Genomic DNA, 60948 nt, shown 5'->3' with positions numbered 1-60948 from the left:
TAAGAAAAAAAGTTGTTTTAATCTCAAACCATTGCTTTTAGCCAAAATATATAGTCCTCTATCCATAATATTGCTTTCTCCAGTGAAAAAGTTGTTTACAAGCCAACTTAGTTCTAAACAAGTATGTTGGTGGATTTTGATGTGCAGGTTCAACGGGGAATAGACCTTTTCAGTATGCGTTATTATGGATTATGTACCAGAAGTAAAGGTTTTTGAGTTTTATTGTGATGTTTTTATCAGCTGTTTGGACTTCTTTTGATGGCACCCATTCATTGCAGAGGATCCACTGGTGAGCAAGTGATGTAATCACTTTCTCCAAATCTGATGAAAAAAAAAAATAATAAAACCATCTACATCTTGAATATTATTAGCAAATTTACATTTTTGTGTGAACATTTTTCCTGTAAGAGTGGAGTTGGTGAAGAAAAAAGAAAGACAGAAAAGCAGATAATTATGAAAATATGGCTATTACCCTTTTTTCTTTTCAGTAAAGTTGAATTTTCTGAGCCTGACCAGTGCATATTTATAAAATAATGCAATACAATCGAAGTATTTTCTTAAATTACAGCTTTCTTCTTCTTACCAAAAAAGGCCCTGCTAAATAAAATAAATAAATAAATAAATCAGAAAATGGAGACTTCCGCCATCTAGTGGCAGGCCTGAAACTTAAAAATGTCTGAATGTCACTGCATCAGATGCCAATTAAATTTGTTTTGCTGCTATTTGGACTTCTTGGAATTGATTAAGATTTGTCTTACTGTTTTTTAATTGGTATTTTGTATATTATTTCCAACAATAATAATAATGACAATGAAAACTAAAAACCTTTTTTGTGACACTTTAATTAACCTGATTAACTGTGCTGTGACAAATGCTACAAGTTTTATAATTACAATATAATACTTTAGGCCTGCTTAATACAATAACTGTCTCCATTTCACATGATCACTGTTTATTGTTACCACTGGGTGAGCATTCATATAGATTTTTATTTCATCTCTTTATTTTTTTAAATTTATAAGTGTGAAAAATAGTTTACAGTTTATTTTATAAATAAATTTCAATTAGTCTTTAAATAGTCATCTATTATCAATATGATTTGTGTAGTTTGTTGCAAAATTACCTTTTAGGACACTGGAAACTTTAGGGTGTTACGGTGGCAAACATTTCACTACAACACAAAAATCTTGCTAGATTGGGGTTTACTGGGGTTTTAGTGGAGTTTACTCCCTGATCACAACTCACTGCAATACACTGATGTGTGGACTAGGGAAAAAATAGGATCAGGTACCAGAATTAGTATGTGATGGGACACAAGAGGAGCATGTAACCCAGTCACTAATGAGATTAGACTGGATTATGTCTCTAGACTCTCGATGGAATAAAACGTCTGCAGCACGCTTGGTAGCGACAGGTTGGTCTGTTAATATGCCAAATGATAATAACCAAATGAAGAGAAACAAACCAACAGAACAATTCCACTGAAGTTCAAGAGCTACTGAATCATTCAACCAGGCATTGTATCAAGGTAAATACCTGCTATAGTATTTTTAACAAATTAAATACCAGAACAGATGACTCTTTCTGTCAAAGCTACAGCGATGGTGTTAAGTCTTAAAACCAAACCAACCAGAATTTATAGACTTAATATACAGAACAGTTTGTATTATATTTCATCTATATACCTCAGGCAATAGAGCACCATGTGAAATCTCCATAAAATGGCTACTTATGTACTGTGGTCAGCAGTTGTCTGGACTCTCAAGGGTCTGTTGTGCACATGGAGGTTTTTCTGGGTAACAATCTTCTCTTGTTAATAAATTCTATAAATATATTGCAGTTTTACTGTATCGCTACACAAATGCACTGGTAAACTGAATCAAATGTTGTTTGTAGGTCAGCCCATATTGTGCTCTAAAATCTGCACCATGGACACAGCATGCAGCTGACACTGACCATAAACCCCCATCATCAAAACTGACCTCAGGTAAATCCTAACATTGCAGAAAAACAAAAAACACACAGTTATTGGTTAATTATTATGCAAAAGAAGCAAAGTCGGTTGATTGTTTTTTCAATTGTAATGTAAATGTAGTGTCTCTACCTGTCCAATAGATGGCAGGATAGTTTAGTGAAATGAAAATAGTCTGATAAAATCAAAGTCACATTGCAACTCTCTTTAATCTACAAATTAAGAGGCATTTTGAAAAGTTTATGTCTGAGTTGTTTTTTTTTTTTATTGATTTAAAGGATTTAAAGTGAAAGTTCACCCAGAATTGAACAGTCTGTCATTGATTAGGCACCCTCATGTTGTACGAAACCTCTGTGACTTTCTTTCTTCAGGGGAAAACAAATGACAACATCTTTTTTCCAGTATAGTGAAAGTAAATAGGGTGACAAACAGCACTGGAATCCACTGACTTTCATTGTGCAGACAAAACACACAAAACACACAGACATTTTTCATATCCACATAAGAAAAAAAGTGGTTTAGTATGACATGTAAGTGAGTTAGTAGTGACAGATTTTTCATTTGTAGGTAAACTGTCCTATTAACTGTTTGACTCCATTATCATAGCAAAACAGATTCAGCATTTGCCAAAATGTTAATACTAACGACTTTCAGAAATCTGTAGTTGTCCAGGATGTCAAGCATGTGGCAGGACCAGATGTAAATGCAGACTCAGAGAAAAAGACCAAACCTGTTCCTGTTCAGCGTGAACGCACAAGTGGCCTGTTCAAGAGACTGCTAAAGGCTGAGGGGGAGATTCAAGAACTTAAGATAGAGATTGCAAATCAGAGAGCATCATGGGAGATGCGGTTTGTGGAGCTACAAAAGAGACAGCATATTCTAAAAGACCAGGTATGTGGGTCTAATAATATTTCAGAAATTAAACTCATAAATCCATTATGAATAATGAACCACCTGTGACACTATTGCTTCACCTGCATCACTTCCTTGGTTGCCTGGCCGTTCTTCTAAATTAAAAATGTATGCATGCTTTTTAATAATGCTATAACTGCTTCATTAGTTAATTAATGGGGATGCAAATTGAACTAGCAATGCTCATGGGTTGCAGTACCTAAAAATGCTTTGTGTAATGACAATGTGGCATCACTTTATCACCAAATGCTGTTAGCATCAAGGTAGATAAGCTGGAATGCTAACCGCTATAACGAAACCCACACAAATAGCGTGTTTTGTCAAAATATCTATATTAATCGTGTTAATACAGACATAATGCTTGAGTGTGATATTTTGTAGGACAGTTAAAAAAACAACTACGTACATAAAAACCAAGACATTTTACCCCCTTGTGTCTGAAACTATGTGCGTTTATATTTACAGTGCTCTTCTGTCCTTCTGAAAGATTTCACAGTGGATTCAAGTAGCTCACACAAATGTAACCAATCCTTCAAGGTGCGAATTTTCACAGGCAAAATCTAGGGTTTCTAAATAGGAATCCTCATGATCGGAATTTCATGTGAAAACGAAAGATTTTCCCAAACAGATTTTGCAACACTACTTGGTTTAAAAGTGACATGTGAGCAGTGCTACTACACTATTAATAATATAAAATATAGATCAAAATTGATCCAGACAAAGCTACACAACCACTGCAGCATTGAGAAACACATCGTAGTGGTGTTTTATTCCTGAATTATTACGTTTTGAACAATTAGACTTATTTAATTTCTGAATGAATCAGTTGAGTGAATGATTCAATGACTCCATCATAACTACGATCACTTGTTTGATTTATAAATAAATTTGCATGTTTAAACAAATAGGTTGGGTGAATAATTCAGTGACTCCAACATAAATATGGTCACTTTTTATATGCATTGTTAGATCATGTCCCCACGCCAGACAATTGGGATCCAGCCCCGGACACCAGATCCTGTCAGAAAATATCAGTCTTTCGGTAACAGGACAACTAGTCAGCAAGCTGTAGTTACCCCAACCCCACTAACAAAAGATGCAGGACTCTAACCCACAGTAGATGCGGGACTCTAACCCACAATAACAGCAGGTTTCTGTCAGTTATGAAGTTGACCGATGGAAGCCAGAGATGAGCAGAAGCAGGAGACGAAGTGATGATGGTAAAAAGGGTATAACAGAATTTATTGAACAGTTTTAGTTGCGTATGTCTCAATGTTCAGACTTCGTCTGAGGAGTACAGCTCAAAGAACAATGATATATCAAACGGATTCAACATCCCATAAACCTTGAATTTCCATAAACATCCCTGTTATCTATTTCTTAGACCAAACAATTCATGAAACCCCGCAATCATGGAACTGAACAATAATGAAAATGCATAAGCAAGGAAAATAATAAGAAATATAAAATATAAAAACATATAAATGAATAATATATATGAATAAATGAATAAATGATAAATACTTAAATAATCAAATAAATAATTAAATATGAATTATGTGAATGATTAATGATTATAAAATGATTATTAAATGATTATGTAAATAAATGATTATAAATGAAATTAAAAACAAACATAAAATTTAAACACAACACAATAATTTGCATGTAAGGATCTAAGGATCCTTCACTCCCCCCTCTTAATCATATATGATTGAATTAAATGATTATTGCAAACGAACTTTCATTATCTTTACTAAAACATACTTTGAAAAGTTTGGGTGATCAGGCCATACTCTTCCCTTCTACATGTTCAGAAGAGCAGGTCATTTCCGTTATCCCGCGTACCAGCGTCAGTTGGGGAAGTGTGTTGTCTAGCATTGGATGATGGCCTGAATGTGAAAGGCCTTGTGACAATCAAATGTCTGATAAGACAAATCAACACCTTAGTAGTAATGCATAAGAACAAATGATGATTAAAGCTGAAATTACCACTACTACAGGTGCTTTTAAATGATCCCAAATTGGTCCCAATATCGATTGAAACCATGTGTCCCAATCAGATGAGAAAAGGCTGTTATCTTCATTAAGTTTAGTTACTTGCTCATGCAGGACCTTAGCTAAATTACGGACTGTCTTTCTGGCATTGTCTGGAATGTATGAGCAACATTCAGTTGCAAACACTTTGCAAGTCCCGCCTTGGGAAGCTAAGACTATGTCAAGAGCCATTCGATTTTGCAAAACAACCTTTCTCATTGTATGTATTTCGTCTGAAATATTAGCAATTGAAATGAGTGTGATATTGGCTGTAGCTTCAAATGCTTCATGTAATGCTTGTAATTCATTTTGTAAATCAGTTACTTCTAAGAATGGAAGTAATCTTCCTAACCATTTTTCAGTCTCAGAAAGTGAACGTTTAGTACGTGTCATGATTAAATGGTGTTTCACATAATCCTCTGGCACTATTCGCATTGCTGGTAAGAGATAGGCCAAAAAACATCTACCTACCCATCCCTTAGGAAGGAATGGATAAGCCTTGTCACCACAAACAAAGTGTGAAGCATGAATCAGCATTTTTGAACAAATCCGTTGAGTAAATGTGACTGCAGTGACTGCATCAGAAATACAATCACTTGTTTTATTTGCATGTTTGAACAAATAGGTTGAGTGAATAATTCAGTGACTCCAACATAAAGATGGCCACTTCTTCATCTGAGTGAATCAGCATTTTTAAAAAACTAAGCTGAGCAAATGATTCAGTGTCTCCATCGTAAAGATGGTCACTTTTTTATCTGCATGAATCGCTATTTTTGAACAAATCAGTTGAGTGAATGATTCAGTGACTCCATCATAAATATGGTCACTTTTTTATATGCATGAATCAGCATTTTTGAACAAATCATTTGAGTAAATGATTCAGTGACTGTATCAGAAATACAGTCACTTGTTTCATTTATAAATGAATTTGCATGTTTGAACAAATAGGTTGAGTGAATAATTCAGTGACTCCAACATAAAGATGGTCACTTCTTCATCTGAGTGAATCAGCATTTTTGAAAACCTAAGCTGAGCAAATGATTTAGTGTCTCCATTGTAAAGATGGTCACTTGTTTAATTTCTGAATGAACTGCATTTTTTGAAGTCAGTTCAGTGAATGATTCAGTGACTCCATCATAAAGATGATCACTTGTTTATCTAAATGAATCAGCATTTTTGGACAAATCAGTTTATAGAATGATTCAGTGGCTCCATCATAAAGATGTTAACTTGTTTCAGAAATTTCTGAATGAATCAACATTTTTTAACAAATTGGATAAGTAAATGATTCAGTGACTCCATCATAAAGATGGTTGCTTGTTTAATTTATTAATGAATTAGAATTTTTGAACTAATCATTTGGGTGAATGATTCAGTGACTCATCATAAAGATGGTCACTTGTTTTTTTTATTTATTTATTTTTAAAATAAATCAGTATTTTTGAACAAATTGGTTGCAGAAATAATTCCTGACTAACTTAAATAGTCACTTCATTGCAGTGTGAGAACAGACAAGATTTGAGTGAAACTTTTTTAATTTGTATTTTAATTGTGTTATGTGATCTTTTCAGCTGACCTCTGAGATTCTGGTAAGGACTGGAATGCTGTACAGAGACACAGATTCAGAAGAAACAAATGAAGTCTTTCTAGAGTCTGGCTTGGAGAATGGACTTTATTCTGAGGAGAAGGACAATGAATGTTCTAGTAAGAGCTTCCTTTGGTGGGCTGTCTGGATGTTAAAACTGCACTTGTGTGAGGATAACTGAAATCAAATAAAATGTAACAAATGAGACCATCTCTTCCAACTTTCCACAGGTGGTCTCAGACACCAGCAAAAGGGACCTGATGTGGAATTGCTTAGAGATGGTGTTGACCAAAAAAGTTTGTGCAGCAGTCAAACCTCCTGCCCATCAGACTCCAGAGCCACTTCTGCCATGTCTAACATCAGGTATCTCTGACATGTCCATGCATGCCCTGCTCCTGTCATTGAAAGGTGCTGTCACAATAAAGTGTTTCAGAGAACTGTCATAAACAGAAATATCTAACTGTGGAATGCAGTGACTGACCAATCAAACGCACATATTCCAGAAAGCTGTGTAATAATCATTTATGAATCCCTCTTTGGATATGAGTATAGTGTTCTGTGTTAAATCTAGCTGATGTCCAAACTATACAAGTGCATCTCAATAAATTAGAATGTCATGGAAAAGTTCATTTATTTCAGTAATTCAACTCAAATTGTGAAACTCATGTATTAATTAAATTCAATGCACACAGACTGAAGTAGTTTAAGTCTTTGGTTCTTTTAATTGTGATGATTTTGGCTCACATTTAACAAAAACCCACCAATTCATTATCTCAACAAATTAGAATATGGTGACATACCGATCAGCTAATCAACTCAAAACACCTTCAAAGGTTTCCTGAGCCTTCAAAATGGTCTCTCAGTTTGGTTCACTAGGCTACACAATCATGGGGAAGACTGCTGATCTGACAATTGTCCAGAAGACAATCATTGACACAAGGAGGGTAAGCCACAAACATTCATTGCCAAAGAAGCTGCCTGTTTACAGAGTGCTGTATCCAAGCATGTTAACAGAAAGCTGAGTGGAAGGAAAAAGTGTGAAAGAAAAAGATGCACAACCAACCGAGAGAATTGCAGCCTTGAGAGTCTTGTCAAGCAAAACTGATTCAAAAATTTGGGTGAACTTCACAAGGAATGGACTGAGGCTGGGGTTAAAGCATCAAGAGCCACCACATACAGACATGTCAAGGAGTTTGGCTACAGTTGTCGTATTCCTCTTGTTAAGCCTCTCTTGAACCACAGCCAACTCAGAGCTTCCTTCTGCTGACCAGCTTTTTAAAGATGCTGATTTCATTTTCCAGCAGGATTTGGCACCTGCCCACACTGCCAAAAGCACCAAAAGTTGGTTAAATGACCATGGTGTTGGTGTGCTTGACTTGCCAGCAAACTCACCAGACCTGAACCCCATAGAGAATCTATGGGGTACTGTCAGGAGGAAAATGAGAAACAAGAGTCCAAAAAATGCAGATGAGCTGAAGGCCACTGTCAAAGAAACCTGGGCTTCCATACCACCTCATCAGTGCCACAGACTGATCACCTCCATGCCACGCTGAATTGAGGCAGTAATTAAAGCAAAAGGAGCCCCTACCAAGTATTGAGTGCATATACAGTAAATTAACATACTTTCCAGAAGGCCATCAATTCACTAAAAATGTTTTTTTTATTGGTCTTATGAAGTATTCTAATTTGTTGAGATAGTGAATTGGTGGGTTTTTGTTAAATGTGAGCCAAAATCATCACAATTAAAAGAACCAAAGAATTAAACTACTTCAGTCTGTGTGCACTGAATTTATTTAATACACGAGTTTCACAATTTGAGTTGAATTACTGAAACTGAATTACTGAAATAACTTTTCCACAACATTCTAATTTATTGAGATGCACCTGTATATCATATTTGTGCTTGCATGACCTCCTTCTTCAGTGTAAGGTCTTGGAGGAGCGGAGGAGGACCTCATCGAGTATTTGTACCCCATTCCCCCTTGGATCTGAAGATTGGGCACAGGGTCCGAATCATGTTATCCTCTGGACGCATCAGCACTGGTACTTTACGCTACCTGGGCAACATGCACAACTCTTCTGAATACCATCTTGGCGTAGAGCTGGAGTTGGCTGATAATGGACAACATGATGGCACCTATGAAGGACTACGCTACTTTGACTGGTATGATAATTTTTTCTTGCCTACAGCAATTCAGATGATATTTAACCCTTAAATGCATGAATGTTTCGCCAATCACTATTACATATTTGGGACTTTAGCGACCTGGGACTCTATATCCAGCATGGATAGATCTCTAACTGCTGCAATGGCAAAAATTCTCTTGGTATTTTAAAGGGGTCATCGGATGCTAAGTTCACTTTTTCATGTTGTTTGATATGTTGACAGTGTGTGTACAAATCTACCCTATAATGATAAAAATCCATGCAGTGGTTTTTAATTAATCTGTAAAAAAAATATCCCCTTTTTCAAATCGAGCCGTTCTCAGATGCCTGTCGGTGTGCCGTCACATCCACAGAGGCCACTCCCACGATAGTTGATTGACATGAGCTCTTACCTCAGACCTGCTGTCAACAGTCCAGTAACTTTCCTTGTTTCGATGCTGGAGTAGGGATGTAAGTTAGACAAGAATATCACCGATTGAGCGATTGAGGTGTTGTGTTGCTGGATGTAATAATGAACATAGTGGTCGGCATTTACTCCTGACATCTGAGCCGCTGAAGATGCAGTCGATTACATTTGTTTGTGAAGGGAATGTGCCTCCCGATCTACATATATCAGTGTATGTTTGGGCAAATCATTCATCATCCAGCTTCACCTACAGCAGAAGTGTGTATAAGTGTTTTTTTATGAATCTTTGCGATCGCCTTTCCTTATAACGTGGTAGATAGGAAGTTTAGCGGCTAAACGCGGCTAAATGCGGCTAAAGTAAACAAGATCATCATTCCATAGAGAGCAGAGCTCATTTGCATTTAAAGGAGCAACCCCTTAGAATGAGATGATTTTTGCAGAGCTCATTTTGACAAGGTAAAAAGGGTGTTGTTTTACAAAACCATTGAGAATTTTTAATCAAAGTATATTAGAGACTTTTCTAAATGCGACTATATAAATGCGATCATTCATCATTCATCATTCATTCACTTTTCATTAAGACCCTAAAGAATCATATCAACTTGTGGAAAATGGGGATCCGATGACCCCTTTAAGAACAATTACAGAAGAATAAAACAAAGCATATTTCGTTACATTTTGAATCCTAGAAGGATATAATTTGAGCAGATGATTGTACCATTGCCGTCATCGTCAGGGCGCACTTCTACAGTACATTCAGCATCTGGCTCATTTTTGCGATCTCAACCATATCAGTGATCAGATATCAGTGACTTCACAATCAATAGTTTGATTGTTGGCAGCTTATTCACCACATCCACCAACAAATGACAGTGACGTTTATATTTTATGGAATACAGTAATTGCTCTGCAGTATAGCCAGTTAAACCAGTTAAATTTTTGCTGATGATGTTCATTTGTTTTATGCCTGTGGTGATTATGAGTGAAACATCACGTCATTATTGTCTATTAAACAGTGCCACCTTGTGGAATAATGGTGAATTGCATGTATTGAGTCATCAGATATTTGAATTTTTTTGCGCAGAAAAAAAAGTACTTACACTAATGCACACCTCGGGTCTAGTGACCCTATACAGTTTTTACAAAAAACAAACAAACAAACAAACAAACAAAAAAATCAGAAAACAGACATTCTTTTTAATTGTAATATTTTTTTTCTTGTTATATTGTTTATAATGAATGGATAGGAATACTAAGAAAGTTGATGTCTAACTTTAGGGAGAGAGTAAACAGACGTCCTGGGTCACTAAAGACCTGAGGTATGCATTTAAGGGTTCATATTTAAACGAGGATACCATATCAAAACTTTACCATATCAAACCTTTCTGGTGATATATTGCCTTTAAGACAGTGGTTTTTGGACTAGCGACCCCCTATTCATTATCCAGATCTTGCTTACTGCACCCGTGGAAAAAAAATAAAAATAAAATAAACAAACAAAAAAAAAAACCTGTAGGCTATTCTCTTCCCAGGACAGTTGGAATATCATTATCATTACCCTGCTTGTCAGAAGCAGCAGTCAATCAGCACTCTTATTATTTTTCCAGTGGAATTAATAGCAAGGGAACAAAAGCAAAAGCACTTATCTTTATTGTCTGGTTTGTTTAGCAATATCAGATTTTATATGCATCTGAATGTTGTGTTTTGTGTTACAGAAACCAGTACTAAAGTAAAGAGTTATTACTTTGGAAATGATAAACCATCTTGTCTAGTCACATTGGTGTAAACTGGCAGGTTTCATACCCTGTCTACACCAGATAAGAATGGTGCATCAAAAGCAAACAAGCCATTATTATCAGTGATACTGGCTGCGTTCAAAAGCTTATACAGCTGACTTCTTGCCTTGCTGCCCTATGGGGCATCGGCTTTGCAGGCGGCGTTTGTGAACGAACGCACCTCACAAACTGACTTCAGATAGACTTCTGAGGCAGCATAACAGTTTAGTGATCTACAACAAAATAGAGATAGCTTTGGTGACAACTAAGCAGATATTTGATTACTACAGTGCTAATTTATTGTTAGAAATGACATCAAAAGTGGAAAAACTGACCACCATCTTAACCATAACCACCATAACATAGGCACCGAAGGATACATGCTTTCTTCAAATATCGATAAGATGAAGGTATCTCAGCAGACAAGATGGATTCAGATGTGCCTTACTGCCTTTCTTACCTCAGCATGCTGCCTGTGGAGGCAGTATTATTCAGCTTTTGGATGCAGCCACTGCCTACACTAGTCATCGACAGCAAAGACATGCTTGTATTTCTGTTCTATAGTAACATTTGCTTTGATGCTTCCAGTGTAGAGAGCCAATGTTAGAATGTTGCAGACCACATTCTTTTGTAAATAGTTACAAGTTTTAGCTCGTCTTGTTGTGAACCTTTGGTGAAAATAAAAGAAAAACAAAACAGGGGTTCTGGAGTAATGTTGTTTAAAAAAAAAGTATACATTGTCTTTTCTGTCTTTTCTGTCCTTCTGATATTCCTTTTCCTCTTTCTCTTCAGTGATCCCGGACATGGTGCGTTTGTAGCGTTCAGTAAACTGTTAATGGCTTTGGGAGTAGATGCTCTTATTGGAACGTAAGAGTGTCTCAACATAAGAGTGAAGACACTCCAGGCCACTCCAGGCCACTCAAGGCCACTCTTGCAACAGTTTGCTGTATGGATCAACAGAAGAGCGCTGCAATGATGATGTTTTTTTGTAGGCGTAACATCACCCTGGTTCCTCTGACAAAAACACATTATTACAGTAAGAAGTAAAAATGTAGGCTATACCACAGTCACATGACTTCAGTGTCGCCAGCATTAATCTACCAACTCATTCAGTTTATTATTTAAAAATATGAAACTTTCCCTGAAAGTTTGAGTTTGAATAGTATGCAGTAGTGTGATTATAAACACAATGAGGCTGTGAAAATGCGTAGTGAGTAGATTAGTTTACCTGTTCGGTTTGGAGACAGTCTCTGTAGGCTTTTTTAGCTACTTGTTAGCAACTGCCTTTATCAAGACAAGTAAAGCTTTAAAAACACTAGGGGTTTTATTGATGTATTTTATTTTGTAGAATAAAACATGACAATATCTTGAGCTTAGGTTCACCACCCATTCAAAAAACCCACTGACTTCAGGACGATGGAACTGGAAGTGTTAAAATGCTAACTTTTTTCTTTCTTTCTGGTATGTCATACCTGCAGCACAACTTGTGTGTAGTGTAACTTTACTAGAACTTGTTACTGGCAAACTGGTGACCTTATATGTTACCTTAAAGGTGAAGTGGGTAATTTCTGCACTACTTGAGTCATCAAATGTGATAGCAAAACCGGTGACTGTTTTCACCCAAAAACATTTAATCTCACCCCAAAATTGTGCCATTGGATGCACATGGTAGCAATGTTTTGAAAGTGGCAGTGACCTTTGAAGGAGTCATCGGATGCAAAGTTTACTTTTTCATATTGTTTGAACATTAATGTGTGTTGGCAGTGTATGTACACATCTACCCTATAATGATATTTTTTTTAATTAATCTCTGCAATCACCTTTTCTAATAACATGCTAGTTAGCAAGTTTATTGGCTAAACGCGGCTAAAATAAACAGGCTTGTCACTCCGCAGAGAGAAGAGAGGGGCGGGGCGAGCAGAGCTCATTTAAAGCAACCTCGACCAGAACAGGATAATTTTTGTAGAGCTGATTTTGGCAAGGTAAAAAGGGTGTTGTTTTACACAACCATTGAAAATTTTTAACCAAAGTATATTATAGACTTTTCATTAAGACCCTAAAGAATCATATCAACTTGTGGAAAATGGGCATCTGATGACCCCTTTAAATGTAGTGGCTACCTGGTCTTTCTGCTTATTAGGCTGGGATAGGACGATGTGTTTTACCAAAATATGACACACTTCACCTTTAAATAGCAAACAAACTTAGAAAAACATAAAATAATAAGATTTCAGATATTCTCGGTTTAGATGCTTTTTGTGGGTTTCTCTGACCTGTAGACCTGTAATCCCCATTTAGTGTGAAAACATAAGTATTTTACAAGGTGGTGATTTCATATGGACTTTTACAATGTGAATCATATGAAAACGTGATTTTTAGAAAACAAGTAAGCATGAAGCTACTCCCCTGAACCTAAACTCAATGGGGTGTAAGCATATCATACAGAAAAGTACTAATTAGCCACCAATCCTGCATGTATGTAGATTTAAATGTAAATATATTTACAAATTGCCATGAGATTGTTTTGGAATCTGCACTTTTTCTCATTATACTTATGACTGTTGGGGAAATTCAAATATATACTACAGTATCAGCAGGGCTGAGATAAGCAGACTCATTAGCTTAAACAGATCAAATTACCCAAAGTATTTCCATACAAGGAAAAGGTATGTGTAAAAGAGTGATGATGAGCGATGTTCAAATTCTGTGGAATTCTGTTGACAAGCATTCCATGCAGGTTTGCTTATTGCCAATATCCGTTAATGCAAATGAAGGGGTTGGGTTCGAGTCTGAGTCGAGTCCAAGTCTTTTACCAATTGAGTCCGAGACAAGTCCGAGTCCAAAATGGGCCGAGTCGGACTCAAGTCCGAGTCCCAAAGGGCCGAGTCCGAGTCGAGTCCGTCCGAGTCCAAGGAAACACTACTGTTTGTCAGTATCTTAACATTGTTTTAATCCAGGGGTGCCCAAACTCGGTCAGGTGTCCTACAGATTTTAGCTCCAGCCCCAATCAGACACACCTGAACCAGCTAATCAAGCTCTTACTAGGCATACTAGAAACCCCCTGGCAGGTGTGTTGAGGCAAGTTGGAGCTAAACCAAGGACCAGGACCGAGTTTGGGCACCCCTGTTTTTAACCTTTACAACTAGAAAAATGCAATGTCAGTTGAAATGTAAGAAAAGCAAACCTCTAGTGGATCTTGCCATTTTGATTTTTGATTTCACAACATCTCATAAGTGTCCATGCTCTGCTTAGCAAACTTAAAGTCATGCAACAGAAGTTATGGCTGATCTATGTAATGTGACATATTTTAGAGTGAAACAGGTTTTAGAATGTGAAAAATTATAGGGCGGGACTTGACTTTATTCATCGATGTAGTAAATGTATAAATTCAAGGGTGGGGGTAAAGGAGTAGGTATCTTGGTGAATGGGACCTTAAGAGCAGAAAACATGTAGCCTCTTGCAGCACCTCTTTTATTTCGGATTGTGGCTGTGTGTGTTTTGGGTTGTATATGACTTTTTTTTTTTTTCTTGAATGAAAATGAGGTTGTGAGGGATAAACCTAGTCTTTACAATGGCACACACTGTGTATAAAGCCCTACCTATACTTTCCATAAGTCACAGCAAACTCACACCTGTTTTATTTTTGAATGCATTTATAGTTACATTAATTACAATAAATTACATTATATAAGGAATAATTGATGATGGGCCATTTAATTATTAGAAAATCATGCACACCCAAGATGGTTTTGGACCCATAAAAACTGTTGCTGCAAAGATGTTAGAAAAATTATTTTTCTTTCAAGCTAGAAACTGCCACCATGTTTAAATAATAATAATTTCAATACAGAAAAAACTAATCAACTCAATGCAAGTAAAACATTCAAGAGCTCAAGCAAAAGTAAACACTCCAAGTCAAACTTACAAAGCAAAAGTATTAATACATATATTAATCAAAAATACAAATGAAATAATTTTTTTTTTTTTTTTTTTTTTTTTTAGGTCTATTTTTAACAAATAGCTAAATTACAGGTGTATACTTAGATGACAAAAGGGCATTTTTGTTAATTTTAGCACACTGTTTTTTTTTTAATGTAGGTCTATATAAAGGCTATTACAGAAATAGACTACAGACATTTCATGAAGTAATAAATGTTAAAATAAAACACTGCAAAATCTTCACTGTATACATTAAAGATAATTCTTATTACAGTTAATAAGTGATTCAGTCAAGAACAGTGAGTGATTTTCTCTTTTTCTTTTGTTGTTTGATTATTGTTTGACGTGGTCGGCTGCTGCAGGTTTAAGCTGCTGTCGCTTTAAGATCTGACGCACAGATCAAATATTTTGAGGCATCAGTATTTCTCCCAGCTGTTCAGCTTTACTTAAGACAAAACCGACTTCATTTACATGAATAGTCTCCAATACGAGCATGTGTGTAGCAATAACAGAACCTATTAAAAGCGAAAGAGAACTCTGTATTCGCACACTGACTGAGAGGCGCGTTCTGTGATCGCGCTTTGAGTGTGCGCGCACTAGTGATGCGCGGATGGCGGTTATATCGGCGGGTCGGGTGGGTCGGGTAATAAAAAAAATGCATTCTGATTATTTGCGAGTGGGTCGCGGGTGGATGAGATGAATCAATAATGAGGCAAATATTAACTACATTTTCTAAAATATGAACCTGTTCTAAATATTTTTTTCAGGAAAACGATTTCATTTGTGTGTGTGTGTTTGTGTGTTCACCTGTTCGAGAAGTTGTGACAGAAAAAAATACATTCCAGATCAAGTTTGAAGGGAGTTACGCCTGTGTTAATGCTATTGAGTAGGGTAATATTTAGTGGTGTAGTGCAGTACCTGCGGATACCCATTTTTTAATCCGTCGGCTTTGCGTATACACACTTCTAAATTCCCTCTGATGCGCATTATTCAGTAGTGTCCTGCATTAGCCAAAATCATGACAGGCCACCATTTCTAATTCAATCGTATGTGAATAAATGCAAAAATTCACTCAAAACACATAGTAAGGTCGATAGGGAATGTGGCGCCGGTGTTTGAAATATGTTTGATGATTGCGCCTGACATGCGCCCGCGCCCGCTCCGTCCGCCCCAGCACCAGTAGTAAAATTAACAATTATTATTGATTACTAATTTGAATCAGTACATCAGTACATAAAAATGAAAAGAATTAGAATTTTATGATCTAAAATTTCTTAAAGTGGGTGAACCCCTGTAAACTTTTGTCCAAGGATCCAGTAGACGTTCAAACACCCCAATGATTTCATCAGAGATTGCGGAGAGTCACGTCCAGATGTCAGTTAACGTTATTCTTTTTAGCGTGGCTTTGGCTTAAAAGCACGAACGATTAAGCTTATATAAGTGTGCTGCGATGTGCAGATCAGCTGAATCAATCTGCTGTTAAAAATGAACCATCCATTCATCATATGATCATGCAAAACTAAGAATTAGAATAATCGAAAACGACGATCGGGTGCGAGTGGGGTGCGGTTATCCAAATCAGAGAAAAATATAGGTGCGGGTGGGTGGCGGGCGGATAATTTATTTGAAGCTGCGGATTCGGGTGACGTTTGAGCTCATCCGCGCATCTCTAGTGCGCACATAAACCTGTCGGCTTTCAAGTAGCCTACTGGACAAGACTTTCGTGATAATGCATCGAGTCAGTGACATTTCCGTCAACTGTCTCTGGACTCGGACGGACTCGGGATATTTTCCGAGTCCGAAAGGCTTGAGTCCGAGTCAAGTCCGAGTAAAAATGCATCCGAGTCCGTGACAAGTCCGAGTCGCCTAAAAATTGTACTCGAGACCGGACTCGAGTCCGAGTACCCCAACTCTAGAAAGCCAATCGCATTCCTGTGCAATAAGATAAGGAAATAAACAATGATCACATGATTTACAGGGAGCTGTTTTGCATTTTCATAACACTTTTTGGTGCTTGTGAACTTCCTTCTTCCTTGTAGGTGTAGATAGATAAATATATATTGTCAAAAAGGGAGGGAAGGGCAGAGCGAGCGAGAATGAGAGAAAGAGAGAGAGAGTGAATTTGTACATAATTTGGCACTGAATGATGACATTCACATGGCAGAGATCTTCCCAGATTTACTATTCAAATCAAATAAAGGGTCATACTCTACATCCTTTTGTAAGTACTGGACATGAGTCATTATATGTAAAACTGTTAATGTCTCAACAGTTGTTATATTTATATAACAGAGCTCCATAATCACTCTCTGCAAACAGCTTTCAGCAGTAAAAGCAAACATAGCACATGCTTTTACCCACACACAGTATATTCAGGTGGGTTATCATTACCATCAGGTAGATACTTATTTGAAATCAGTAGTTATAATAATAAAACTGAATCTGTGACAAATAGCACTAAACGTTTTAGGTTGAATTTAAAGGTGTGTCTAAGTAGTGGATTAAAATACTTCAGATGGCAGTTAAAACTGTGCCATCAGTCACAATTAAAATCAAAACAGAAACATTTTATATTGTGACAACAGCAGGTTTCTCAGGTTGTTAATATATAGTTAACATAAATAGTCATGTATGTGGTATTACTGGTTAATCTTCATCTAAAACTATTAAAAACTTCCTTTCTTCTATTTTCTAGCTTCTATTAATTGAGAGGCTACAGTATTTGTATATTTTAAAACTTGGATTGCAAGATTATTTAATCTGTACAAGTTAGTAAAACCAATAAAGTGAACATATACATATTCCCTTATACTGACGGTTATTAAAAAGTTCATAAAGATCATGTTTGTCAGTTACGAAGTATGGTCCCACTGCTTGCATGGGAAAATTTTGTATTCATCATTATTATTAATTTTTTTTACAGCTTCAAAACAACAACAACAACAACAAAAACCATATATAAAATAAATAAAAGAAATAACTAATTGCTGTGGTTCTGCCTTTATTGTCGTTTTTAATTTTTTTTTTTTTTTACTTTAATTATAGCACTTTAATTAGTGAGGGTAGTGAGATGATGTGTACCAAAAACTGCCACATCCACATTTTTATTTTTTTTATTACTGTTTAAGTGACAAGGAGCAAGATGCTTATTTTGTTATTTTTTTCCATTGCATATGCCAATACAACACTGAGAACTTATTTCCTGTTCACATTAATGATTATAATGCATTGGCAGGATATAAACATGTTGCAAATTGCTACTTGGACACCATGACATTTAATTTGGTAACATGATAATATCTATGGAACATCTTTGCGAACAGATGCTATAATTAAAAATCTAAGACCGTCTCCTCTGAAGAGAAAACATGAAACTGTACAAACTCATACTCACTGACACTGTCTTTGAATTCGTTCACATTAATATTGATATTAGAAGACATAAAAGTGTTATGATTACACAAATACCCATACGCTTATTTGAAAACAGTGGATAAAACATCAGCATAATATATTATAATAACTTTCATCATTGTTTTGAATTGACACATCTAAAGCCCCAATTTTTTTTAATAATATTCATTATATATATACACACACACACACATCATTATGTCAAGGCTTTGACATATTTTGACATGGATAAATGCAAATCATGACTAATTAGTGCAAAGAACTCGCTCAACAGTGACATGACGAAAGTCAATTTTGCATAGAGGAAAAGATGTAGGATGTCCTTTGTACATTCAAATCTTTAAAATCCACAAGCTCAGCTACATAGCAGAACCAAATTGATATGAAATATGTAACATTGAAACACAATTAAATTAGAAGTCCAGTACTGTGGTAAGTTTCAAAAATTGCAATGTGTCACAGAGTCAAAACAGTTGTCAGTGTTTGACGTAAGCATTGTAATAAAAACATATTGGGAGATTCCCACCCCTAATAAATGAAAGAAAGAAATAAAACAAAAAGACTGCAGGAGACAAGCAATCACACTTACTACTATTTGAATTGATTCTGTGGTGGAGCTGATTTGAATGAACAATTAGCAGCAGACTTACTAACTACTTAATTACTTTTAACATTGAAAACAGGGCTGTTCCTTAATGACTGCAATTACATACAACTATATTTAGAAACATTCTGTAGCCTTTGAGCCAAGGTACTGTACAGTTTGCTACACGTTAAGAGCAACAATTGATGCAATGTGCATCAACCTCTTAAAAAAACATTAGACACACATTTGACTTTGTAGTCATACATAGTTACCACACGTACTATGTGATAAGTCATTTAGGTTTCTGAGACTTTTAAGAGCACAAAATAAAGGAAAGATAAAAACACCAGAGCTACGCCCTCAGAAAAAAAAATACAATTTAAAAAGATTTGTACCTTTAGAGGTACCATAGCTTGTCAATGGGGCAGTACCCTTAAATGGACAGGTCTGTAGCTTATCTACCCCCACAAGAATACGTATTAATAATAGGCACATTTAAAATAGTAGTAAGTAACAGTAGAAGTAATAGGTGGTTTTAAAGTGCTAATAAGAAATTTTAGCAGTAAAAAAGTACAAAGTTCGGGGAGTGTCCCAGTGACAACCTGTTGTACCTTTCAAGAAACAAGTTTGTCCCTTATCTCCTCCTAAAAAGCCACATATTACAACTTTAGAGTAGTAATAACCATCTTTGAAGGAACTTTGTAGTGGTAAAAACGTTCAGGGACTTCCCCAGTGACAAGCTGTTGTACCCCTAAGGGACAAGTATGTGAACTTGCGGTATCTACTCTTAAAAGGTACATATTACAACCTTCAAGCAGTAATAGCTACCTTAAAACTATTACTATTTAGGGGTAAAAGGTGCAGAATTTGGAGATCACTGCAGTGATAAGCTGTTGTGCCTCTAAAGGGACAAGCCTGCACCTTCTCTACACCTAAAAGGTGTATATTGGTACCTTTAAATTACTACTATGCAATTTTAAGAGTAAAAAGGTACAAAGTTGAGGGAGTGCACTAGTGACAAACTATGGTACCTTATCTCCCCCTAAAAGGTGTATACTAGTACCTTAGATTTGTATTAGGTACCTTTATTGCAAACTTTCTAGGAGTTAAAAATGTACCCCTAACGGTACAATTTTTGCACATTTCCTCTGAGAATGTAGAGACTCTTTCTTTTGAGAAACTTGGCATGCAGTTTTTTTTATAGTCCCAAAGTTTTAATGAATCAGAAGAACTCTCCCCTAGATTTGAGTTTGAGAACCTCTGCAGCAAGCTGCTGTGCATCTTTCAGTTGCGGAAACATTTCCATAACTTTGTTTACATGATGCGGGTTAAAGATCGCATGAAGCTTCTTCCTGACCTCCTCTCTTTCTTCCTGGAAAGCACTGGACTGTGGCATAGCTGAGTGCTGCTGGCTTCCATAGCCATTGGGAGACCTGTGCGAGCTAGGACAGGGTAAAGGTTCTGGTAAACTGGTCGCCTGTGGTAAGAAGAAAGGGTAAGACCAGGCATTGTAAGCAGGAAGACTATAACGCTGGACAGGGTTGGGCAGAGGTAGGGAGCTGTAGGCACCATAGTTAGGTTGATAGTTGGAGAAAAGATTCATGTTGTCATAGTACCGCTGGCCACCTTCAGGTAGGCCAGGGTTACCAGACATTGGTGGATGACCGGATCTCATCCTATGCAACTCTTCGGTGCTCTGCGATGGCTCTGAGAACTGGCTTTCGTAGGATCCAAGTCCTGAGTCGGAACTGAAAATGGACGAATGGTTTGTTGGGTAAGGTGCTTGCATGCTGGTTATGTCCACAGAAGCACTGTGTTGTCCCACTGTGGCTGTATTTAAGGGCTTTTTAGTGGACAAAATGTCATCCCAGTACTGAAGCATAACATCTCTACCATCAGAGCTCTTGGGATCCAATCTGAGTTTCTGTTCTAGTTCTTGCTCCAAGGAGGGGGAGCAGGACCCAAAACCAGGGTCATTTCTTGGGTACATTCCTCTTAGAGGCCCATTTACTCTGCTGTCCTCTTTTGAACCAGACAGTCTGGCATTCTCTCGAAGCTCATCGGCTAGAGAACGGTGTGACTGATTTGTGCGCTCGGGGTGGTAGAACTTGCACTTGATACCATATGTGCACTTTTTTCCTGAAGAGTAAAAAGACAAATGTGTTAGAAGGTCTATTTCAAGAATGTGCAACGTCGTTCCAAGAGGGTCGCTGTCCTGAGTTTAGTTTAGTCTCTAATCAAAGACACCTGTGTGCAATGTACTAGCAATCCTAGAGACATAGGTTAGATCTTTTAGCCGTGTTTGATTAAAGATGTAGCTAAACTCTGCAGGACAGTAGCCCTCCAACACCCGAGTTGTCCATCCTTGGTCTTCTTCAGGGGTAGCCAATGCCGGTCCTGGAGAGCCACACTCCTGCAGAGTTTTGCTCCAGCCTTGATTAAAAAAAGCTTACCTGCCTGTAACTTTCCAGGAACCCTTAGACCTTGATTATCTTGTTCAAGACTGTTTGATTAAGGTTGGAATTGAACTCTGTAAGACTGTGGACCGATATTGGCCACCCCTGCTTCCCTCTACACTGACATTGCTCATGCACTTTGTACATTGACATTGAGTGAATTCTTCAATCCTGCTCGTGGGGAACCATACTCTTGCTTCAACACACCTGCCTAAGATTTTCAAGTAATCCTGAAGACCTCAATTCAGGTGTATTTGATTAGGGCTGGAGCTAAACTCTGTAGGACAGTGGGTCTCCATGAGCAGGACTGAAGACCTCTCATATAGAGTTAGGTCAAATACTAGGGCTGTCAATTGATTAAAAATATATGAATTAATGAATTACATGAAATGCATATTTATTAACAGGCTCCTATTAAGCTTGATCCCACCTTTAGTGTTTAATATAGCTGTTTGTGCATGTAAACCAGGAGTGTCCAAACCTGTTCCTGGAGGGTCACTATCCTGCAGAGTTTAGCTCCAACCCTAATTAAAGACTCACTAGAAACTTCCAGGAAAGTGTGTTAGTGCTGGCTGAAGCTAAACTCTACAGCAGGGATCCTCAAATCTGGCCCAAACAACCTTCCTGCAGGGTTTAGCTTTAACCCTAATCAAACACACCTGAGCATGCTAATCAGTGTCTTCAGGATCATTAGAAAATTACAGGTAGGTGAGTTTGATCAGGGTTGGAGCTAAACTCTGCAGTGCATTGGCCCTCCGGGGCAAGATTTGAGGAACCTTGCTCTACAGGATGTTCCGGGAACAGGATTTGGTCTTGTTTTTAGTCCTGCTATTATGTTCAGGACTTAGCTACATCACCATGTTACACATGTGCATAATGCCCACTTACTGGCTACTTTGGCCAGCCTTCAGGGAACAGTTTATGTCATGTTGAACAGCAGGGCTGCAATGATTAATCGCACATCACTGACAAGCTACGCCAAAATCGCGCTTTTTGGCATAGCTTGTCAGTGCTTTACGGCTCTGTGTATTACTTGCCGTTCCAGCTGAACGCACGTGATGGAGCTTTACTACTAATCAAAGTACCGGCTTCATTGACTAAACGCGTCCTAACTACTTGTTAGGATGCCATGATGGTCAGAGGCCAATGGGCAAATATGGCCAGGAAGCTGAGGTCACACCTCTACTCTTTTTGAAAGACATCCTCGGACTTTTAATGACCACAGAGAGTCAGGACCTTGGTTTAACATCTCATCCAAAAGACGGTGCTTTTTGATAGTATAGTGTCCCCATCACAATACTGGGGAGCTAGCACCCACACAGACCACAGGGTAAACACCCCCTGCTGGCCTCACTAGCACCTCTTTTCCCAGGAGGTTTCCCATCCAGCTAATGAACAGGCTCAACCCTTCTTAGCTTCAATGAGCGAAAAGTCTTGGGCTACAGGGTGATATGGCTGCAGTTTACAACTCCAACTCCAAAATAAAACCCACGTAACTAATTCCTTAACTTTTCTTAAAAATGTGTGTATACTTCATACTAACATTGTTATTTTATTATAATTACAAAATACAAAAGAGAACAGTTCAAGTATTTCTACCTCGAATGGCCAAAGCCGTCAAACTGACTGTTCACATTACAGACGGCGTATAATTTTAACTTTTGCGACTTTTTCCTGCGGTTGAAAATGCATGTCTCTGTTGCCTAGCAACAGTCGCTAAGCATAATATTCTGTTGCTATTCATAACTGTTGGCTTTAAAGCATCATGAACTATTAACATTTCAGTGAGTGTTTCAGGCAGAGGTTAAAGAGTTGCTTTTTGAACTTTAAATCATGTAAATGTATTCTAGCAGACCCCACAAATAAAATTGTGAAATGGTAAATTAGCACAATATGGGAACTTTAATCCATTTAGTTACCATTAAATCACATATCAGCATTTGCTAAGAAAAGGCTTCCAACTGAAGAAGCTTTAAAGGCATTGGCTTAATGTGGCAGTTGAAAGCAGACTTTACAATTTGTTTGGTAAGTCAATATAGTGTTTTGTTTTGTTTTCTTATCATTGAGCACAAGCTTATCGCTGACCTACAGGGTGTTATATCCGGCTTACATGTCTTTGATGCCAGGGAAATCCATTATGACGAAATATGGAATGAGTCATTGGGCATGATTAATGACGTCCACTTTTTATTGGGATATATTTGTATAATTAATTGCACTGAACTAACACCTTAAACTGACAGCCCTAGAAAAGAATTTTAATTAGTAGTTTGTGGTTGATATGGCATATACACAGTGATATACATGAGTGACAGAAATTGCTAACTACTTACCATATGGACAGAGTTGTCGCTTGTGGTCAAGTAACATTGCTTTTTTCCTAAGAAAATTATCTAAATTGGGTCCATGACGGCCGAGAGGGTCATCGGGTGGCATGAACCTGTGTGAGATGGTGGTGATGATGGTTAAGTAAATGAATAGGAATAAGAAAAAGTATTACAAAAGGCATTAGCAGCTCCTGAAGAATAACTGAAAGAACGTACTTATCATTAACAAAGGAGTACATAAGCAATCTCTCCTCAATGCAACGCTTCCACTCCGGACGTTCACTTTGCAGGTCACGATATGTGTCGTTGGACACTATAATGCCGTCCAGGTCATGAGCTAATTTGACAATAAAGCGATCGTCGTAGCAGACCACACGCTTTCCTCCAACCCTTCTTGAAGGTGTGAACACAAGAATCTTCTTCCTTTCCAGCTCTTCCAAAATATGCTGATCTGGAAATAAAAACAAGTATTTTGGAATGAAGGCAGTCTTTCTTATCGCAATGAGACATTATTTACCAGTCGCTGACAACTGGACCGTAACACCCATCAAGTTGAAACTATTTGACAGTTATTATAGAGTCCTTCAAGCTGTAACTTATTTGATGCAATTACCCTTGCTTGAGCAGTTTTCTACATTACAGATACAAAACAAATGGTTATTTCCCCAAATTAGCATTTAATATCCATCAAAGGTGACCATATCAAATGCTATTTCAGGGAGGTGGTACACTAAAACATTCCAAAGAATACAGGCCATTACTGTGAATCAGAAAAGAGGCAATAATTCACACACAGCACCAGACTCGATTAAAGATTCACAGTGAAACCGTAGGTGATAAGAAAAACTCTTGAACTTCCTGGTGGGGAATTCCCAGTGAGACCTGCAGGAAACTTAACTCTTCCTTATTCTTCTCGTTTTGTTATTGCCGTTCTTGCTCGAACTGATTTGAGGAATCTGAGCAGGGGTGTTCACAACAAAAGAGACAATCTCAGTTGTTTATGTTCCTGGACTAACGCCACATCAGCACCTCTGGGCTGGTAAAACTGAACCTGAATGTTTCTAAAGTCCTAAAACAAAGGTCAGTTTGTACTAGTAGCAGATGTACAGAGGGGCTGTTTGGCAACAACAAACTAATGAACAGCGAATTGTTACATTTTTACAAAATGATGCAGTTGTTGAAATTACAACTAGATGAGAAGACCATGTTATTCTTTGCAATGTGAAAACCTATAATAATACAAAACAAAGGCAAAAGCTTCAGCTTTACAACAATGTACTGACGTCAGTGAGTTTTTTTATACTTTTTTTTTTATTTTCGTCTCTTATGTTCACCAAGGCTGCATTTATTTGATCAAAAGTACAGCACAGTAAAAACAGTAATATTATGAAATATTTTTACAATTTAAAATAGCTATTTTCTATGTTAACATATTGTAAAATGTAATTTATTCCTGTGACTAAATTTTCGGCATCATTGCTCTAGTGTCACATGATCCTTCAGAAAACAGTATATTATGCTGATTTGCTCAAAAGTTGAAGTGTTTAGAAACCGTGATACATTATTCATTTTTTATTTTTTTTTGATTCTGTGATCAGTACAAAGTTTAGCATATATTTAACATGGAAATCTTAAAAACAGTATAAACGCCTTCACTGTCTTTTGATAAATTTAATGCGTCCTTGCTAAATAAAAGCATTTATTTCTTAAAATAAAATCTTACTGATTGCAAACCTTTGAACGATAGTGTATATTCACTGAAAAACCTGACAAGGAGACTGCTGAAGAAAATTATTTTTGTAATGTATAAGCATATATGAGTCTGTGCAGTTAGATGGGCGTTTTCGCTTTTCAGACAAACCAGTCTGTGATGACTCATTTTTACCAAAAGTGCTGAGGGAGTGTCTCTACCTGAAATAGGTACATCAGGCCTGGGCTGCTCTTTTCTCCAGGAAGGCACAAACACAGTGATATTTCTGTGTCCTCGGTCAAGGAAGTAGTTAACTGCCAGCTCAATCCCGCGGCAGGAAAACACTTCCTTGTTTCCATGACTGAAAGAACATGAGAGAAAGTAAAGAAGAGAGAAATTAGTTTGGCAAAAGAGCAAATCAGTGAATATGCATGCCAAAAACCGCCGGTCTATATGCATGTTAGAGGCCTTTGGTGGTTGCTTTTTCATCATCTTATGCCTTGACCGTAATGTTTTTTAATGGCATGCCACATTTCAAATGATTAATTTTTAAATTTTTAAAAGTATCCTTTCAAGTCTTGTGCGAATGGCTCTTTAATTATTCTGTGTGGTTTGGCAGTGCGTGTTGCCTGTTGTAGACTGCATGAATTGCTCAGATAGTTAAAAATTCCTTATCATGCATTTTATATACGGATACAGACTGTGTTAATACTTTAAAACAGTGGTTCTCAACCAGGGGTCAACCATAATATAGAAGACTCTAAATGATGGCCCACATAAAATTGATATAAACTGATTTTCCCATCCACCCCTGCTAAATAACTATTGTTTTTATTGAAGAACACAGTTTTTCAAAATGTGGGAATCATGAACTTTGATGAATTGTGGTTAATTCATTTAACGCATCGACACTCTCAGTTCTCAGTCTATTAATAGGAAAAGTACATTTGAATTCAGAGGGTTCATTCAGTAAAACTAAAACTAAACAGTTTGTTCCGTTGCAAATTATTTCAGCTGTGGATTGCCTATAGCAGTAACACAAACTGTAGTTGTTGACAGATGAGTGTCTGACGTGTTTATAGTATTACTGATAAAGAAAACAGAGAGATAAGACAGACAGAGATGATGACAGAAAGGTTTGCTTTGACTAGGAGGCTACATTCAACAATACACAGAAAAGAACAACAGCCATTTCCATTACATCATGACGTTACAGCAAATATCAGTGCAGCAACTGGCTTTTCATGCATAATGTGTACTTTAAAGTGTTGTCATTTACTACTATCTCTCTTAGACTACTTACAAACCCTTCGTTTCAAGGAAGAATGTCTTTCACAAAATTCCCTACTGCGATCTTTGCAGAATGCATGACCAAAAATGTTGCCAAGTGTGTTGAGCATGAGGCCTTGGTCTCTTGGAAGCGAAATGGTTAAAACAGCGCATGTTATTTGCATATTGGAGAACAGAGAGGCATGGATAAAGGGGAAGTACAAACCTTTTCAGAAGAACCAGGTCTAGGTTCAAAGCCCAAAGGCAATATGAGCAGTTGGCTATGGGAAATGGTACGTAATCTTATACTCAACGCACTAGTTTCTACTTTTGAACTGAATTATTAAACAGCTGATGTTTCTTTCAAATAAAAAACTATCAACAAGTCTGTATTTGTGCCATTATTTGGATGTGATATTTACTCTTTTAAAAATATGCTTTAAAAACAAAACAAAAAAACACTGTTATATAGTGGACCAATATTTAAAATAAATGTGGAATCAAAGTGAAAGCCTTGTATAATTTGGGAAATGTTTATTCACAACCAGAGCGCAGCTATCACGAATTTCCCTTTAGCAACTTGTTGATACCTGTTAATCTGGCAAAGACTCAAAACTTTCTTTCTTTTTCCATTGAAAGACTAGTGAAAAATCATAAAAATAAAAGTACCACGTCCTCACCTCATTGCTACATTGCTGCCATCGATGACAATAGGCTTCAGGTCACTTTCGGGTTCAGTTGCGTCCTCCAGCATTGAGGCCTGTCCCCTAGGTGAGCTTCCTCCTCGATGGGGCAAACTGAACCCACCATCATCGCTGTCAGAGCTAGAGGAAGGCACAGCCTTCGCTCCTGAACGCACCAGCTCCCCCAGCACCGCGTTGGTGTCCGTCCCCAAACCGAGCTTCCTTAGGGCAGCCTTCACCTCTTGTGAAGAGTAACCCAGTTTACGAAAGAAGTCCACCTTCATCTGCAGGCCACGGAGGTCAGGTCCATCTTGGCCCAGGCCAGCGGGTTGATGATAACACCTCGACTGCATCCTGCCCTCTGTTGGATGTGTGATGTTCTCGTTTTTTTCAGTGTAGGAGCTGCTGTGTCGTCCATATGCTGCACTGACATGTTCTTCTTGCTTCTGAGTAAGGCTGAAACATAAACAAATAAGTAATAAATAAACAAGTCATTACAATGAAAGCTATAAATCAGATTAAAACATGTTATAAATAAATGTATAACATATAAAATGTAAACAGTAGAACAAAGTATTTCTTTATACAGTAACACACACACACACACACATATTTTTATTTATAACATGTCATTCTTTTGAGTCATAATTTTTTTTTCTAATTGAATAATTTGAATTTCTATTGTAACCAGTTATAAAGAATGTATAATGCATAATCTTGATACTGCCACTTTTTTTTCTTCAATGGAAATGTAACACATTAGCCAATCAGAAAATAAATAAATAATAATAACAATAATAAAACAAAAACAAATTAGGGCCTTTTAGGATTGGTTCTAAATTACACTAGGAATTCTGCACATATTGCTTTAGGATTTTTCAAATCCAAAGCTTTGCTTGGAAAACTTTCCATATAGGAAAAATACAGGAATACGACCCACTGTAAAAGCAGATTAATAAAGGAAAATGATGTATAACTAATGCTCAATAAATGTAACATCACTAATACTTAATGAACATCACAATCGCAGTGATGTATTCGTACAGTTCAATCTTCTACCAGCCTCCTGTCAAAAATAATAAAACAAATCATGTATGGATATTTAAAAAACAAGGAAAAATAAACAAACAAAAAAAAAGTTTTAAGGTTATAATTTGGAAAACATATTAGAATGTCCTTAAAAAGGTACATATGTTGTATTTTTTGTTTTAATTTTTGTGGCTGTTTAATATCTATTTGCAATATTATCAGAATTCTATGTTGTTTTTTTTTTTGTACTTTGTTTTTTACGCAGAGAGTGAAAATGGTCCAGTGCATGCACAATACATAGATATCAATCCAGTCATGACTTACTATTTTACAAAAAAATGTTGGAAATGGCTTTAAATTGGTTTCCACTATCCATGGAGCTCAGGCATCACCTTTGAAATAATAGTAACATAGTTTATCATGTACATATGAATGCATATGATAAACAAAATCAGTTTATAGAGGTTTATATCAGGTCTAGCTTTCCTCTTTATTAATGTACTTATTTGCATTTGCTTTTACTAGGAATTCGATGCAGTAACGTTTTACACACAAAGCAAGTGAGCATCTGTTTAATTAATCTGTACATTCCAGGGGTCACTTGTTAAATTATAAATGTTAATAAATGACATATAAACTTACAATATCTTTCTCTATTCCTACAACACTTTCCACGAAGTGTTCCTCATTCACTGATTGCATCACAGAGCATACACAGTGTTTAAACACCTACAGACACAAGGTTATAATACAAACATACACGACTAAACTGACAATACAACGTTCTTCTTCCCAACAACGACGTTGTTCAAGTTTCAAGTTTGCGGGGGCCTTCAGCGGACCCCGGGTAAAATACTAGAGGATCTTTTAAACCGTTTAAAGTAAGAATAATAAAGCGTTGCTTTATTGTAAAATACTGGCAGAGTGTAAAGGCCTGTCTCAGCTGTTACACAATGAACGTTTATTGAAACGTTTACAAAATAAAACAAAAGAACTTAGACCTACCATATTCTCCTAGTGATGAGTCCGGTGATCTACAATGCGCGTGTATGTGTGCTAGAAAGCACTGATCTTGTGTTTTATGACGTGTTTCAATGTAACACCTTTATTCCTCTACTTCCTGCTTCAGGTGACTCGACCTGTTCCTCCTCCGGTAGAGAGAGAGAATAAGAGAGAGAGTGAGAGAGAGACTCTGCTGGGCTTATTATACTAGACAAACGACCACATTTACATAAAAATTACGGTTTAGTTTTATGTTCATATTTTCTAATCTTCATTCTTTTTCTTTAACATTTTTTTTTTACCCCGTGTTTTATTTTCCTTTTCTTATTTTCAGTTCCTATATTTCTGTTTCCAGCACCTTATTCACTTCCTATTGCAGCATATATTTTGTACTGTTTTGTCCTTTTTTGCACTGCTCATTAGGGTTTGTGTTTTTGTATTATTTTCATGACAGTAAAACACAATTCCTGCATACTGTAAATTACTATGATTCATTCAGATGTTATTTATTTATTTCAATAATTGCTACAATTTCTCATTAGATTCTCATTACTTTAATATTGTATTATTTTTCGCCTTTTATTTTCTTAAATATTTTTTTTTTCTTTTGATTTTGAGTTGGAATTTACCTGGATATGACAGAAAACACTTTCAAGGAAGCTTGTAAAAAAATAAATAAAAATATGATAATCTATACTGATAACCAACTGACAGGGTGGTAGACAATTAATAAGTTAAGTAATTACCTTACTATCTTGAAATAAGCACAACAAAGTCTTATTTGAACTTTTTCTTGTGTTGCACAACTTAATTCATACAGTAAATGGGTGGAGAATTTACATGTATGGTTGTGCAACATGTCTAATAGATGTTTTTATGAGCATACTGTATGTCACATTTTTTACGATCATGCGGTAATACTCTTATGAAAGAAACTGTGGGTAACATTACACTTGAAGAAGGAGAGATAACTATCAGACTACTGGTAAGACATGATCACGTAAGGTTTTTCTCATCTGTCATGTGTTTTCATGAAGACCAGGAAAGAACAGTATTTATTTATTTAGTCTGTGAGAGCATACTGTAAATTTTTTTAGCATATACAGCATGTTAATGACAGATCTGTTTATTAGTGGTGATCAAACAGAATTGTCAGTGCAAGTAAACCTGTAATGTTTTGCATTTTAAACAAAAATATAATTCACATGAAATCAAACCATTTTTTTAATGAACAGTAAAACATTTATTACTGCTTATTACTGCTTAACCGCTTAAAGACATTTTTCCCCCCCAAAGTTTAAAAACTGACTCAATCAGACCAATACATGTAATTAAACAAAGCAATAATTATGACTGACATTGTTATTGTATATAATGTGCATAAACTTATTTTTATGCTTCATCACTAGTTGATATATTTTGTTGTGTATACACCCTTTAAAACTTGTAAAACTTTAGGAACTTGTCAACACATTTATTTTTAAGCAATTTATTTGCCTTGCCATTATTTAATGTAACCAAAGTGACATTGGTGATTAGCTCCACTCGGTTGTTCCAAGACAAAGCTAAAGATCGGTGCCTTTTTTTCCCCAGTGGTTTGCTTAATCTTTGTGGCTCAGGATCTATTGTGTGTGCGTCTTGAGGAAGTTATTATGAGTAAGGTTACTAATATGTCCTGCTCCGTGAGCCACAGGTTAATGGTGTGTACTGAGTGGAGTTCCGGACGCTGGAGAAAGCAATCACTGAGGGTTGCCAGTCCACTGCTCTCTCTGAGGTCCTGTGTCAGTGGGCCCAGGTGTCTCCGGCGCTGATATTACAGCGGGGCAATGAGCTACAGCAAACAGAGATGAGTTTCCTCGCTGACCCCCGCCGGCACACAGCTGCCATGACAACCAACCGTCCAGAGAGATCATAGCAGAGGCTGGGCCTGCAGCGTTTTCCTCTAAGGATAAAGTCATTGTAACCTTGAGGTAAAATATGACAGCATTTAGCCACTGTTGCACTCTGGATGTCATTAGATGCAACATATCAAATCAAAAGGACCCTTGGGTTTTTTAACAGAATCACATCTAATACGATTACATTCCAATTTTTAACAAGGCATTAAAAGCTGCTAATATGATAAACTAAATGCATTGCTTATTGTGACATTCTAGAATTAAAATATGTAAAAACTACACAGAAAATACATTCCCAAATTAAAAAAAGAAAGAAATAAAAAGAAAGAAACAAAATCAGATCAAGGCACATTAATAAACTTTTTTTGTTGTTGTCTGTCAGGTGCTTCCTCTGTAAAGAATTGTATTATAATGAACACAAGAGGGCAGTAAAAGTATATGATACAGAATTGGCTATGATCCATAAGTTATCTTAAACAGCTTGTGTTGCACTTTATACTTTGTTACTGCACAAAGCTGTGTCCAGAATAACATAGCCTACTATTCTCATACTCACAGTATTTCTGCAGTGTGCAAACCATGCAAAGTGTGCAAATTTTCTCTGTTAACAGAATTCTCAATTTGATGATGTGTTGTACACTGTCCTATGATTTTTAACATATCTTTCTTATATCAGTATTTCATCAAACTACCATAAGTTACACTGTTTTACACAAAACTGGGGGAAAAAAAGCAAAACAACCATACTTAAACAACAACCCTATGTGATAAACATGCAGTAATATGAGATCATGTGGTACAGTAAGTGATGCATAGGCCAGTACTGTTTTTAATAGCTTGTGTGTCAAATATAGTACTATATAGTACTACTAAATAATATCCATTTATTCTTTATTAAATGATATCAGTGAGTAGCTACTACTCATTGCAAATAGACTTGCACACACACACGTGTGTTATAGGGGGCAGGTTATAGGACGGCAATAGTTAGTAAAACAGCTGACCTGACATTTATAAACATTGATATCATATACATCCAATTACTTACTGTTCCATTTAGAATAATTTGTAATGAATGTTTTTAAATGCAGGTAGGGAAACTTGCATCACCCTCTACTGTCGGAAATGAAAAATGCATCCCGTCTGTCTAGAATCGGGATAAAAGGTGTCCACTCAGGGGAAGCAAAATAAATGACCAGAACTGGGATATCAAAAGCGGATAAATTACATACAAAATATACATTTTCTATTAAAATTTATGAGTTAGCTAACAAAAACCACCTGTCCTACTACTACACCAGTCAGAATGGATATTCAAATTTATGAGAAAAAATACTGAAGAGATGCCACATTAAATTTGTATCCTTTATCAATCCTTATTAGATGTTCCTTCTGTATCTTCATTATCAGAGGTATCTTTCAGAATCACATTAGCATGACATCAAACCTTAGCAGGTAAAACAACATAAACAAGTTAGAGAAACTTCAAAATTTAGCCAAAATTGTTTATTAATTGATTAAGAACAAACAGGTGAGTATTGGATAGAATGGGGCTCTCGGTTCATGTATAAATGTATGTATATGGCTTTGTGTGATTTGTTCCATTGTGTTGGTGAGGTAGAAAGATATAAACTTGCTGCAATCAAAATCTTAATTAAAAAATTCCCTCACTGGCTGCCACTGTACCCTAATAACATTAAAATGAACTGTATTGAAATTACTGCGGCAGCTTAATACGGACTCCACACAGATATTTTGTGCTGGAGGGCGTTTATCACAGATTATGTGTGATGTGAAAGTGCACAGCGAACAGGTGCAGGGCAGGTATGTCAGAGCTGATGCTAATAGGTTGTCATGGAAACAGACACTGGAGATATTGTCATCACGAGTGCGTGCTGTACCGAGATTGTCATTGCAGAAACCAGCATTGGACAGAGACCGGTGTGACTTGCAGCACTCACTTCGATGAGCCGCTGTTGGGTTCAGGTGTGTTCTGTCCACATGGCTTGATCGATAGATTGGAATCTATCCTGTAAGCAGCAGACTGTATTATGCTACGTAGAAGCATAACCATGCAATGCAAGAAAAGTCAGCGTAGGCTTCCCATTCTCAGTTGAGGTGGGTCATTACTGTGTGCAGCAAGCTGTTCTACCCAGTCTGTGCATTAGTCGATGACCTTGACAAGGGTCGACCGGTGGCTGAGGTTTGTCTCTTGCAATCCAAATAGCCTTTTTTGTAGCCCTGGCACAAAAAGCCAAAAATAAAGTTCCAAAAGGGCATTGTTTCACTGAAGAAGGGTAACCTAAAATGGTAAAATCTAAGTAAACTGCTTATATTCAAGTTAAAAATATATTACTGAACCAACCTATTAATTTATACCAACCAAACAAATTTGTATGGGTTAAATCAGGAAAAATAACATGTTAAGGTAACAATGGAAGAAATCAAGGAAAAAATAACCCTACAAACTACATTTCCCATTTTCTAATGTAATGGTTTTACTAATTAATGCTGACGACTCATCCATAACATACCTTTTTGCAGAGTGTGTGAGAATGAGTGTGTGTAAGAGCCCAGGTTTATTTAATTAATCTTGATCTTGATCTTGTGATGGTAAGCTAATTAGTAACATGATGTCAAAATAAATGAATAAATATTGCAAAAAGCTGTTACAGCAACCATGACCACCCTTAATTCATGCCAATAATTTAATTATTTTAGTTATGTAGCATCATACTGTTTGAATATTACACAGACCACACTGACAATCAAGAATTGTAAACATAAATTGAATGTAAAAATATAAAAACAAACAAACAAAGACACAAAGAAGAAATGTGACCCTGGACTACAAAACCAGTCATAAGTAGCATGGGTATATTTGTAGCAATAGCCAACAATACATTGTATGGGTCAGAATGATCAATTTTTCTTTTATGCCAAAAATCATTAAGATTTTAACTAAAGATCATGTTTTGTGAAGATATTTTGTACATTTCCTACCATAAATATATCAAAACTTAATTTTTGATTAGTAATATGCATTGCTAAGAACTTCGTTTGGACAACTTTAAAAGCGATTTCAATATTTGAATGATTTTTTTGCATCCTTAGATTACAGATTTTCAAATAGCTGTATCTCGGCCAAAAAGAAAACAAACAAAATATAAAGCTTATTTATTCAGCTTTCAGATGATGTATAAACCCTTATGACTGGTTTTGTGGTCAAGGGACACAAATATATTATATTATATTATATTATATTATATCATATATGTTCTTTGTTTTCTTTTTTTGGCTCTTCCTATTTGGTGTTCCAGGGGATCATCCGAAATCTAGTTTTATAGTCAGAATATTTGATTTGGCACAGACTTTGTGAAACCCTTTCTTGAGTCTTGAGACCAGCACTGATATTGTACTAGCTTGTGCAACCCCAGTGGCTAGGACATTGTATTATATTATAGAGCAACATATTTAATATTTTTGGGACATACGGCACACTAAGATTTTCTGAAGTTGATGTATATTAAATAAGAAAAATGTGTGCTGATAAATTCAGTTGATTTCCACTGCAGTATACAGGTCATCACATAGAGCGCAAACTGTTACTATTGGTTCCTGTGCTGTATGTCGGTTTTGGAGATTTAGGACTACACACAATATCTTTCCCACAATATCTTAAACAAAGTACATGACAAATGAATGAAATCCACTTAACCATTGCAAACCGCCACTGCCTTGGTGATTCATTTCTACTGAACTGCTGTTTGATTGTACAGGAAATCACGCAGGACTTCTTATGTTACTACAACGTGACTCACACCACTGGTCATTTCTCACTTTTGTCTTATTACTGTTTGTATAATTGTATTACATTTGATTAAATACCTTTTGTTTTACTTTTTTTTATAATTTAGTACTTGTTTTTTGGCATTTTTAAGCCGTACTCAGTAGAGCAAGGACTATATTGATTAGTAATTGATGATTATTTCAGAATATAATTGCTAAATATCAATATATAATGTTGAATATAATTAGATAAAAAAGTTTAATATATATATATACACACAAAATATCTTCTTTTGTGTTCAACTGAAGAAAGAAACTAAGGTTTTTGGGTAAACTATCCTTTTAACTGGTTGTTAGGTTAATGATCACTTTCATATCAGTGTCTATGATCAGTATCATAGACAGACACTGCTAATAAGCTCTAAATGGCCTGTCTCATCTGTGCTTAAATGATATTCTATCATACTGTAATCCTTAATGTTCATGAAGGTCACACAACTGCAGCCTGTTGATAACACCTAGAATATTAAAATGGACAAAAGAAAGTAGATCCTATTATTTTCTTCGGTGAAACACAAAAGGGGATAATTTAATGAATATTCAATTTGGGTGTATTCACTAGAATGATAGTACATTAGTTATACTTAATAAAACATCTAAGAGCATTAGCAAAAAAGACCATTCAACTTGCTGATCATCTTCGAAGTGCTCTGGCAACCTGAAAAACCAACACCCTGATATTTAAGCAGTTATATAGAAACATTGTGGCAGCCGCCATTGCTCTCCTGTGCATTTTTGCATGCTCTCATGTTCACGTAAGCACCTAAAACTTTTACCTATAAGACCTGAAAGCAGCATCTAGATTTTTTTGTGATTCTTTTACATTTTGAGTAGCTTGTAGCTTGGCAAAATAAGCATGAGTCTGACATATGTCTCTGGAATCAGCATAAGTTGGGTTCACTGGTGCTCTGAAATATGTCAGCAGTCACATACTGTACATGAAATTTGCATACAAGAGCAATAGCAGTGAGCTCCTGGCAATTCAAATCCAGTCCTGTCTGAATTCTTGTAGTTTAATGATACAAATGAAATTATCTTCTGTTGTGCGTGTTTGAAAGTAGAGGTGTGACCAGAACTATACAAACAACCATCTGAGCTGTCATCAACTTTACGTTTATACTCTCAACTAGACCAACCAGTGATTACACACTTAATTATACAAATTCTTTCTTGAGTTGAATCATCTTTAGTCACGCTTTAATTTTTTACTTTTAACTACACTTTTCCAAGTAAAGGTGTATAAGCATGGTCATGTCATATGTGTAGTGAAGCAGTGAGGTGTTTCAGTGCACAGCATAAATTATTATACCCACTCTTATTAAATATAAAAGATCTACTTTCTTAATGATCACCAACACAGTTCATAAAAAGGTAGCAAAATTTAAATATATTAAACATATTCTTAATAAACAGAGAAACATATGCCATTAATACATGGAAAATAATAACTTAGGCAATTTTGTTTAAATGAGGGATTGCAGAAATTATACACACTAGATTTAATTAAAGAAAGTGTAATATTCTAGTGCTAAATATGTCCTTAAGAACTTTAAGTACACTGCTCTGACCCTTCTTGGCACTGAGTGTACAAGTTCATGACACATTTTCACATCTGTCCTGTTTAACTCCTGGAGGACGACCTCCTTAAATGCCCTGGTCTTTAATGAGTGTTTTGCTCAGCTCACCTCTACAGAATCCCCCACAGTTGCCCAAAAGCATTAAGATTGGGTGAAATGCATGTCCACTGAAGAATTTTCACTTTGGGCAAATTAATATCTTCATTGTCATGTTAAAAAAAATGGCCAATAATGCAATGAGGAGATGATAGCATCTTCTGTTTCAGGTTTTTGTATTACAACTTCCTTGCACCTTCAGCACTCATATATCCCAATATAAGAGCTTTACTACCACTGAACATCACTGTGAGTACCAGGCACTTCTCACTATACTCCTCCTCTAGCAACACCAGAACATTTTGGATGCTGTTAGATCCGAAATGATTGACAGAGTATGGATTCCCAGAAGTCTATATTTTTTAAATATGGGCCTTGAAAAAAAAGCTAAATTAGTTTATTGTGCTTTGGCTACAGTAGGTAGTTCTGGTGTGGACAAACAACCATGCATGTCACTTCTGCAGGCTGCATCTTACTCTGTGAGATAAAGTGTCACTCTTTTCACAGCTTTTGCCGGCTCCGAGACACTTTCATGGTGTTTCTCCTGCTTTTTTTTTCTAGCAAAAAACTCACTCATCACTAAACAAAAGCTTAAAGTGAAGACCTAATTATTTCAGGGGCCTTTTCACAAGATTTTTTGTGCTACTTTTGTTATATTTTCACACTTAAAACAATAATTTGGTATTCCTCTTATACTATTGACCTCTTTTATGCTAATAAACAAATCTGACAGTTGTCTCTTCAGTTGTTTAACTGTTGACAGCATTAAGTCTGAGTATGATTCAGTGGGCTATATAACACTTTAAATTGTCAAGAAATTACTTACCTTTAACAGTTTTGTTTCAACATACTTGCCTGTTGATCAAAATGTGCCTTAATGTTACAACAGAAATTTTTATTTAGTTTTATTTAGTAACTTTCATGAGGGTGTACTCATTTTTCCAACACAACATTGTGTCGTGCACTTTGATAAGAAACTTGTATTTTCCTGAATAATTTTAACATTATTCTTCAATAACTTATCAAGCAGACTTGCTGGAATAGTATATATCTAAAGAACCCTAACATGTCTTCTATAAAGAGTAATATAAAGCTACATTTGCAGTGTAGCTACATACAGTGGGTACGGAAAGTATTCAGACCCCCTTAAATTTTTCACTCTTTGTTATATTGCAGCCATTTGCTAAAATCATTTAAGTTCATTTTTTTTTCCTCATTAATGTACACACAGCACCCCATATTGACAGAAAAACACAGAATTGTTGACATTTTTGCAGATTTATTAAAAAAGAAAAACTGAAATATCACATGGTCCTAAGTATTCAGACCCTTTGCTCAGTATTTAGTAGAAGCACCCTTTTGATCTAATACAGCCATGAGTCTTTTTGGGAAAGATGCAACAAGTTTTTCACACCTGAATTTGGGGATCCTCTGCCATTCCTCCTTGCAGATCCTCTCCAGTTCTGTCAGGTTGGATGGTAAACGTTGGTGGACAGCCATTTTTAGGTCTCTCCAGAGATACTCAATTGGGTTTAAGTCAGGGCTCTGGCTGGGTCATTCAAGAACAGCCACGGAGTTGTTGTGAAGCCACTCCTTCGTTATTTTAGCTGTGTGCTTAGGGTCATTGTCTTGTTGGAAGGTAAACCTTCAGCCCAGTCTGAGGTCCTGAGCGCTCTGGAGAAGGTTTTCGTCCAGGATATCCCTGTACTTGGCCGCATTCATCTTTCCCTCGATTGCAACCAGTCATCCTGTCCCTGCAGCTGAAAAACACCCCCACAGCATGATGCTGCCACCACCATGCTTCACTGTTGGGACTGTATTGGACAGGTGATGAGCAGTGCCTGGTTTTCCCCACACATACCGCTTAGAATTAAGGCCAAAAAGTTCTATCTTGGTCTCATCTGACCAGAGAATCTTATTTCTCACCATCTTGGAGTCCTTCAGGTGTTTTTTAGCAAACTCCATGCGGGCTTTCATGTGTCTTGCACTGAGGAGAGGCTTCCGTCAGGCCACTCTGCCATAAAGTCCCAACTGGTGGAGGGCTGCAGTGATGGTTGACTTTCTACAACTTTCTCCCATCTCCCGACTGCATCTCTGGAGCTCAGCCACAGTGATCTTTGGGTTCTTCTTTACCTCTCTGACCAAGGCTCTTCTCCCCCAATAGCTCAGTTTGGCCGGACGGCCAGCTCTAGGAAGGGTTCTGGTCATCCCAAACGTCTTCCATTTAAGGATTATGGAGGCCACTGTGCTCTTAGGAACCTTAAGTGCAGCAAAAATGTTTTTGTAACCTTGGCCAGATCTGTGCCTTGCCACAATTCTGTCTCTGAGCTCTTCAGGCAGTTCCTTTGACCTCATGATTCTCATTTGCTCTGACATGCACTGTGAGCTGTAAGGTCTTATATAGACAGGTGTGTGGCTTTCCTAATTAAGTACAATCAGTATAATCAAACACAGCTGGACTCAAATGAAGGTGTAGAACCATCTCAAGGATGATCAGAAGAAATGGACAACACCTGAGTTAAATATATGAGTGTCACAGCAAAGGGTCTGAATACTTAGGACCATGTGATATTTCAGTTTTTCTTTTTTTAATAAATCTGCAAAAATGTCAACAATTCTGTGTTTCTCTGTCAATATGGGGTGCTGTGTGTACATTAATGAGGAAAAAAAAATGAACTTAAATGATTTTAGCAAATGGCTGCAATATAACAAAGAGTAAAAAATTTAAGGGGGTCTGAATACTTTCCGTACCCACTGTACATATATAAAGGCACCAAGGCGCCTTTTACACCGTCAAGCCATCCGAAATGTAAATGAGTTTGTTTCTTAATCAAGTTTGGTAAAATGTAGCATTCCATCAGTTGCTCACCAATGGACCTCACCTCTGCAGTAAATGGGTGCCGTCAGAATGAGAGTCCAAACAGCTAATGAAAACACAATAATCACAATAATCCACAAGTAATTCTCACCACTCCAATCCATCAGTTAACATCTTGGTGGAGAGAACAGCAGGGACTTTTTCACTGGAGGAGACATTGTTATGATTATGAATTCATAATTTGTCTAGAAGTAAAGGTTTAAAATGTAAAATTCTTAATGATGAATTTGTGTCTTGTAAACATGCAGTTTTTAGCTTCACATTTGAAGAAATCTTATATAACATAAAGCCACAAAAATGTGACTCAAAAACAAAAGATAGTTTCTAGACCTTTCTGATGTTTCTAATGTAAATTAACCTAAAACACAAATTATAAAGAAATAAATGTTAACAACTGTTGTTTTTATTGAATAACATACCATTCTTGAAAGTTCTGGAATTACCAAATGTATCATGGTTTGTTAATTTAATATAGCAACACTCTCAGTTTCTGCTAATAAAAAAGTTAAAAAGTATAAAATAATGTATATTGTTTTGGATACCATGGGACACATTCCAAAAAGTCAAGAACAACTGATCTAGTGGGGCGTTTCAGTTTAATAGATAAATTTACATGAGATATACCACTTTTTTATATAGCTAATAGCCTCAATGCACCAATCCATCCATCCATCCTCCAATCTGCTTATCCGCTGTAGGATCGTGGGCCCGTCTTTATTATTAATTTAAAATGTAAGCCTGTTTCTCTTGTTTAGCACAGCTGGGCAGTGTGTTGGGCTGTAACACATTGCTTTTTTAAACAATGTGATATTGTACACAAGGTAGAGCAGGAAGAACCACCATAGGAATCCTAAGTTCATATACATGAGCGATGAGAAGCCATTACCTCGCATCTCTCCTCTATTCCCACCGTGCTTTTGGACTAAGAGAGAACAATAGCAGAGGCTTACAGTGAAATTGCCAGTAGCAGTCTGCTGAGATGGATGAATATTGTGTGTAGTCTTTGTACAAGAGAAAGATAACATTTATTGACAATCATTAGAAGTGACAACTCTTCCTCAATTCAGATGCTAAAAAAGCGATGAAATAAAGGGACGGAAAGTGTTGGAGCATATCTCATTTTCTGCAATATAATGTGCACGGCTTCAGGCAACATCACATTACTGTGTTCACCTAAAATAATTTATTGATACTGAAGACTACTCAGTTAAGAAAACAGCCTAAGCCACCAAAAGAGCTGTAATTCTTTCAATTTACTGGGCCGCACAATTCAATATCCAGTGTACTTTCGTCTCTTTTGATGTAAAGAGCATGTTGAAACTACGTGACATAATCGTCTCTCTGCAAGCATGGCAATCATCCACCACCTTTTTATCTGGATGTCTCATTTGTCATCGTCATTTATTGCTTGTGGATGTCACATAAATGGCAGCCGTTTCGAGCTGATCAAAGGGCAGCCTAAACATTCTCACTTCACGCGGAGTCATTTTCTTTTCTGTGGAAGGGAACATCATTTCTCATCTCTCCTTTCAACAGGAGGTGGCTTTGAGCACAAATGCTTTCAGTAGAAACTAAAGAAAAGAGTTGGATGTTCTTTTTGATCACCGGGACAAAAGCTCATGAAGTTTTACCTACATTTTTCTAAATGAAACCCAATAACCCTTCACAGATTTTAAAATCAGCACTGTGATGAATTTTCATATTTGTCATTCAGATTATACTGTATGTACACATCAAATCTTGATTTTACTTGCTTTTTTTTCTTTTGTCTGAAAAAAAAAAAATGTTTTGGATGGTTACCAGGCTTGTTTTTGTTACACATTGAATTATGTTTTCTTTTTGTACTCTTGTGATTTAGGATTCCGTGTCATTACTGAAACCATGCCTATTATTATTAAATATTACTATACTATTACTATAATAACCACCCATTTCTTTTAAATAAACCAGCATAACCGGAAGAGTGTTTCATAGTCAGGGAACACTATGCACTTTTTTTTGGACATTTGCTAAACAACACATTCTGTTGTTTTGCAAATCATCTTTTTCAAATTAAAGTTTTGGGTAAACTGTTACAGACCAGGATTTTCAAACTTTTTGGATCTTCAGAATCTTTGGTGTAATTTAGATTAGTTATGTCTATTATTATCAAAATATGAAAATAAATAAATATTTCTACTTTTGAATTAAATTTGTATTTTTTCTGTCTATTTTCATTTTATTATTATTAATTATTTTATTATTATTAATTTAATCAGTTTTGTTTAAATAGGTTTATTCATTTTTAGTTTTAGTTATTTTAATACTATGAAAGTGTGTTTCTGCCACTGAATATAACATAAAAAAAGGTTATTGCGACTTATCTCACAATTCTGAGTTTTTTATAAACTATAATCAATTGTGAGTTAGAAAGTCAGAACTCTGAGATATAAACTCGCAATTCCGATAAATGAAGTCAGAACTGTGTGACATAAACTGGCAATTGCGAGTCATTAAGTCAATTGTGAGAAATAAACTCACAATTCTGTGAACATATCAGTTTTTCCCCTTCAAGGGAAACTCTAGTGGACACTTTGGGGAATGCTTTTAGCAGGCCAGTGTCTGAAGCATGTGTGAAACAATGCCAGTCTATTGGTCCATGTAGCCTGTGACGTCAGAGGCGGGAGCCCGCAGGTATAAAAGGGCACCTGTTGAGTACGTTGCCAGTTTTTGCTGTCTTCAGAAGCCATCTGTTGTAGCAGTGTGTGTACAATGTCAAGCAAACAAAAAAACAGCGTTTCAAAAATATGTTATGTTACAGCCTGTATTCAGTTCAGTGTATTCAACTCAATTCATTATAATGACAATTGTTTGAAATCTGTATGTACATAAGTATTCACAGCCTTTGCCATGACACTCAAACTTGACCTTAGGTGCATCCTGTTTCCACTGATCATCTTTTAGATGTTTCTACAACTTGACTGGAGTCCATCTGTGGTAAATTCAGTTGACTGGACATGATTTGGAAAGGCACACACCTGTCTACATAAGGTCCCACAGTTAACAGTGCATTCCTCAGAAAAAACAAGGCATGAAGTACAAGAAATTGTCTGTAGACCTCCGAGACATGATTGTATCGAGGCACAGATCTGGGGAAGGGTACAGAAAAAAATCTGCAGCATTGAGGCTCCCAATGAGCACAGTGGCCTCCATTAACCGTAAACGGAAGCAGTATGAAACCAAACTGAGCAATTGATTGAGAAGGGCCTTGTCTAGAGTGGTGACCAAAAACCTGATGGTCACTCTAGTTGAGCTCCATGATCATATGTGGAGATAGGAGAAACCTACAGAAGGACAAACATCACTGCAACACTCCACCGATCTGGTCTTTGGCGGTGTGGCCAAACTCAATCCTCTCCTCAGTGAAGACACACAAAAACATACTCGGAATTTGCACAAAAGCACCTAAAGTACCCTTAGACTCTGAGAAATAAGATTCTCTGGTGTGATGAATTTCAATTCTAAGCATCATGTTTGAAGGAAACCAGCTCTGCTCATCACTTGCAGAGCACCATCCCAAAAGTAAGGTGTGCTGGTATCAGCCTCATGCTGATGCAGCCTCATGATTCAGCCCCACAAGCTGAATCTCTTTGTCTTTTGTAGCTTTAGTCAGCCCCCTTTGGGCCATGGTTCCCCGAGAGGGAACAAGACGTTGTGTCCCCTTGCCATGCCGTCGGCCTACCTGTTTATGTCTCCTTCAGACAGCTGAACTGGTGACATACTCAACAGGTGCCCTTTTATACCTGCGGGCTCCTGCCTTTGACGTCATGGGCTACATGGACCAATAGATTGGCGTTGTTTCACACATGCTTCAGACTCAAAGTGTCTGCCAGAGGGATGCAGCCTCTCGTTCCCTCTCGGGGAACCATGGTTACGTGGGTAACCCAAGACATTTTTTCTCCTCAGAACTGGACTTTATAACTCGTCAGAATAACTCGTCAATAAGTTAGAATTGTGAGTTTATATCTTTAACTCACAATTGTGCTTTTATATCTCACAGTTCTGAGAAAAAAAAGTCAGAATTGTAGTTTATATGACAGAATTCTGAGAAAAAAAGTCAAAGATTTACAAGATGTAAACTTGAAATTGCGAGAAAAAAAGTCAGAATTGTGAGATAAAAAGTCGCATTACCTTTTTTATTTTTTATTCAGTGGCGGAACCACAGTGCAAACACCACGGATAAAAACAAACCGTTTATGATGGGCATAGAAGCTCACTGTAATTAAACCAGCTTTGCAAGTTGGATGTGGCTGCGTCTTTTACCTGGCTGTCTGTGAGGCTATGCCATATTTCAATTACAGATTACATGAAAAAGGGCATTTCAGTGGCAAGACTAACACGCCAGTCTAACGTTGTCCAATTAAAAAGGAGAATTACTCCATTATTGCTTTGATAGATCATCTGCTCCTGAAAACTGCAAGCTTCTCGCTGGTTAAAGGTGGAGGTCTGTCAGCCGTGAAATCAATACAAGGCACATATCATAATTCATGCTTCCCTGTGGTCTGAATAATAATTGTTTTAGCCATCACATTGCAAATATTTTCTTTTCCTGTAAAGGTGAAAAGGCTCTATACCGTATTCTGCATAATATACATGCTGGGCGATCTTTAGGCCTCCGGTATATAATTGACGTGCACTATGAAGCTAGGAATTTTCACAGATTTGATCCATTTCCACTAAATTATATGTATTTGAAAAGCGTCTGCCCTTTGTTTGAGTGGTTATGAGTGTTGGGTGAGAGCCATTGCGAGAAACGGCGCATGCTTTTCACTGGCTAGTGTGAACTTGAACTTTGGTACCAATGCTGCTTTGAAACTTGGTCTAAATGAAGAGCTCTGTGAAACATGGCCTTGGGGTGTGATGGGTTCTGGCTGTGACCCAGTTAAATCCTTGTGGTCGGTGGGCACCCAACGCGCTGAAGAAGAGCTTGAATACATTAATTCCAATGCAGCACTCTCTGACCCAACTCGCAAATCAATGGAAATTAAAATGTGTGGAGACACATATGAACAGGGCGAAGCTTCATTTAACCTCTTCTGCTGCCAGGGTAGAGTTGAGAGTAAATGCGCATAATGATGGTGTTGCCGCCCACCAGCTCTCACTGGCTGTGAATATTGTGTGCCTAATTACTCGAGAGCCGAAAAATCATCAAGTGTACTAAAGGCTGGCAAACGCAGAGATGTAACACAAAGCTCTATGTGTGTCTGATATATCCACATGACTTACGGTCAAGTTTTAGTTATAAGTTTTGCCATAATTTACACATGCTCTTGTTGTTCCAAACCCATATGATTATATTTCTTCCATGGAAACCAAAAGGCTCGTGGGTTTTATTCCAAGTCTTCTAAAGCCAAGAATTTCAGTAAATAGAATTTCCAGTCAAATTTCACCAACAATGTCCACACCAATAGTATAGTTACACAGGGGTGTGCAATATACATCGTATTTATTGTTTTAACAGCTGACATTGATCCGTCACCTGATTTGCAAAAACACGCCTTTAGTGTGCACTTTCACTGTGTACTGTTCACTTTTTATGCCTATTTCAACTCTCTCACCACCACTGACATCATTTTTCAGCTTTCTGTTTCCACTGTTATACAGTAGGCGCTATTACACATCTTCTGATATAGTACAGAATCTCTGGATCAAATCACAAGTAAAAAAGAACCAGAAACAAGAAATCTTCAAATATAAACAGTATATACTGTAAATCAAATCTGCCCAATGCTACCGAATTGAATGTTGACTCAGGTGGTTTAGGACTGAAACTTTGGGGGTGTTGATGGACTGGATCTAGTCCATCTATGTTTTGGTAATCATTCTGAATCCCATTTAGATGTAGTCTTTGACAAAAAAATTTGATTTTCCCAACTTTTTGTTCAAAATGTCACTTTTTTCTGTTAAAACCTACCCACGTTGATAAAAAAAGAATGCATGAAGATGAAACAATTGCGTTATTTTTAGGCTCTGTTCTTTATTCTGACATACTGCAGATATTCATACAGCAAAATATTCTGGGGCCCAAGAATTTTTTGTGAAAATAGTCAAAAATGCTCTCAGTGGCTGGCAACTTTTAAAAAAATGTTGTTGGGGAAAGAGTTAATGCCCCCGGAATTCAACATATACAGGGCTGTTTTACATGTAAGTTTTATATAGTTGAGCTCAGGGTGTGAAAACTTTTGAACATAATGACGTGTTCATTTTTTAATTTTTATTTTTATTTTTATTTAGTACTGTCCTTCAGAAGTTACAGAAGATATTTCCATGTTTCCCAGAAGACAAAATAAGTTCAATGTCAAATTAAAAAAGTTTGAACATTTAAACCTTCTGCAATAGTTGCGTATGAGTCCAAATACACAAAAATGCTGGAAAACCAAGAAATTTGTGGGACCTAAAGGATTTTTCTGAAGAACAGCAGGCATTTAACTGTTCAGGACAAACAAGGGACTCATGAACAACTATCACTAAACAAACAAACACAGCTGTAGATAATTCAGGTAACAACACAGTATTAAGAATCAAGCGTATGTAAACTTTTGAACAAGGTAATTTTTTAATTCCACTATTATTTTCTCTCGTGGACTATATGTAAACACATTTTGACATTTTGTATGATCCCTCTTATTGTGGTAAAATAATTAACATTTTGCAGATTCTGCAAGGTGTACATAACTCATGACTCAGTGGCTCAACTCATAATAACAGGGACTTGCTGCCACCTACTGGTGTTTTTACTTTTATATTGAAATGATCAAATAATTTTTAATTAAAAAAAAAAATTATATATATATATATATATATATATATATATATATATATATATATATATATATGTATATATATAGATAAAAAAAAAAAAAAAACAATCTCATAGCATTTTTATGCAATTGAAGATGTCGTGAAAATGCATTCATCCCACCTCTAAGCTGCAATAAAGTGTCTCTGCAAATGTATCTAAACGCCCCTTAGGATGCAGCTTGATTGCCAGTTCTGCAGTGCAAAGATTTAATTGATACTGATTTCCACCAAACCTATAAAAATTCTATCGACACTTAAAAGGATAGTTCACCCAAAAATGAAAATTCTGTCATTAAATACTCACCCTCATGTTGTTCCGAACCTGTAAGACCTTTCGCTCATCTTCAGAACACTAATTAAGATATCTTTTATGAAATCCGAGAGCTTTCTGACCCTGCATAGGTAGCAACACAACTATCACGTTCAAAGCCCAGAAAGAGAGCAAGAACCTTGTTAAAATAGTCCATGAGACACACAAAAATAATGACTTTATTCAACAATTTCTTCATTTCCGTGTTGCATTTACGAGAGGGACGCATGTGTGTGCATTCCTCTGCTTGTAAACAAGGGGCAGCACATCATTCTATGTCAAAACGCCGCCTCCTATGTCAACAGCATCACACGCATAATAATCACACAAACTGTACAAATTCTGCCCGAACACATAAGTATAGAAAAATCGAGTCAAATCTTTTTTTTTTTTTTTTTTTTTTTTTTTTTTTCATCCATGAAACAACAGCCTGAATCAGTGTTGCAAACTTTTGGACCAACTGATTAGTGCAAATAAGGTGTTTGCGTGAGCTGAGCATAGAGAGTACATGCTGATGGAAAAATCTGGCTTTATTGACCAATAATAATAACGTACTGACTGATGATCAGTGTTGGGGGTAATGCAAGTTACATAATACTATTACTTTTTCCAAGTAACTAGTAATGTAAAGCATTACTTTTTAATTGACAAGAAAATATCCAAGTTACTTTTTTCAAATAAGTAACGCCAGTTACTTTTCCCCCCATTTATTGATTAAAAGCTCTCCTGTCCCCGTGTTAAGAGAAATCGGGAGAAAGATGTTAGTTCTAGAATAAATGTGAACATGCATTAATTCATCTCACTCACAAAAACAGATTCAGTATTCCTCAAAATGAATAAAAACAGTGAAATTCAACTCAGAATATGACGCAAACCTACAATAATTAAATATGTTAAATAATACAAATATCCTTTATGCATTTAATACCATTTTATTAACCAATGTCTTTGCTGCCGACCTTCGATGATGCAGTTCAACCATACTAATAAGCAAAAATTACTCAAGATAATGTAACAATTGTTTTCCTTTTTTTATTGCTGAAGAGTTGATATTTTTTCTTCTGCGGTGTACTGTACAGACGTGAATTTACTTCTCTCAAAGCCTGAGGCTTTTGGTGTGAAAAGGCTTTTACATTTGCCAAAAATAGAATGTTTTATATTAAAAAACAAACAATCAAGCCCTGCCCAGATTTAAAAAAGTAACGCAAAAAGTAAAGTAACGCATTACTTTCCATAAAAAGTAACTAAGTAATGTAATAAGTTACTTTTTTAGGGAGTAACTCAATATTGTAATGCATTACTTCTAAAAGTAACTTTCCCCCAACACTGCTGACGATAATAATTAAAAAATGCCAAAAATTGGTATTTTCAGAAATGACCGTGTTCCTTTAACACCTAACCAAAATTTCTAGGATTCTCTCCTGCATTTAAATGTGATTTTCACTTCTGAAACTTTACAGTGTGAATTTGGCTTCATAGTGATTTTATGTCCTAGGTGTGATAGTATAATTAATGGGAAATACTGCTAGTATCCAAGCTGTTTTTAAATATTGTGATATTTCTCGTCAGTATTATCTTGATTAAATTATTATATTGTACTTGATAATTCAGAGTAATTCACGCCAGCAATTATCACAACCGCAAACTATTAGAATAAAGCAGAAGAACCATAAACACTGAGACACATAATGACTTCACAAAGAACAAAGGGAACTATAAATAGACATAATGTGTGTGATTTAATTGTGATGAGAAATCTGGTGACAGTGACCTCTAGTGGTAAACAGCTGACTGATCTCATTACTGTTGTGAATCTAACACAAATGTATCCCACAGATGGATTGGTTTTTGAATGCACAGATTGATCAGGGTTGTGACTGTGACAGTTGGTGGCCTGTCACATATCCTGCTAGACATCAAGATTATTGTGGATAACATTTTGCCTGGATTTAGGTTGAGTTAATGGTTCCAGGACTGGGCTTTGTTAGGTGGTTTTAGATGATAATTAGATTAATTCTTGTCATTGCGCCTGTGATTTTTTTGCCTCACAGGTTTTGCCAGCTGTAAATCTGTTTTTATGTTATTCTGTCTGTTGCGTGTGGCAGCAAATGACAAACTGCAACAATTAACCGCTAATCACTGTAACCTCATCAGTTACATTTTATGGCTTTGCATTTCCCTTCTCAAGAGGTCAGACAGGTCTTTCTCATCAACTCAAAACCATAATGGATCAAATTAAGCGATTGAATGCAAACAACATCACCCTTTTCTATTTGCACTGATTGCAGTGTAGTTCATAACACAGGCAGAGTTTCACATTTGTCATTTCTGTCTATCTATCTATCATCTATCTATCTATCCCAAATTTTAATTTTATTTTGTCCACAAATTCCATTATTATTATTATTATTTGCCATTTAATTTTTTTGCTGGATTATGATTTTTTTTTTTTTTTCACATTTTGAATCATTCTGGATTTCATTTTAATTGTTAAATTTAATTTTAGCAATTTTTAGGGCTCTATGAAGTCATTTTTTATGAGTGGTTCTTGCGATTCTGCAACATGAATATCAGAGGGCCCTACAAAATTTGGTGAAATGAGAACATTTACCAGCCACAAACATACTAGCAAATGGATTTTTGTTAAAAAATCCCTTTTAGTCAAAGCCACTCTCCGAAGAAGTATTAAAATGGATAAAGTTGTACGTTTTGGTCTTGCTGGACTAGATCCGCTTACACTGCTAATGCAAAGCGAGTCTGAAGATTTTCTGTTGATAAGAACTTACACAGAGACATGCTGTTTTAGCTGCACAAATACACATACAAAAAATCCAGCCAACAAAGCAGGCAAGCTGTGTTAACACCAAATGCAAACCCTCCCACTAATGCAGATTTACCCACCAATCCAAAGATATTTACTGCTGCTTCTGCAAAGAACCATGTGAATGGAAGCTATGTGTGCTAGAACTAGCTTCACTGAAATGCTAATGGACTGGCTTGTTATGTGTACCTGCTCGGCATGGCTAAATGGCTTAAATACAGTAGTTTGTGCTAGTAACTTCCTTACCTTGATCAGAATAACCCAGGCTGGATTACCCCCAAAATTAAAGGGATAGTTCACCCAAAAATGAAAATTCTCTCATCATTTACTTCCGCTTAAACTGAGTCAAACCTGTATGAATTTCTTTCTTCTGCCAAACACAAAAGAAGATGTTTTGAAGAATATTGAAAACCAAATAGTTCATGGTAGCCACTGACATCCATACTATGGAAAAATATGAACCACATCCCTTCAACTCTTTAAAAATTCACGTTTTGTTTATTTACAGAATGGTCAATTTTCAAGTGCAAGGTATCTTTTTTTTTCAGAAAACAAATGGCTTTTAAAAAAGTACAGTTATTGACCATTAGTGTTGTGTGGTGAGTTTGCAAACAGAATTTACATAGACAAAACAACAACAACAACAACAAAACAACAACAATAACAACAACAAAAAAAACAGGAATACATTTTCTGATTTTTATTTAGAAAAAAAGAGAAAAATCATAATCGAAATAATTCAACACTTACAACTTGAAAATTCAACTATATATTACATATAAACAAGTGTTTTTGTGACACTGGGTTGCACAGTTTTCATTCAGAAGACTTTTTTGTTCATGCACGCGCACATATACACATGCATGCACATACACACGCACATACTTTTACACGCACAGACACATTATAGACAGGGCCAGATTAACACTTTGTTGTACCCTGGGCAACAATATTCAAGGGCCCCATCATCACGACCCCAGGATCACCATAATATGGTCATATATAGAATATATTACTGTAATATACAGTAAATATACTCAATACTTCAAATCCTAACTGTCATCATATTTTGATTTACAAATATTTAAATGCTCATAGAACTACAAATGCACTACTATGTCCCCTATCAAAGACATTCACTCACATATGATGCTATGAAAACAAAACACATCAGCATCTGTGTATAATCTGGTAAAATTGACCCACTACATTGAGAGGGAGGGAAGTATCCTCCATTTTCACAAAAAATGAATAGATAAGCAACCACTTTCAAACCATCGTTTATTTAACAACACTTATTCCCAATAGAAATGTATGGAATTGATAGAGCTATCACAGAAGACAAGGCAATCAAGTTATTAGTCCAACACAAACAATTTGAAATCTGCCAGTTATCCCTCCGCAACAATTTACAGCATTTTCATAAAGCTGGCACCTCAAGGAAAAAATAAAAAAATAAAATGCAGTATCACTATTTGATCATAAACATTTTGATCCTAAGCTCATTTAACTTGTTTTAAAATAGAACAACAACATGTTATAGCACAATTAACCAGTTAAACATTTTAGTGCTACATAAATACACTACACAATACTAAATACACAAAACAATTTCTCTGAAGAAGACAAGATAAAATAAATGCTATATAATCTGGCAAAACACACAACTTTAGTCCTAAATAGTGAGGAAGTGCATGTTTGAATTTGAGTATATAGGTATATACTTTAAATTTTCAGCGTTTCTGATGTCCTTTTCCTTTTTTAATTTTCGCTTCGCGCTCCCACTTAGCTTCTCCGTTGTGTCTGATTTTTTTTTTTCTGTTGTAGCAACGCCTGACGTCACGTAACGCGCTCGGGCTCGGCGTAAGCTTTGACCCACCTCATGCGGACTGACCAATGAGGAGAGGGTCTTAACTTGAGGCCCTCTCTTCATTGGTCAGTCCGCATGAGACTGACTCTCAACCGCTCTCAACTCACGTTCAAAGTCATAGGCAGCGCAGCATATCTCTGTGCAGCGCAAAAGCCCGGGTGGACAGTTTGTTAAATATAAAGCGGGAGATTACAGATACAGTATTTTGCTCGTGCCCTTGCTGTCCTGGGCCCTTTAGATGTCGTGGGCCCCTGGGCAATTGCCCAGTTGCCCGTATGGTTAATCCGGGCTTGATTATAGAGATGCACACACCACATGTGAAAAGGTCTCATTTAGCCTGCTCCCAAGTCTCATCAAAAATCAGCCCAATCGCCTTTTGTGCTGTTTACTCCATGTTTTTGTTTGTTCCGTTTATTATTTTTACGCAATACAAAACTCTGTGCTCTGTCTCTCTCCGTTTAAATTAACACAATAAATAACTGCATAAGACATTCATTGCCGAAAAACACATATTGCCTACTGTTAGAAGCCATTTGAATTATTTTGATAGTGCAAATACGGCTCGGTTTGATGTGTTGGTGTCGACACAGCCGGTTTAAAAGGGTTAATATTCCAGGTTCAATACAAGTTAAAGGGGACATCCAATGCCCATTTTCCACAAGGTGGTATGATTCTAATGGGTCGTCATGAAATGTCTGTAACATTCCTGAAATTTTACTGTCAAAAACAACTCTGTTCATAGCAACCCATTTCAGTGCATGTTTCTTTAAATGATAATGAGTTACTGCTCACCCCACCCCTCTCTGACGTGGAGTGTGTCAACACAAGAAAGCAGCGGAGCTTTTATTATGCCACAGTCGACTGCTTCCGCTTCTTCTGCACTGTAAAAAACAATTTGTTGTGTCAACTTAAAATAATTTGTTACCCGGCTGCCTTAAAATTTTAAGTTCAGTCCACTCAAAAACAGTTTATTCAGCTTGAAATGTTAAGTTGTACTAAGTGACAACTTAGATAACCGATCGTTACGCTAGACAAGACCCTTCTTTCTCTGCTGGAATTGTTTACAACCGCATTTGGGATCATTTGAAGCTGCATTTAAACTGTATTTTGGAAGCTCAATATTTCGGGGCACCATATCAGTCCATTATATGGAGAAAAATCCTAAAATGTTTCCCTCAAAAATCATAATTTCTTTACGGCTAAAGAAAGAAAGACATGAACATCTTGGATGACAAGGGGTGAGTACATTGTCTGTCAATTTTTGTTCTGAAAGTGGACTTCTCCTATAATCATTTGACATTTGCCCTAATCTGAATAAAAAAACTTACGTATTGTGCCTTAAGTGCTGCAAATGTCACCAGAGATCTCTTTCTATTTTTTTTATGCATTTATAAAACAGCATTATTTCACTTTAAGCTCAGTTAATAGCATTAGTACTATGGTCATATATATAAAAATGGTATTAACTCATCTCTCATTTTCTTAAAAAAAGAGCAAAAATCAAAGTTATGGTAAGGTTCCAATTTAAGTCAATTCATAGATCATTTAAAAGAAGATGCTTATCTTTTATATATATGTTTGTGTTTGTGTGTGTGTGTGTGTGTGTGTGTGTGTGTGTGTGTGGTTAAAACGGACATTATTTTCTTAATGCATATGGATTCCAGTGCATTTATTTCTATTTGTAAAATGTCATGACTTGCCTTTCCTGTCATGTGACATACTTTATGTCTATAATGTCCAAGGCTGGGATGCAATTACTACATTCAGACCTGCCTCCATTTGAGTATACAACAGGCACTTTTAACAATCAAGTTCCACTGCATTTTTTCACTCAAAATATGTTACACTAGTACTGTTAGTCACAACCTGCATTTCATGCTGACTTCAACATTAACAGACTGGTTCCATTGACTTCCACTGTAAGTGGCTCGCTTACAACTACATTTTTGCTGAAAGAGAGAAAAAATGGAAATTAATCTTTGTGGTAATCAACATTATACATGCTTTTATGTGTGCCATGGCTGAAGGCCACAGCTTAGCGTAACTACACCAGGACACCTAACCTGACAGAGAGAGAGAGAGAATGAATGAATGAACGCATGAATGAATGAATGTATAAATAAGTACATTTAAAAAAAAAATTGTATTTGTAGCAAAGACAAACAATTTAAGTAGAGGCAGAGGCAGTATGGCTAACTGCAGCTGACAGATACTGAATACTGAATATTATTTACTTGCCAAAGCCAGATTTTTCTTGCTTTTGGTGCTTGGCAAATGTTAATCTTCAGCCGTGGTATGCAGCATAAATGTATACGCATGCAGTTTAATGTATCTAATTAACTTAGTTCAGTTCATATATTAAGTTTTTAGTTCATAACTCAACTCCATTCTGCTTACAACTATAATAATGTATTAATATATAATCAGTAAATAACAAACAAACAAACAAAAAACATTTTTATATGTTGTACTCACACTCTCAAGCAGTGATAAATCAATTTGGTCTCTGGCCTCTGCCTATGCTAAACAAACCACGTGTTGTCGATGAGTGGTGTTTTGTGTAAGACACGGTGTAAAATCATTTTAAAATTCAAATTCTTACTGAAGGATATCCCTGGAGTCTTTTCCTTTAACAGGAAGCTGAGGCGCATTAAGTCTGAGTCATTTATGCCCATTCCTGCCAATTATACAGAATTTATGTTCTTGCCAGCTAGTACAATTCTGGTTCCAAAAATATTTTCTAACATTTGTTGGCCACAGCAATCTGTTCTTCATTCTGATGCCCGCAGAATGTGATTGTGAAGCTGATTTGACTGTTATTGAAGCGGTAAGTCATGAGAAACTCTCTGCTTTGTACGGTGCCTAGAAACACCTCTTACCCATGGTAAAATCAGTGTTGTTGAGTGAAAATGTCGTTCAATGTGAAAAGAGACACCAATGTGCACTAAAGAGTACAATTTTTACATTATTTTTTTATTAGCTCTACTGTTGGCAAAGCAGCTTTGTGCATTAACACAGAATGTGCATCAAAGTCGTGTGTTTATCTTAATTTTACAATGGCTCTCAACCTGGCTCATCCAATCAACCTTGACTCTTTAATTAGAACTCCAGTCTTTTTTTCTGCTGTTAACAGCTGTCAGAAATCAATAATTAATTTTTTCTGATCACATATTGCTTGGAAAAAGGTGTTTATATTGCATATATGCTACTTTTGACTGCCAGTCAAAAAAAAAAAAAAAAATAATAATAATAAAAATGTAATTACAGTATTTACCAGCAGAGGCTCACTCCCGAAACTTTATTTCCTGATTCCCTGGTTGATTTGACCGTGATTATTTAATGTAGGTTGAGCAAAGGAAAACATTTTTAATTTTAGCAGATCAGATTTTTAGGTGCATTTGAAATAAGATTCATATTAGATTTTTCCGAGGTATGCTTCAGTCTCTCATCATTCAGGATGCCGTGTGATTTCAGCACAGTAACATTATGCCACAGTGTTGACAAACAGTGTGCAAATGTCTTGTTTTCTGTCACCTCTCTCCATACTGCCAGCTCTCTGCACTCACAGTTGTAGCAGATAGGAGAAAGTGACAAGAACTGGGTCAGCGTGTTGACGCCTACGTTATTACTATAGTAACAAATGTAGATACACTACATAATAACCATATGAGTTGTTAAAAAAAAAGAACAGTGTGTGTTAAAGTTCAGATTGTAAAAATCAATTAGAATTACAATGCAGACGTACATAGTGGTGTGTAGATTTATAGTGTGCAGGACTTTGGCACACACTACTTACAGGTTTTTGGACTTGCATTAAAGATCTGCTGAGAAATGGTAAAAATATAAATCAGTTGAGTTTTTTTTTTTTATTACACCTGTGACTTTTTTTTTGCTAACTGAACAAAAGTTGGTATGTCTGTTTCTCAGCCATCACTCTGAAGGAATACTGTAATTCAGTTATAATTAAATTAAAATGTAGATGTCATCATTTACTCAGCCCTATGTTGTTTCAAACATGCTGGACCACAAAACCAGTCATAAGTAGTACGGGCATATTTATAGCAATAGCTAATACATTGTATGCGTCAAAATTATCGATTTTTCTTTATACCAAAAATTATTAGGATATTAGGTAAAGATCATGTTCCATGAAGATTTTGTAAATTTCCTACCATAAATATATAAAAATTCATTTGGATAACTTTAAAGGCAATTTTCTCAATATTTAGATTTTTTTTGCACCCTCAGATTCCAGATTTTCAAATAGTTGTGTCTAGGCCAAATATTGTAAACCATATTCACATATACATATGGGCGGTGCTTATCCTAAACCATACATAAATAGAAAGCTTTCAGATAGTGTATATAAATCTCAGTTTCAAAAAATTGACCCTTATGACTGGTTTTGTGGTCCAGGGTAACATATAGATATTACAGTATCTATCTATCTATCTATCTATCTATCTATCTATCTATCTATCTATCTATCTATCTATCTGTCTTTCTGTCTGTCTGTCTGTCTGTCTATCTATCTATCTATCTGTCTATCTATCTATCTATCTATCTATCTATCTCTATGATAGATAGTCATGATGAAAGTCAATCCTTCAATCCTCCATCCATACCAACTACTATGTAAATGACAGAAATCACATTAATTTTAACTGGTTTGAAATAAATGCACACCCTCTGTTTAGTCTAAAACTGGTAATAGTTCAGTCAAACCCATTTAACCCAGGACTGATTACTGTCTAAGAGAGCAGATTTGTAGTTTCCAACAGAATGTGTTGTAACTGCTTCTTTCTTAGGGAATATTCTTATAAATAAATCTCCTAAATAGAGTTTTTTTCCACTATAAAGGAACTTTTGTGCAACTGGAATGTTTTATGGATGTTAAATGTGCTTCATGCTTCATAGATGGCAATAAAATAATCATAATAATAAAAAAATAAATCTGTAACAATGTGTTTGTACATTTTATAGGCATATAATGTTGCTTCTCAACCTCATTGTACTATATTGCTTAGCAGAAGGATTAGTTTTTTTTTTTTTTAATTAATAAATCAACTATCATTTTTTTTTTATTGTAGCTTATTTTATTTCTGCTTTTTTTTTTTTCGATTTATGGTACTAAAATTAACTATATAAAATATATATTATTATTATATAAATATAAAAATAAAATTAAACATGATCTTATTTAAGACACATGAAATAATATTGCCATATCTTATAGACCTATAGGTTTCATCAGGGTGATTCAGCTCTGTAAAAGAATGCAGTTCCATTCCTATTCAGGAATGCAGATGTGAAATATACATCCTGAAAGGGCATGTCCAGGGATGCGGAGCATGAGTCTTTGAGCTGTGCCCTGTGTGGTCACTTCCCTCAGGTTTAAGGCTCTGTTTATGGATATGGAACCCAGTCGGACCAGCCGTCCAGTTCTCATCCCTTGGAGGCTACAGATGGCGCTCAGGAAGAGGGCCTTTGGCTGAGGTTGGCAGGCCTGGTGCCAGAGTGATTTCATGCTTGGTTTCTCTCACAGCAGTGGAGCACGGTGTCTGCCGTCCCGCTCCTCGCCAGCAGGGGGCACTCTGGACCCAGATTTACACTCGTGACCAGGCTAAATGACGATAACAGGAGGGGAAGTTGTTTATGTGTGCGTAGATATGAATTACAGAGAGAGCAAAACAAAGAGAGAGAAAAGAAAAGACAGAAGCGGGTTTAAAACAAAGCTGTTTGCAGTTTTAGAGCACGAAGGGAAGTAGAAAGCTCAGAAGTCTGCTGCCGAGGAGTGCTTTACACGCACCAACCTCCAGAGACCAAGCTATTTTAACAGGACAGCATGCTGTGATGAGAAGTTGTGGAGGAGACGGCACTGATCTGATCCGTTGAGGAAGCTTGGATGGATTAGTCCAATTTTTCAGACTGCTAACCCAACCATCATCCTTCTCTGCTCATCAATCTTTCAGAATTCCCCCATATTCAGCAACGGCTCGCTCCCTTCACTCAAGCGCTGCTCAGCCCGGCGAGTCTGCGCTCCCTCTTCTGTTCACACTGTCAGCCCCAACCCAGACATTAAAGATAAATGGGCTCTCGGCCACCAATGGCATCAACTTTTTCAGAGCTAGCTTCTGAACTTTTGCAGTTCCATTGTTGACTTTTGTGTAGCCTGACACTCTGTGGAGTTCACATATTGACCTTAAAGGAAAAACGTGTAATATCTTAAATGCTGGGATACATACTCCTATCCTTTTTTTTTTTGGTTTATTTGAGTGTTCCGATCACAGAAGTGCGTAAGACCCGAAGAAAGCTGGTCATTAGAACTTCTCTCATCATTTCAATAGCAGTAATGCTGTCTCATGGCCCCTCCCATACGTGACCTGCTTCATGGGAATTTGCTTCACTAAGCATGCTTTTTGAGTCAATCATCTGAGCTGTAAATGCATGCTGATTGGCAGAGGGCATCAGAAGAACATGCAACCCCACAGTGACATCAGCAAAACCTGGAAAAAGAGTACATTTCATGCTTTCAGAGCCCTGTAAAAATGTTTGTGAGTTTTTAAGTTATTTGTAAAACACATTCTAGAATGTACACCTACATTTGAATAAATGCCAGAGGAAAATGAAAAACAGCTCAACATATCTAATTTGTGTGAGTTTAGGCAGTAGGAGGGGTCATATGATGCGGTTTCTTCTTTTCCTTTGTCTTTGGAGTGTTACAAGCTGTTTGTGCATATATAAGATCTGTAATGTTGCGAAGCTTGAAGTCTCAAACCCATAAATAAAAGGGATATTTATTATAAAAGTTAAGACTCAGCCACACCTTCCTAAAACGGCTCGTTCAAACACGCCCCTACGTCTACATCATGGTGTGGATACATTTGCATAACACCGCCTATATGTATATGCAAAGAAAGAAGCCGTAAGTTTTTGTCCCGGCTGTACTGTTGCAGCCGCCACCATGTTGTGGAGATGCTGTGCGTTTTCATTGCGAAAGCGAAAGTACTTTGTTTAGCCTTCCAAATGAGGACACAACAAGAAATCAGTGGTTAAATTATATTTACAACACTGTTCCGGAACAGTACAATGCAAATATTAGAGTGAGTGCTGCACATTTTACAGAGGACTGTTTCCTGAACTTGGGAGAGTAACCTGCAATGCCAGCTGTACACAAAGGGTCAAGGTTATAAAGTGGAGCAATTCCAATGTTGCAAGGACAGTCTGGCGCTTCTGACTCACGGTCTGTAAGTACGTTTTCATATTTAAAGAATTTGCTACTGACTACTCAAAAGCAGTGTAGAGTAGTGCTTGTTGTTTGTCATTTGTACGATCACAAATGCAGATACGGTGTTATGTTTATGCAATGCATTGCGTAAAAAGACTAGTATGAGTCATTATAATCAGTAATTATTTCCCCACTGGATGCAACACATTCCTCGTTTGTAATGGGTTTTATTGTTTTTGTCTTGTCGTGCCAGAAAACGGCATCACAACACGGTAACCCTTAACAAACAGAAGTATACTTCAAGTTTATTTTATTATGTATACTTAAGTAAAGTTCAAGCATATTTTTAAGTATACTTTATGTAGTAAGTATACAAATATCAGTGTACTAGTAGTATACTTTTAAATGTAATATTTCAATACTCCTTGGGACTAAATTGGCCCACTTTCTAGTATATAAAAGTATACTTTTAAGTATAACAGAAGTGAACTTTGAGTACACAACTAGTTTACATCTGTGTTTTTAGTTTGTACTGCAAGTATACTAAAAGTGAACTTACAGGTATACTGATAGTTTACTAATTAAATACTTTTAGTACACTTTGAAGTATAGTCTCAGTAAACTACTAGTTTAATGGTTTTATACTGCAGGTATACTCATAAGCTTTCTTTAAGTGAACTTTACATCATACTTTAAGTACACTACGATGTCCCTATTTAGGTATTAATTTGTATATATTTTGTTATACGAATACCTGAACACACAAAACATCAAAAGAAAGTACAGGGTATCTGTTTGTAAACAAAAACATTTTATCATATAGCCTCATGCATCCGTTTTTTATAAACACTTGAATGTGGGTAAGTTGCATAAATAAAATAAATAAATAAATAAACAACATTTTGAACAAAACGCTAAAAAAAAAACTAATTATGATAATCAAAACATAGATGGATTCGATCAACACCCCAAATCATGACAGTCATTATTACCTCTTTATGGGTTGACATTTTATTCCATAACGATACACAGTTTTACATATCTATGATTTTGATGCTGTTTTATGTCTGACAATTGTGATTACACATGGAAGCGAATTCTTCTTCACTCTTCTGTACAGAAGATGTGAAATAGCATATAACAATGCAAACACGGATTCTCAGACCACAAGTATAGCTCAAATACTTAGACTTTTTCTAAGTATAAATCAAGTATACTTAAATGTAATTTTAAGTATATTTCTGAGAAGTTTATAAAGCACATATCTGAGAAGTACATAAAAGTATACTGAAAGTATTTTTAGCTTATAAAAGAAGTATACTAATAGCACACTTATATAAACTTCTCTTTCGTAAGGAAAGGGGCGTAACATTTCCTTCACACACTTGAGGTATTTGGCCAATCACAATGCACCGGATAGCTGGCCAATCAGAGAACACCTCGCTTTTCAGAGTGATGAGCTTTGTAAAAATTTAAGCGTTTCAGAAAGGTGGGGCAGAGAGGAGCAACAATAATGTGCAGTATGTGGAAAATAATGTGTTTTTTTGAACCTCGAACCGCATAAACACTGCATTACACCATATACACAAAATAATGTTATTCTTAGCAACATCATATGACCCTTTTAAAAGAGAAACCTGTTTGAAAACAGTAATCGTTTTTGCAAGTTAGTTTGGTAACACCACATTTAATTCCCATGTGCCACCTTAAAATTCAGTTCTGAGCACAGTTTTTGTGTCAGCCTTCTAAGCTGTAAATGTATGCTTATTGGGCAATGGCATCAGAAGAATGTGCACAGCCCCACAGTAGAATCTATCATGAGCTGTGGCGTCAGCAATACCTGTAATAAATAGCTCATTTCATGCTTTCAGAGCCCTCTAAAAATGTTTGTGATGTTTCATGTTATTTGTAATACAAATTCTACAAAGTACAGCTTCTTTTGAATAAATGTCAGAGAAAAACATCAGCCGGACCAGCATATCGCATTTCTGTAAGTAGGGGCTGTGGGTGTTTGATAGGGAAACTTGTTTGAAAACATATATATTTTGGTACCGCCATCTTTAATTCACCTCTGCCACTTTGAAATTCATATCTGAGCACAGTTTTTGTGTCTTCTGAGCCGTAAATGCATGCTGATTGGTACATGGCTTTAGAAGAATGTGTAGCCCCACAATAGAGACTATCATGAGCTGTGATGTCAGCAAAACCCAGAGAAGTAGTCTGTTTCATGCTTTCATTATTTGTAATGCAAATTCTACAATGTAGAGCTTCTTTTGAATGAATTCCAGAGAAAAACGTCAGTTGGACCAACATATCAAATTTGGGTGAGTATG

At 36.4% G+C, this 60948-nt stretch overlaps 2 protein-coding genes across 3 annotated transcripts; one reads left to right on the top strand and one right to left on the bottom strand.

Moving 5' to 3' along the window:
* Nucleotides 1-1381: 1381 nt before the first annotated feature.
* LOC127178458 (CAP-Gly domain-containing linker protein 4) lies at nucleotides 1382-13623 on the top strand. The gene is made up of 8 exons (XM_051131346.1): nucleotides 1382-1528; nucleotides 1691-1796; nucleotides 1897-1987; nucleotides 2637-2863; nucleotides 6493-6625; nucleotides 6737-6869; nucleotides 8431-8670; nucleotides 11646-13623. Exons 2-8 carry the CDS (start codon nucleotides 1722-1724, stop codon nucleotides 11722-11724), a joined length of 978 nt encoding a protein of 325 aa, XP_050987303.1. The 5' UTR covers nucleotides 1382-1528; nucleotides 1691-1721; the 3' UTR covers nucleotides 11725-13623.
* A 4149-nt stretch (nucleotides 13624-17772) lies between these two features.
* LOC127178454 (endoribonuclease ZC3H12A) lies at nucleotides 17773-29388 on the bottom strand. Of its 2 annotated transcripts, XM_051131340.1 has the most exons (7): nucleotides 29252-29377; nucleotides 28571-28638; nucleotides 27215-27673; nucleotides 25487-25626; nucleotides 23792-24026; nucleotides 23582-23688; nucleotides 17773-20931 (listed from the first exon to the last, which is right to left on the bottom strand). In XM_051131340.1, the coding sequence occupies exons 3-7, from the start codon at nucleotides 27568-27570 to the stop codon at nucleotides 20015-20017; spliced, it is 1755 nt and encodes a 584-aa protein (XP_050987297.1). In that variant the 5' UTR covers nucleotides 27571-27673; nucleotides 28571-28638; nucleotides 29252-29377; the 3' UTR covers nucleotides 17773-20014. The 2 variants fall into 2 exon arrangements, with proteins under 2 accessions (XP_050987297.1, XP_050987296.1); XM_051131339.1 differs by lacking the exon at nucleotides 28571-28638 and having other exon boundaries at nucleotides 29252-29388.
* Between the last annotated feature and the right edge of the window lie 31560 nt (nucleotides 29389-60948).

The sequence above is a fragment of the Labeo rohita genome, chromosome 16, assembly GCF_022985175.1.
Source record: "Labeo rohita strain BAU-BD-2019 chromosome 16, IGBB_LRoh.1.0, whole genome shotgun sequence".
Classification (NCBI taxonomy): Eukaryota; Metazoa; Chordata; class Actinopteri; order Cypriniformes; family Cyprinidae; genus Labeo; species Labeo rohita.
The sequence above is the reverse complement of the archived record's forward strand: the minus strand, read 5'-3'. Positions and strand labels throughout refer to the sequence as shown.

Coding starts and splice junctions, on each gene's coding strand:
- LOC127178454 (XM_051131339.1), bottom strand. CDS start 27,570: ATGCAGTCGAGGTGTTATCATCAACCCGCTGGCCTGGGCCAAGATGGA. Junction 24,027..25,486: donor GCCTGATGTACCTATTTCAG/GTAGAGACACTC, acceptor TTTTATTTCCAG/ATCAGCATATTTTGGAAGAG. Junction 20,932..23,581: donor GCGACAACTCTGTCCATATG/GTAAGTAGTTAG, acceptor TTTACTCTTCAG/GAAAAAAGTGCACATATGGT.
- LOC127178458 (XM_051131346.1), top strand. CDS start 1,722: ATGGCTACTTATGTACTGTGGTCAGCAGTTGTCTGGACTCTCAAGGGT. Junction 1,797..1,896: donor GCACATGGAGGTTTTTCTGG/GTAACAATCTTC, acceptor TGTTGTTTGTAG/GTCAGCCCATATTGTGCTCT. Junction 1,988..2,636: donor ATCATCAAAACTGACCTCAG/GTAAATCCTAAC, acceptor AGAAATCTGTAG/TTGTCCAGGATGTCAAGCAT.